We start from the raw sequence: 72,089 nt of genomic DNA, 5'->3' as shown, positions 1-72,089 counted from the left end.
AATTACCTAGCTACTCATTAGTGCCCAGGAGCCAACTTGCTATTGGCAGAGGCTAAGTCCATGCAGGCAGCCAGGGTGACATGTTAATGGTGTAATTGTGCTGACCCATGTACCTTGATGGTTGATAATTACCTTCTCCATGTATTTATAATGTGAGGGATTAAAAAGAGAAGGGTAACTAAAAAAAACAGGTAAGATGGATCCTGAGACACCTGTGGGAGGTTCACAGGGTGCAGTTTAGTGGTTATGACCAAATAAAAGTGCAAAGAAAAAGCCTGGTGTGTGTTCCACAGCTGATCCAAAAATGTCAAAGCATAATACTAATTTCACCTCATATTCTATATATATTTAGAAGGAAAAAACATTGATTTGATAAAGATAATTATCTGTTAATGGTTGAAAAAACCCCAACCCCATTTTATCAAAACATTGATACACATAGATGAGGAAATAATAACTATTGCAATCATTTTCTTCACAACTTGCTAAAAATGTATTGGAAAGATTCAGGATTTTCAGCACAAATAAAAATTTTGTAATAATTTGTGTGAGGTTCACTTTAATAGTCACTGAGAGACTTAATTGAAGAATCCCACCCCATACAAAACCCCATACATTGCATTGGCTTGCTAAGTAACAATGATTAGGCATTATAATTCTACTTGTCTGAACACAGACTGAACCCTTTAATAGGGCTTTATGGGTTTTAACTGTCAAGCTCATAGTTTTACACACTGAAAATTTGAATAATGCTCACTAAGCCAGCCAATGATAAGCCCTCAGTTTTGAGCCTCATATAACTAACCACTGTATCCACTTAAGTTCAGAAACTAGTGGGGTAAGAGGCCTTATGGGATTAGGAGGTGAAATTTCATACCAGAAACTCTGTTGACAGTGCACACCAAGATCCAGCCTATGGGTCAAGTGGATGGGTTACTATGAATATAACAAATATAATAATAGCCAGGGGTGACCAGTCATGTGCAAAAGAGCATTGAGCCAGCCATCTGCAGGTTTTCATTACAACTAAAGCCTTGACTGATTAGCACTCTTTCAAGTAGCAGGGGAGAACCCTTCAACTTAAATAACCTGTGGGATCAGTAAGAATAAAAGCCAAGTTTTGTGGCACATGGTTGGTCAGTCCCGCTGAACAGTATTAGATATTACTTATGGACCTTACATACAATAACCGTGCTGTCATAATGATGAATGTTGGTTACAATGCTGACCTTGATGGGGAAAACAACTTAAATTACAAATCTCTGCGGACCTGCAGAGGCACTAGCAATACTAATAATAGCACCAGATTTACCCCAATTCCAGTACACCTATGTCGCTTAGTAATGCAATGCATAAGTCTGAGTATCGGTATTGTAGGTGGTCTCCCATTGTTTCTTTTAGCGGTATCTTAGGAGAAGAGGAGCTGTTTCTTCAATGATTGTATACCTATGTTGTCAATATGCAAGACATGATATGATGTCAGTTGTATAAGTCATACTCCTCCTTCGTGCTTTATATCAGCAACACCAGAAATTCTTATCGAAAAATGATTGAATTTTTCATCAGTTGTACCTGGACTGATGAACAATCCAACATTTGCAGCACTGGAGTGCTATATGGCAGATAGTTTCCCTAATGATAAATTGAACAGTTAATTTTCCCTAACTTTTAATTGAACAGTTAGAATACAACATGCAGCCAGTTGATTGCTTTAATGGAAGAGTATGCGTTCTGACACCTAAATAAGATGGCTAAAATCCCTTTGTTTTCTTGAAATGTCGCAGGGTTGGATCACTGCACATGAAAAATCCATACTAAGGAAAAATAATCAGTAGGCTTAAATAGGTGATAGGTGGGTATAAATAAAGGGCAATGAAATACTTCCTGTAGGTTTACAACCCCTAGTAGCTTGATTGGATAATGTGGGGATCCTCAACCTAGTCTATGTCCCTGCTACTGTCATGATCAGTCAGAATAAATGAGTCCAGACAATGGAGCACACTTATTCCCTGGTGTGTCAGTGTCATATCCACTTACTTTAAAAAAAATTGTTGGGTGAGTGGAACAATTGCATTTGCTGGCTAATCCACTGAAGGTGAAACAAAGACTGCTTTGTGTGTTGGTATCCTTAAAGACCAAAAGCAAAATATTTCAAGTCTGTATAAAGACTTCAGGACTATATAAAGAGTCTACAGTGTCATCCACAGGTGAGCAGTTTGTCTTTAATATTATTATTAGACAGTTTTATTTTACTGACATTTATGTTTTCTTGGTTGTATTTGCACATGAATTAAAGTATTTTGTCACATCCAACTCATTACATATTAAGCTTGGTCAAGACCCTTAATCTGCAGATTTTAATCCACTGGGTGTAGTTAGAAATGTTTTTTCCTACATGCAAGGTAATGATCCAGAGTAGAATACTGTAGGGAAAAAAAACCCAAAACAACAAAGCAAAGCAAAAAACCCCAACTTTTTTTGTTGAAGTTTTTTGGACCTCCCAACACAGATAAAAATGTAACCAAGGGTACCCAGTGTATCACACCAAGGTGTCTTGTCTGAACATTACTTAGTGACAAGTTCAGAGTGAACCTCTCTCCTTCACTGCATATTTTATGGATGGGCTAAAGCCACAGGGAGAATGATTACTCATTTGGAGCAACTCTCTAAATAACTAATAAGCATTAACAACTTAAGCTATACTATACAGATAAAGATATGTGCCACCTACATATTGCACCTACAGAAGCTGCTCAGCCAGAGAAACTGATTCCACAAAGTGGTACACAGTTTTTGTGTTAATGTTGATCCCAGCAAAGATTTGAAACTCTGCCGTTTTTGAGTCAGCAGAGAAATGGTGATTTTTACACACTATTGGCCTCAGCTCTTGTCAACGCAGCTCTGTGCCTTTATGTGGTCTGCCACTGCATAGCTGTGGTTACCAAACAGTTCTACTTTGCAATGATATATCTTTCAGTTGATTAAGAAATAAAGAAGAGTGAAAGAATTAACAAACTGACTTTCTTGTGTCTGGCTAGCAGCCTAACTAAACAGGGAAGGGAAAAAGTGAGGCAGAGACAGTATAACAAGATACAAGATGTAAGAGTAATTTAGAAGGCAAATATAGAGAGATGATGGAAAGAATTCAATTGATTTATTTATACAGTGCCAAATCACAACAACAGTCGCCTCAAGGCGCTTTATATTGTAAGGTAGACCCTACAATAATACATACAGAGAAAAACCCAACAATCATATGACCCCCTATGAGCAAGCAATTTGGCGACAGCAGCAAGGAAAAACTTCCTTTTAACAGGAAGAAACATCCAGCAGAACCAGGCTCAGGGAGCCCCGACCGGCTGGAGTGAGAGAAGGAAGACAGGACAAAGACATGCTGTGGAAGAGAGCGAGTGATTCTATGATTCAATATAATCAAGTATGATTCAATGCAGAGAGGTGTATTAACACATAGTCAGTGAGAAAGGTGACTGAAGAAGATATGCTCAATGCATCAGAGGAATCCACCACCTACCTACACCTGTTGCAGCATAACTAAGGGAGGATTCAGGGTCAGCCAATCCAGCCCTAACTATATGCTTTAGCAAAAAGGAAAGTTTGAAGCCTAATCTTAAAAGTAGAGATAGTGTCTGTCTCCCGAATCCAAACTGGAAGCTGGTTCCATAGAAGAGGGGCCTGAAAACTGAAGGCTCTGCCTCCCTTCTACTTTTAAATACTCTAGAAACAACAAGTTTGTACAGTCCCCAACTGTAGCCAACAAAGAATAAAATGAGCTTCAAACACATGTTTGTAACTGTAAGTGTGTAATTTTCTAAACTCTCTTTTACCATGGACACTGGCGGTCCACAGAATTGCAAAGTACCAGTACTAGTAGACTTTCACAGTCCTTCATTTCCAGTTTAGAGTGTAATAAAAAGCATTGATACAATTGGCTCAGGGGTAACGCTCAACACTTCTAAAGGAAACCAATGAAGACCATTGAAAACTCAGGCACACCTATTTCAACATGAGAAATGGTGGTGAGATTAGAGAGAGAGGTTTACCGTTATTTGAAAAACAATATTTAAACAAAGGAGAACGTCATGGTCTTTACTTCAAGGACATTTGTATACACGTGCATTACAATTTCTGTTACATGTGCCACTGCGCACTGATAAAACTCCACACTTCATATTTTGGTAAACTATGCACATTATTTTAGAGGCATTCAATAAAGCTCATTGTTCCAACAAATCCCTGCTTTATATTCCTGTATAACCTTGACTGCCTCTGCATTGAATGCACCAATTGGGGATCCAGGGACTCTCTCTGTCATTAGGAGCTGTTACACAGTAAATCTGGAAACTAGATTGCAGGGCATTGAGCTGTGGCAGGGTTCAGGAAGGTAGCAGCAAAGGCAGGATTGACAGCATTGGCAGTTAAATCAAACAGATGAGGCTGAAATACAAATATTTGACTGGAATTCAATTGGCTTTTGATCAGACTCAATATGAGGTGTTATAAATCAAGCTACTTGGGGGAGGAGAATGAAAGTAATAGGATGGGCAGTGCCCCTCTGTATCACCACAGTGACAAACAAATTTCAGGTTATTAGCAGATAATGCATTAGGTGATAGAGGAGAAAAGGTTGACTGAATGAGATAAAATAAAGAGTGAGGGAGTGAATAAATGAATATTGCAGATATGCAATGCCGGTGGGAGTGTTTGGAGGAGACAGGAAGACATGGAAGCAAGGTGAAAGCTGATCAAGGATGACGTAGCATGACACCTTTGATGCAGCCACTAATAAGTTGATTTTGTTTTGATCTGACTTCAATTTTGACCCAAAAGAAGGTGATGAGGGAAAAGTGTGAATACTTACTTCAAAGACAAGCATGAAACATCAACACCAAAAGGTGAACTAAATTAGCAAGATGGGGAAAACACAGTAAAAGAAGCAACTTGCCTGAAATCATGGAGAAGTGAAGATTATCTTAGAGTGATTGATTAACACGTCTTCATTAAGTTTAAGCAGCAACAAAGACATCACTGAGCAACTTAGTGAGCCCTCCATTTCTTACGCCTACACCTATAAGGCTGTTAATCATGAATCAATCACAGTATTTTAAAATTGTGAAGTCAAACAGATTCATCTGTGTTCCCCAAGTATTTTTGTGTATTACATGAATTAATATGCTTATGTTAGAGTAAACTCGTAAAAAGACAATAAAATTGTCTGTTTGTGGGGTGGCTGTAGCTCAGGTGGCAGAGCAGGTCAGCCACTAATCAGAAGGTCGGTGGTTCGATCCCAGGCTGCCTCCTGGCTGCATGCCAAATATCCTTGGGCAAGATACTAACCGTGTGTTTGCCTACTGGTGGTGGTCAGAGGACCCGGTGGCGCCAGTGTCTGGCAGCCTCGCCTCTGTCAGTGCGCCCCAGGGCAGCTGTGGCTACAATGTAGCTTGCCATCGCCAGTGTGTGAATGTGTGTGTGAATGGGTGAATGACTGAATGTAGTGTGAAGCGCTTTGGGGTCCTTAGGGACTAGAAAAGCGCTATACAAATGCAGGCCACTACCATAAAATATCATTTTTAAAAAAAAAAAATAATAATAATAATAATATACCAACAGATTTGTGAGATCAATTAAATCTTCAGAAATCAGTCAGTTTAAAAGGAAAACAGTCCACACATGATAGATACTTTATGGCCTAATCAGGGAAAATTCAACAAAATAAATGAGTAATTTTACTACATGTTGGTAAATACAGTCTTAAACTACTGTAAATGTTGTACAAAGTATCATGTCTACATGTAAATCGTGTTCATGTTGCAATTGAAATTAGTAGGACCCTCCTCACTGCATCTCTGACTGGACTATTAAAACTAACCTAATGTTGTGTCAAAATTCTTACTCAGTTATTGGTTTAAGTACAACTGTCCTTCAAATGGATTTTAGCAGACCACTGTGTCAAGTGGTGGAAACTAGTTATTAACCTGTAATAACACCCCTGTTTTATAAATGGCTTATGAAATGCTTTTCTTTTCTGCTTGAGTAACATGTCTCAGTCACTCATTCACTTTTTTTCTACATCTAAGTGTTTGCCCAAGTTTATTTTGGCATGCAAACTGGAGCAGCCAGGGATCAAACCTACCAATCTTCTGATTAGGAGAAGCCTGCTCTGCCTCCTGATCCTCAGCCACCTCAGGGAAACAAATCTAGTTATTTAGTACCGGGTTGTCCAAAAACATGAATGCGTGATTGGAGAGGGGTGACCATTCGGCCGTCCCCCCAGCCCAGTCACGATCAGCTCTCATTCACCAGCAGGAATAGGCTAGTTATCTAAGACAAACTGAAGATCTACAGCACTACAGTATCACTGTGGCAGGATTCTGAGGCTTTTAGCCACAATCCTGCAGACAGTAGCTTCACACCACTGGCTCTTCAGCCAAAAACCTACACCAAATGTCTGCACTAGTTCTTGTACTGAGCAGGAATGCTATTACAACAATGCATCATTAGTATGGTAAAATTAACCTCTCTTCCAACAGTCAACCTGACATCATCCAGAAACCTAATCAGTCTGATATTTGTCCACACAGATCTTCGTTTTGTCAAATATTTCCATTGCAGTTTCTCAGATATGTCAGCAATTAACCCTACAATGTCTGTGGCATCCAGCTGCTCCTAAGTGAACACAGATCAGAGGGTTTTGGTATGTGCATAGGCCTGTGATATGAAACCACAAACAAACACAGCAAGCAAACAATAATGTAACTGTGAATGAACAAAAAATATTGGTGGCCAATATGGCCCACTAATGGCCAGCAGGATACCCCCACCGTGTTAAAACGAGCAAACATATTGCTGAAGCCTTTGAACTGGTATATTCATAGGGTTACATGTGAAATAATGTCTCTTTAGTAGAGTCCCAGCCGTGAGAAGGACATGTTTAAAATTGTTTTCCTGGGAAGATAAAAAGGCAAAAACTTAAAACTTACAGCGTCATTACAGTATACATTGGAGCTGGTTTGTTTTTGTTTTTCAAAATCCTGGATGATCATAAGTATAAAGCTGCAGTTTTGGATCAACACACACAGAGAGACACGAAACACACTTTGCATGTACTAACCATGCTGCGCCAAATTTCAACCTTTCTAATTAGGCAACATTAGGTTTGTGTTAGTTGTGATTATTCTAATAAGGTAATAGTGAATTATCTATCAAAGACTACACAGTGGCTTCTCAGTTATTGTGTATTGATTTGCAACATTGTTATTTATTGAGTTACAACGTCTGGTTCTAGGGCCCAAATATTCTAGCCAAACTGAGGCATGCCCCCCCGTCAAAAAAAAAAAAAACAACCAAAAAACAAAACCCCAAAACTGTTGTCATGTTTTTGTTACCTTAAATAATAACATAATTTATTCATGTATTTCAATTCCAATGTCAAGTTTGCTTTGCTCTGAATATATCGCTGGTTAAACAGACTTAATAAAATAGACCACAAAGCCAACCAAACTGCGTTCCTTAAATGACCTCTTAAAAGTAGTTGCCTACTGAGGCTTTATGTAGCATTTATATCCAAGTACTTTTCATTCTATTGTGAATTATTAGCAGATTAACATAAACATTTTAATAATACACATAGAAAAGACGTGTCTATATTTCAGTTGTTAAATAATACATACAAATAAAAATGATAATCTATACATGCAAGAATAAAGCTCTGTGCTCTGATTTTTTTATAGACTCTTCTGAAAAGACAACTGTGTTGTGCAAGTGACAGTTGAGATAACGCATGATAATGAACATTCAAAGTGACAGTGAAGGGGCTGATTTAGACTCTTCACAGCCTCGATGAGAGATGCTGTTTATCTGTCAAGTGGACCTCAACATCTGGTCCAGATGAAAGAAGAGATGAGATGAGATGGGAACGAAAGGAAAGGAGTGCGAAGTGGCAACAACACTAATTCATCTTGACGTGCTGGTTAATTCAGTAGAGAAACACCACAAATGTCACTGTTTGTTTGATAAATAAATTCAAAGTAAGCAATTAATTTCATACCATTCATTTTATGGAATTGTAAGTCTTTTTTAATTTAATTATCGGGTAGCAAGGCTATATTATGGCTATAGCATTACAAAGTTATTCCACAGACTATACTGTTGCATTGTTTTCTTTCTCTCTGTTTTACTTCCTGTTGTGTATTTCTGTTATTTTTTATTGTGTTATTCCAGTTCTCCTGGACTCTGGCATTGCCTTTTTAAAGAGTGTGTCAGGTGATGCAGATTCAAAGCGGCTGAGTTGACTCTTTTCTCAGCAATAGACTATTCAGCCAACAAACTAACAAACAATACATTTTTGATATGTTGCTTGGACAAGAGAAGATGGAGCAGATTACCTGAGATTAAAAGGAACAAAGTACTGGTTATTAATGAAACTGTGACATTTCCATTCCCTTTGCAAAGTCATTCCTCTCATTTAGCCAGCTGCAGCCACTGCTTATATTTTGCCAGTTTGTTATTTTCAGTCCCCCTGGTGTGATTAACTAAAATTAAACCAGTGTTTTTCTTAGTAAAAATTAGTCTGTTCATTTTGCTATAGTTCAAACAAGAATTTTTGTTTAAAAAAGGCATACTTTTGACCAGATAGCCATCTGAAACTCCAAGCTGGTGGCTTTTTACAAGTTTAAAATCACTGCTAATCCAACTCGAAAAAACGTAATAACATTTCAACAAGAATGTCAAACTAAATGCAATTTACCTTTGCCTTACAAAAAGTCAGGTTCAGTTTAGTTGACAGCAAGACAAAGCATTGAAAACATTCAAAATGCAGTTTACACTTGACATTTTATGTTTTGCTGCCAACCCCATCCACAACACTACAGTGCTGAGCTTCTCTGCTGATACTCCTGTCAGCCTTTTCAAACTAGGAGCATGCCAGCTGCTCCTCTGGATAATACGCAGACTATAGGTGAGTACCTCCTATATAACTACACTTGAAATTATGTCAATCATCCATTTAATCGCAGCATTTTACCATCAACAAACAGATTTAGTCTTTGAAAGTGATTTCTAGACAATCGTAGAAGGCCCGGAGAACAGATTCTTCATGCTGGACCTATATCTTTCATTCTACATACTGGAAAAAAAAAATTATTTATTTTAAATTTGAAGAACTTGCAGCAAAAGAGTTCTTCTTTTACACAGGATGTGAAGATGGGTCATAAAATACTTTTTTTTTCTTATGGTGAAGATGGGTTCCAATATTACACACCCACATTTGAAGGTGACACACAGCTTGAACTCACATTTTCTAGGAGAGCAGCACCTCGTTGCCCTCAGAAGACAAAAACTGAAACTGAAAAACCCTGTTAGCAATCATACAGTTGGCATGATGAGAAAAAGAAAATATGAGTTATCAAAATCAGTGAAGTGTGTCTTCATATCAGGCTGAAATTACCTTTGTATAATATCTGTGACCACCTGATTCTCTCATCTTTTGCTGACCCACATACATAAACTTTTGATCGAAAGAGCATCGGCTCCCACATTTAAAAATTTTCCGTCTTTTCACTGAAATTGTCATCAGCTGCAGTCTCACGATACCTGTTCATTTTTTGACAGTGACGAAGAAGCCGGTGCTGTTGGTAATCATGTTCTTAAGGTTGATTGCTTCTCTGATGGAGCTTGTGGCAGTATTTAAATAAGTAGCTTGTCTTGAGGTTTCAAAGTCTAGCTGTAATTCAAGCTGTGTCTGAACTTCAATGATGCTTTGCACTCATAAAATCTGAACTCTCCATCTATTTAATTCAGCTTTGCTCACAGTTTGATTTTCAGCTCCAACTGTTCAAAGGACAAATCATCTTGTAGCTCCTGTGTCTCCAAATCTAACCATGAAGTTGATATAGCATGAGCCTATCATTTATTCCCCAACTGTAATTTATTCTCTACCTTCACCTTTTCACCACTTTCAGAAGTCATCACCACCCAGAGAATTACACCTAGGGACGGCATACAAAAAAAAAAAAAAAAATCAAAAGAAGCCCCTTGTGTTTTCATCATATGCTCTGGGGTATGTTGAGTAACCACAGGAAAAAGTAATATGTGTTTCTCTGTGAAAGGGTTAAGCCCTGTCTCCTAAAAACCTGGGGGCTATTTTAAATGAAGAGGAGAAAGACTGAGGTGTTCTTCCCCTGCAGGGCTGAAGAGGTTAAACATTTCACTGAGGTTGGGATGCCTGTTTGATTCGCCTCGATGAGCTGGTGTGAGTCTATGGCTGATGATGAGTGTGTATGCTCACTTTATGTGTGTTTTGTATGAAAGAACTTAAGTCTATCTGGTGTTGCGTCTGAATGTATGTGTGTTTCTGTTTGCAATAAATACACAGACACTTGAGCATCGCCCCCTGGCTCTTCTCGCTTTAGTGCTTCTCAGACTAGCTAAGACCCCTGGAGCCAAACATCTTACTGGATCTGTCAATATTGACACAGACGGAACACAATTTCTCCATATTTTCCGTTAAAGAATATAATCCTTCATGTTCAAAACTTTATGTTGGAATAAACTGCTTAAACTGCCACGCATTTTTATTCCCCAAAACAGATAAATCCTTAACCTTGTCAAATATATTCTCTTATACACTGCCAATTAAGAAATACAATACTCACCTTTGCCATGCTGTGATGTCTAGGCTTTATGTGTATGTATGTAACAAAACAAAAAAAAAAACAATAAAAAAGAGGCATTGTGAAAGTCTAATCTGTGCTTGCATATTTCCCAATGAAAGTTGGATAAGTTATTTATCTGCTGACAAGACAGAGTTGAGATAATATTAATTAAATTGAATGAAAACTTTATTATATGGAATAAAAGTAAGTATGATTTATTTAAAAAGTGTTTTTGCAGACATATAGTCAACAAGCACAGTGCACAATCAATAAGATTATGAAACTTGCAAAAAGAGTTTGTTCAAATCAAAATATATATATAAAAAACGCTTGAAGCAGATAAAATAAACCAGCTACAAATGTCTGTCTATTTCTCTCTTTTCAGAGCTGTTATTTCAGTAAAAAAAAAAAAAAAATCCGTAAAAAAAATCTAGACAAACAAAAAAGTGGTAATGGTTTTTAACGATGCAACATGTTGTCTCATCTACCTCTTGGTGAAAACCATTCCGGTTCCAGTTCAACAAAGAATTTGAAAATGCAAGTGCAATTTAGAAAAGCCAGGGACTTCAGAAGTCTTTTACTTGGATGACATGACATGTTCAGTATTCTGAAATATCTATCAACACTTCTATTTGACATGTAAGTTAAAAACCAAAACAAACCAAAACAAAAAAAAAATGAAATGAGGAAAATGACCAGTATCCAGAAACAACAAGCTTGCTATTACACAACAGCACAACGGATAACAACAAACAAAACATTCGGGTGGATTCATTGTTGATGATGTTCTTGAATCCTTGTTGACTGTTACAACAACAATAAAAGCTTTCCAAGTATCTCATCTGCATTACTGACTGTGTCTGTTTCACCACTACGCAGACGCACAAAGAAATGTGGGTTCCCATTAGTCACACTGCTGACTTGGCTTCTGAGGACAACGAATAATTTTTGTTTATTGTTTTTTTTAAAACACAAAGTTGTATTTGTGTATTTAAGTATTTTACTTTAAATATACTAATAAAAAATTTAATAATTTTCAGATAATAGCTAATTTGTTTCAAGATTGCATTTTCTCAAAGGTAATCCCTTTTTTTGCTTTCCACACAGACAACAAGTGACAAGAGTCCTGCTCAAACACGATTCAACAGACTCTGGACAACAAATACTTTCGGTACCAGAAATCTTGTCCCATCCACATAGATTATGTATATTTGAATGCAGATATCTGTTTATAGTGATGAATAGTAAAAAAAAACCAAAGAAAATAACAAAGAAAAAAAGAGGCCTTCAATTCAAAATTACTGAATTTTTTAAAAATAAAGATATAGATATAGCATCTCACAAAGGGACTTTGTGACACCAGTGTCTCTGTTCCAACTCTCAATTTGGATTAGCCGTCTGCCCAATCTCTTGCTATACAAAGGCCTCATTTCTCCTTTCATCTCTGATACCTCCTTGCACATTTTTATTCTCTGTAAATAAACTCTTCAAATGCATTTCCTGTGCTGTGTGCTGTGTACTGCATTAGTCGTCTGGTCCTGGTAGCATTTAACAGGAATAAAATGGAAATTAGTAGTCTGTGTGAACTATAGCATTGACTGATTGGTATGTCCCACTAACATTCCTGAGAAGAACACTTTAAAATGTTGGTATCCCCTCACATGCAAAGATCTGTATTCACAGCAATAATATTTACCGCCTCTTGCTGTCAGTATTATCCAATCAGACAGTGACATATGGTGTGAAATAAGGCCTTTGTCTTGTGAGATCTAAAGATAAGAATCGTATTTCCATTAAATCAATGAGCTGTGCTTTACTGCAATGAATAATGCATCACCTCTTCAAACCTGCTTCTCTCACTCCTATACTTTCTCATTCACCCTTCTTGCTCAATGTTTGCAATGCTTGCCATCGTACAGTGTCTCAAGTGTTTTTGTACCTTTGCACTTCATAATAAAGTGAAGGTCCCGATCCCTCTGCTCAAGTGCTACTCCATTTTCTCTTAATGATCCTCCCAGGTTGACTGATGAAGACAGCACAGTTGTGAACCAGAGATGTCAATGATATGGCCTTTGAAATAATGCACCATATAAAAACTGCTAAGTAACTATTTATGCTTTACACTCTCAAAAATGTCTCTTGGATATTGAGAGAAAAAGAGACTCGAGTGGATGCAAAACTGCCTGAACACATACTGTGTACTGCCACTGAAGTGGAATCCTTGCAACACTCCACATTAAACCAACTACTAGCAACCAACTACAGCTTTCATTCTCTTGTCTGTCTCATCTTCAACACTCCCACCTTACCAGATCCATTAGCCCCATTAAGCCCCATTCACTGTCTCCCCTACTGTGAACTTAAACCAAGCCGACATCCCCCGGACAAGGCTGCTGCAGACACAATGGGCCTCGTCCCACTTCCTTAATAACTGTGTATAGAAGTCTACAGGCGCGTGTAAAGCCCTATTGATCCCCTGTAGAGAGGCGAGACTAGCAGTCCACTGTGGTGTGCAGCGTTGACCTTGTCTCCCTCCATGTAATTAATTAAAACTTCACAGCAGGACTGACGGCTGATGGATCACCCTCTTGTTGATTGTTACTGTTGTGTTAATCACACACAGATAGACACACTCATACACAGCCACACTCAGGGAACTGAGGTGTGTCCATTCGCACCATGTTGACAAGTAGTGGGGAACACTGACGTATAAATGCTAATGTTGTTGTTTGTTAATGGCGATGCCAGCAGTGCAGAAAGGTGTTTGTGACATGCGAGTGTGTGTGCGGAGTGATAATTGCATGTTCAATTAGAAAAAAGAAATAAAGAAAAAAAGAAAAACAACATTTGCTCCCCTATTACCATCTTCACACTCACTAAATGTGTATTTGTGTTTTGGTGTTCAATTCCTTATCCTTCCCACACATAACAGCCCTCTGTCTACCTGTGTCTTTGTACTCTATCCCTTACCCTCCCTTCATCCCACGCAGCCAACCAAAACTACAGTGTGTCAGCCCCGTTTCATCATTTTCTGTTCACTTTTTCAAAGCACGATCCCTTTTTTCTCCTCTTCTTGCTCCCCTCTCCAAGCCACACTGAAGCCATTTGCACAGGCACTGATCTGATCTAGGCCCACAGAAAAATCGAGCTTTTGGATTAATATTGCAGATGATACATTTAACATCAGTCTTCAGCAATCCAGTGTGATTGTAGCTACTTGTAAGAAAATATGTTACTTTCAATATCAACTCATGAATCCTTCTGTATTTTTTTTTTCGTTTACTCTATTTCTCACTTTATCAGATGTACTGAGAGAGAAAACTGGAGCTTCCTTCAATCATACTTTCTCATGCAGTGTCGCTTTGATAAGGCGAGAGGATATCAAGATCCGAAAGAAAAGTGTCTGGCAGTAAACAGAATGACTCTGGCTCTAACAGCCGTTTCTTAGCTTCATTCTTAATCAAAGTTTATTCGGTGCCTGCAATCTATACTAATCGACTGTCCTCTACATAGGTATGAACAGAGAGATCATGAGGAAGTGTGTTGAGAGTTTTTACAAATATGACTAAAGCTTATACATGAACTGAAGCTGTGATAAAGAAAAAAAGTGGATCACTTTGTCATTGTCTTGCAGCAAGAATATATAATTTGACAAGATATACAGACTTAATCAGACTATCTATAACTGACTGAAACTTTAGTCTTTTGCCAAGGGGTGTTACACCGATGAAGTGTCAGAAATACAAATACAGTAATACAATAAAAAGGCCTCGTGAAGACAATGGCAGAAAAAAAAAGGAAAGAAAAAAACCTAAAACATAATAAAACGCTTGCTTACAGTGCAGAGTAACGAAATGTAGCAAAATGCAATAACTATGTTGTTAATTTACTGTTTGGTACATGCAGCCAAAGAGCAACAGGACACAAATGAACAAAAACTGTGATATAGTTATATAATCAAATTTTTCAAACATTGTCAATGTCAAGCAATAAAATAGTGGTATGTTATGTGTTCATTGTGAACATCTTAGCTTTTAGCTGAAAGTCGCAATAACCCTACAAAAAGCCTCACAGACCTACTACCACAAAAATGGACTGTAATTTTGTTGAAGATCATTTCATATTGTTTATTCCTTCAGCGTTGTTGGTTACAGTATCATTTCAGTAATTTATTTGACCAACTAAAATTCCTCGGTGAAGATTACAGGAAGATAGTGCCATTACTACAATCACACAAAACTATCCATCCATTTTCATCCGCTTATCCAATTCAGGGTCATTGGGGGGCTGGATCCTATCCCGGCTGGCATAGGACGAGATACACCCTGGAGAGGGTATCAGTATGTCACAGGGCGAACACAAAGAGGCAGACAACTGTTCACACTCACACCAATGGGGGTATTTGGAATCATTACAGTTTTTCTCAAATGCTAAAACACATGTCACAAACGTTTCCACCAGGTCCCCCAATGTCCAAACACAACACCCTTCTCTAAAGCTACATAAACACAACCACACCTTCCCACTGCAAAACTCAAACTCCCACACCAAGAGAGCAGCTCGAAGCTGTCAAAACTGTAAACACTATACACAGCATTACACACTACAGCAAAACAATTGAAAACACAATGCTCAATTTGTGAGAAGGTTCTTTGTTTCATAACTGCCAATGCATATTTTAGAAACTATACAGTAACGGATCGTCGTAGATCTCTGCAGAGGATTAGGCATTTAGATTTGTGAGTTTCATATGAGTAGTATAAATCTATAGAAAATCCTGCATGTACGTACACTACTGTAACACAACTCAATGCAAAAACAGAATCTATTGCACACAACAGTAATCTTGAAAACATGAACAGGGTGTGAAGTTTTTTTATTTACGTTATTCACACCACACACACACCACAATCACTGTGCGGCATCATGTCGCTGAGCTGTTGCTCGCATCTCGTCCGTAATGATGGTGCGAGGTTGTCTTGCTCTCCCTCCTGGACCTTCTCCTCTCCCATGTTGGCCTTCTCCTCTTCCTCGTTGGTCGCTCCTCTTCCTCCTCTCATTTGAACTCCTCTTCCTCATTGGCCTGCTCCTCTTCTTCCAGGGCCAGCTCTTCTCCCTCCTCTGCATCAAATTCCTCTTCCCCTGACTCTGCCTTCATCCATTGTGCTTGTTTGGAATCTTCAGCATACTGTGCACTCTGAACTTGCTTTTACATGTGGGTACAGCATTAGCAACAAGTGTCTTCAATTTTGAGTCATTGTGTGTAGTGAATGACGCCAGGTGTGTTCCCTGTGTTCAAAGATTGGTGACTGTGGCAAGCATTTTGCATCACATGGGCTTTCATTTGAGAATATGAGCAGAGTTGTTTTGCAACATGTGTTTTAGCAAGGAAAAATGTGTTTAGATTTATGAGTACAGAGGGTTGTGTTTTGTGACTTGTGTCTTCATGTGACATGTGTTTATGGTACTGGAATATGGTGGCTACATTTAGTAAATGTGTTTAGACTACTGGTCATTTGGGTTACAGGATTGGCTTTTGTGTTTTAACATTTGAGAAAAACTGTAATTAACTGAAACCCACTAACCGCACATCCTTGGACTCTGGGAAGAAGCCAAGTACCTGTAGAGAATCCATGGAGCATGGGAAGAACGTGCAAATGTCACAAAGTAGAAATTTGCATTTGTCTTTATAATTGGTTTTATTCTGATTTCAGTGTTTATTTTTGTGTGTAGTTTTTATGTGCATGATTTTATTCAGATACTTGTATTGCATGTGTTTAGTGTTTTATATGACAGTGTTGTAATCCACTGTGGACTGGCTGGGCTAATTGGCTACCAGGCACTTGTTAAGGCCCTGATAGGCGCTGAGGTGGCCTATCAGCTAGTGAAAGGACCTGTTTAATGAAAGCTGGTTGAGCACAGCTGCATTGAGCTGCGGTGCTGCATTGAGCTGCAGCCGCAAGGTGGTTGGTGCCTGTCGTGCTGGTAATTCCCGAACCAAATGGTGGACACCAGAGGTGAAGGGAGCCACCAGGCTGAAGAAGGAGTCCTATCGGGCTTGGTTAGCCTGTGGGACTTCGGAGGCAGCTGACAGGTACCGACAGGCCAAGCGGAATGCGGCTCGGGCAGTGGCTGAAGCAAAAACTTGGGTGTGGGAGGAGTTCGGAGAGGCCATGGAAAAAGACTTTCGGACTACCTTGAAGAGATTCTGGCAAACCGTCAGGCGTCTCAGGAGGGGAAAGCGGTGCTCTAGCTGCACTGTGTATAGTGCTGGCGGAGCGCTGAAAATTGTTGGGCGGTGGAAGGAATACTTCAAGGACCTCCTTAATCCCACTGACATGTCTTCCGAGGAGGAAGCAGAGTCTGGGGATGAGGGGAATGACCCGCCAATTTTCGGGGGGCGAGGTCACTGAGGCAGCTAAACAACTCCTTGGTGGCAGAGCCCCTGGTGTTGATGAGGTCCGCCCCGAGTTCCTGAAGGCTCTGGACATTGTAGGGCTATCCTGGTTGACACGCCTCTACAATGTTGCGTGGAGATCAGGGGCAGTACCCCTGGACTGGCAGACCAGGGTAGTGGTCCCCATCTTTAAGAAGGGAGACCGGAGGGTGTGTTCCAACTGGGAAAGTCTATGCCAGGTTCCTGGAAAGGAGAGTTCGTCCGCTAGTCGAACCTCAGATACAGGAGGAATAATTGCGGTTTTCGTCCTGGTCGCGGAACACCGGACCAGCTCTTTATCCTCTCAAGGATACTTGAGGGTGCATGGGAGTTTGCCCAACCAGTCTACATGTGTTTTGTGGACTTGGAGAAGTCATTCGACTGTGTCCCTCGGGGTGTCCTGTGGGAGGTGCTACGGAAGTATGGGATGTCTGGCCCATTGCTACGGGCCATTCAATCCCTATACAACCGTTGCAAGAGCTTGGGTTGCAGTCGGACTCGTTCCCGGTGGGTGATGGGCTCCGCCAGGGCTGCACTTTGTCACTGATTCTGTTCATAATTTTCATGGACAGGATTTTTAGGTGCAGCCAAGTGGTGGAGGGCTTACACTTCGGTGGCCTCAGAATCTCATCTCTGCTTTTCGCGGATGCTGTGGTTCTGTTGGCTTCATTGGGTGATGGTCTCCAGCTCGCACTGGAATAGTTCGCAGCCAAGTGTGAAGCAGCGGGAATGAGGATCAGCACCTCCAAATCTGAGGCCATGGTTCTCAGCCGGAAAAGGGTGGAGTGCCCACTCCGGGTCGGGGATGAGTTCTTGCCCCAAGTGGAGGAGTTCAAGTATCTCGGGGTCTTGTTCGTGAGTGATGGGAGCCGGAGATCGACAGACGGATTGGTGATGCGGACGCTGCACCGGTCCGTCGTGGTGAAGAGAGAGCTGAGTGTAAAAGCAAAGCTCTCAATTCACCGGTCGATCTACGTCCCCACCCTCACCTATGGCCACGAGCTGTTGGTAGTGACCGAAAGAACGAGATCAAGGATACAAGCGGCGGAAATGAGCTTCCTCCGAAGGGTGGCTGGCCTCTCCCTTAGAGATAGGGTGAGAAGTTCAGCCATCCGGGAGGGGCTCAGAGTAGAGCCGCTGCTCCTCCACATCGAAAGAAGCCTGCTGAGGTGGTTCGGGCATCTGACAAGGATGCCTCCTGGGTGAGGTGTTCTGGGAATGTAAAGTAAAGTAAAATTTTTATTTGTATAGCACCTTTCAAGACAAAAATCACAAAGTGCTTCACAGAAAAACTAAAACATAAAAATAGAAATCAACCAAAAGCAAGTTTAAAAAGATAGGTTTTTTAAACCACTGAGTCCACAGATCTCAGGCTTAAAGGAAGGGAGTTCCAGAGTCTGGGGGCCACAGTTAAAAACGCTCTATCGTCTTGTGTTTTCAGCCTTGTATGTTGGACGACCAGCAAGCCCTGATCACATGACCTCAGGGACTTGCTGGGGATGTACTGATGTAAAAGATCTCTGATATAGGTTGGTGCTTGTCCATGCAGAGCCCTGAATGTCAAAGTCAAAATCTTGAATTGGATTCTGAATTTTATGGGGAGCCAGTGCAACTGGATCAGCAGGGTTGTAACGTGGGAGTATTTAGAAGATTTGGTCAGGAGCTTTGCAGCAGCATTCTGAACAACTTGCAAATGATCCACAGAGGCTTTACTTAAACAAGTGAACAAAGAATTGCAATAATCCAAAAAAATCAATAATCCAAACGAGATGAGCACAAACAAGGACTTCAGTTTTCTCCTGATTTAGCTGAAGAAAGTTATGAGCCATCCATCCATCCCCAAGTGGAATCTAAGCACCTATGCAAAATCAGTAGTTTGGAAACATCTTGGGGCTTAAAGGAGATATACAACTGAATATCATCTGCATAGCAGTAATAAGAAATATCTTTAAAAGTGCTCAATAAGTGCTGAAGAGGGAGTATATACAGCAAAAACAATAAAGGCCCCAAAACAGAGCCCTGTGGCACACCATTTTCAAGAGAAGTAGAAGAGGCCCTGTATTTAGAATTAGTGATGGAAAAAGATCGTTCACACAGATAAGATGCCAACCAGTCCAAAGCAGACCCTGATATACCCACCCAATGTCTCAGCCTATCTAGTAAAATGTGATGGTCAACAGTATCGAAGGCAGAGGTCAGGTCCAACATCAGCAGGACAGAGCATTGTCCTGCACCATAATTCATCAGGATGTCACTGGAGACTCTAATAAGTGCAGTTTCAGTAGAGTGTGCTCTACGAAAACCAGACTGGAATATATCCAGAATGCTGTATTTATCTAGAACAGCTATAAGCTGCTTAGCAACAACCTTTTCTAAAATCTTAGCAATGAATGGTAATTTTGAAATTGGTCTGTAGCTGCTAAGAAGAGAAGCGTCAAGCTTAGGTTTTTTAACAGAGGGTGAATGACAGCATTCTTACAATAAACAGGGACCTGACCAGAAACCAGTGAAGTATTGTTAATTGTAAGCACACTGGGACCGATAGACTGAAAGACATTTTTAAACAAAGATCCAGGTAAAATATCAAGAGAGCAGGAGGACGCTTTCATCGAATTAACTAATTTGACCAGCTCAGGTAAGGACACAGGTAAAAATCTTTCTAAAATAACAGGCCTAGGATGGGTTGGAGCAGACAAGAAAGACACAAAAGGAGAGATATTGTTCCTGATATTACTAACTTTTTCAACAAAGAAAGAAAGAAAATTTTCACAATCTTCATTCGAGGTAATTGAAACAGCAGGTGGAGCAGGAACAACAATATCACTAATGGTGTCAAAAAGTACCTTGGGGTTACCTCTGCTCTTTGATACAAGGTCTGAGAAATAGGCAGCTAATCTGGTTTTTACAGGACAAATATTGTCTAAAATAGAGAGACAAGAGTTATTAAAAAGATTTGTTAGTAAATGAACATCATTATAAGGAGGTAAAACAGACACATGCTGTGTAAAATGGAAAGAGTCCATGAGGCTAAGAAAACCTCTAGCAAAGGGGTCAGAGTCATCATCAATGTGTATATTAAAATTCCCGACTATAGCCAGTCTGGACAGCTTCAAAGTGGAGGATAAGAAGTTACTAAAATCCTTTAAAAACAGGCTATTAATGCCAGGTAGGTGATATACTACATCACAATGAAGCGAATCTTTATTTCCAACTCTAACCAGCTGTAGTTCAAACAATGAAAAGTGTCCGACCATTACTGAATGACAGTGAAACTGGTTTCCAAACACTGCAGCGAGACCTCCTCCACGACTGGACGTCCGAAGCTGGCCGACGAAGGAATACCCACTCGGGCAAAGTTCGAAACTGAGGGTTTAATCCGCGACGTCTGTAAATTCCACTCACCGTGGGGATGAAGCACCAAACACCCGGAGAGTCTGGATGAACACTCCTTAGGTAGCACCACCTCGTAGATCAAGGTACAGCTAATCCCCGCTTCCAGAGCAGTCTGAGTCTCACCTGGACACCTGCTCTTTTGCCTCTCTTCCTACGTGAATTGCGTGGACTCAGAAGGGCACCATAGATGACGCCTGACGAAGATCCACGCACCGGTGTCGGCAGCAGAGGATGGAAAACACCGTCACAGGAGAATGAGGTATCTTGACCCAACATAGAAGATTGGATGGACAACAGCGCCAGGCGATCATAGACTGAAGCAGCCAACACATCAGTGACAAGAAGCGATAACAAAAGGGCAGAGAAAAACAGCACAGAAAAATTACGACCAGCAGCGGCAAAGCCAGACACAGGCGCCATCGTACCGGAAGCATGTCCCACCGGGAGGAGGCCCCGGGGCAGACCCAGAACACGCTGGAGAGATTATATCTCTCGGCTTGCCTGGGAACGCCTTGGTGTTCCCCCGGATAAGCTAGAGGAAGTGGCTGGGGAGAGGGAGGTCTGGGCTTCTCTGCCTAGGCTGCTGCCCCCGCGACCTGGCCCCGGATAAAGCGGAAGAGGATGGATGGATGGATGGATGGTTGAGCACAGAGACAGAGGAGGCCCAGACATGAAGAGGAGGAACACGTAGAAGCCAGGCGTTGGAAAGATTGTGCTGCCCGATTGTCAGGAAAGGACCGAGCAGCGTAACGTGGCAACTCAGTTCGGAACAGTGGGAAATAATGCATTTGACTGTGGGGGATTTTACTGCACAAAGAGCACATTGTATTTTACCAGCTTTAGAATGATGTTTATTGCACAAATTTCCCCGCCGTGGGATCAATAAAGTCTTATCTAGTCTTGGTGGGAATCTTGGCATACTGAGAACATTTTATTGTATACGTTTTGTTTTTAAGAAGTTTGTTTTTATTCCTGCTGTCCGCCTTGGGGAATAAACTTTTTCTGATTGGCCCTGTAGCATCTCTGGGCCCTGGGTTTCTGATTCACTTGCTCCCCCCTTTTATTTGAAGAACCCCCTATTATGACATTCTGGCGCACCAGCTTTAGTGTCTACACAAACTCCACACATAAAGGCTTCAATGTGGTCGATTTTCTTGCTGTGAGACAACAGTGCTAAGCACCATGCTATTGTCCACCACACAAAACCACAGTCTTTAAACACTTTCTTGGTGAATTAAAGGACTTATTTGCTTATTTTTGGTCACATCGAATCAAAGTCTACATTAAACATCTTGGTTATACTATATTTCAAAGTACAGGATTAAATCATGAAATGTTGTGATTACAACATTGAAAATAAATATGTCAAGGCCCATCCCAAAAAAGTCCAAGTGACTTATTCAGTCCCAAGACTCAACTTACGTGCGTGAGTGACGAAACCTTTGTCCCAATGAAAATGCAACACTTAGATGAACAGAATCAACTTTTTAGGATTTCCTTATCTGGATGATTGAGCATGCATCAGGACACTTATTTCATGGTTTTAAATCAAGCTTTCAGAAACTAGGGGGAGATGGCTACATTCATCTTCTATACTGTCTATGCATAAAACATTAATATTGAATGTTTTTCATGATCCTGTAGCCCCCAGTTTGCTCACATGTGCTGTGTTATCATATCACATACATCCACCCACCCCCCACACACCCTTCTGACTTTTTAAATATATACATTAGAAATTTAGTCAAACTAAGTTCTTCTAAAATAAGAAACGCATTTAATGATATACGAAACTACAGCACTTCTTTGTGAAAGCATTTTGGCTGACAGTGCAGGGATAACATGTTCTGTCATGAGAGACCACAGATCTAACCTACTGCTCGGCTGGGAAACATAAACAACTTTAGATATATATTTAGTTTTAGCTGACACAATATCCTTGTGTGTGAGGAAGAGCTACTGTTATAACCAAAGTTCTATATTTTAATGCCACTGCACCGCTCTAACAATAATACTTCTATGCCCTAAGTGAACACTTTCATATATTTTAAATAAATCAATAGAAACGCCACCAAGCTATGACATGAAATCATTTTTCGACAGTTATCTAACTGCTTCTTTTAATAAATCAAAGGGTTTTCCTTGAGCATTCATTTAATATTCTGGTTTCCTGTACACATGAGGCAGTCATCACGCTTAAATCCACTGGCTGGGCATATGAAGTAGGCTTTGCAACTGACAGAATCCTCAGTAAACTAATGACAGCTACAGGAAAGTCAATGCTAAATTCTGGTCTTCTTCTGTATCTACTGCTTCTTATAAATCCTGGAAGATATAAAGTATGCAGCAAAACTATTGAATTCCTATCATCTGAGCTTGCCTCTGTCTCCAGAAGACATCCAAGCCTCAAATGTACAAATGATCTCCAGTTTTTCTGCTGAAGAAATGTTGAGGAGAGGATTATGCATTCAAGACTTAAGAGATTCTGCTTGGAACGTCAGTGAAACCACAACAATACCTCAGTGTCTCCCTCTCTGTCTTGGGGGAGCTGAGTCGAGCTAATTAGCCATAATATCAGCAAGCAAACTCGCCTCGCTTCGTTGACATACACAACGGCCCCTAATTGACTGCCAGGAGTTTTGAGGCTTTAATACAGCAAAGAAGCAAGCTGTACCTTGGTGATTATGAGGTTTGGGGATATATTGCATTACATACAGCAGATTCTTGCAGAACCAATCCAATGTCACGAAGTTCGAATGCAACACTGCTTGAATAAACAAAGATGTGTTCAAACATTCATAAAAGCCCAAAGGAAAGTGAAAACATTCTCTATAGCGGTTTAAAGCTAAAGACATTTGTATTTTGGCAGATGCTTTGAATCCCAACAACAGAAAACACACACATAAACCTTCAGCTAACTTGAACGCTCTATCGCGTCTGTAGTTTGCTCAGCCATTAGACCATGAATCCTTCAATTATCACAGCGGCAGAGTATCAGGTTATATTTATTGTTCTATCTCCTTGTCTTCCAGCTAAGATGGAGTGCTTAGATGATATTATATGGGCAGCCCCAAGACATAGCCCCCCATCAACAATGGTCTCTCTCTCTCTTTCGCGCTCTCTCTCCCTCAATAGAGATCGATCATAACTCATTATGCCAACCACATAACAAAACAATTTCAGAATTGAATGTGGCTGGGTTGCAGGATGAGTGGAGCTGGACTGGGGGGAGAAAAGCAAGCATATTGAACATAAACATCTATTTTCTAACTGGGGATTTCGGGTGGGGCAGGCAACCGCTTGAGTAATTTAGAGGATTCATCCATTTTTAAAGGCGATTTGATAGAAACCAATCCCCCTTTGTGAATCTTTCAACCATTTCCCCCAGACTCTGGCTATAATGGGGACCTCCCTCACTGTCTCACTGTCAATCAATTTCCGCACACATGGGTCACTTTGAGCCTGCAGGTGCAGCACGCGCATGTACAGTATATCTGCATGAATATTGACTGTTGTATTTGTTAAAGTGCCTGTGCTGTCTTTAGTGGATTAAATCTTTCATTTTCTCAGAAAGCAAGACGGAGAGAGACAGCGAGAAAGAGAGTGGGAGGAATATGATGGGGGGCCTCACCTAACCTCCGGGGAAAGGCCAGTGCATTAAGACAGAGAACAGATCAGTTCCAGCTAAGATGAATATGAGCATATAGATTGGTCTACTGTCTGGGGAGACTCAGAAATGCAGTTTTGTGTATGCTGAAGTTCCGAGGTTTGGAGGCAGCCAGTAAGAAGGGCAGGAAAGAAGACAATCACTGCATAACCAAACAGACCCCGAGTGGAGCACATCAGCGCGAAGGGCCAAGCTGAGACAGATACAGATTGCTTATTGAGCTTTTTTAAGCATGATGGTATTACAGCATACAGAGGAAGAACTTTTCTTTTTTTCTCTCAGAATAGCTGAGGCAATGTGTTGTAGCTTTAATAATCTAACACAGGTGTGTGTGTGTGTGTGTGTGTGGGGGGGGGGGGGGGGGGGGGGGGGATTGTATAGTAATTTTTCCACAGTTAATGGCAATGATAGTATCGCTGCATATTTATTGTTTATGGCATTGATGATCTTTTCCACTTCCCTCCTCCATCATCCCTGTCGTCATCATCATTAGTGTAAAGCAAGTATGACATGCGTAAGGTGTTCACTTATCAGTGCCATCAGTTACTTGTTAATTGTCATCATTATCATTTCTATTACACCAACTGCTTTTTTGTGAAAGATTAGGCTATTTAAAGCCACAAATGAGTAGCAAAGAATGCTAAAAATGTGTTTTGGTTCATTTAAATCTTCTGCGTGATTTTGAAGCAGAGCCACTATCTGAATGACTATGTGAAAAGATTTTGCTCATACCAACAAACGTACAGATAATCATCATCAGACTTTTGTGATGCATTTCAAATCACATGCTTTCATACTTACATTTGTTATTTGTTTGTTTTTTGAGAGAATAACTGGATTCACACTATCAAGTAAGGCTACATAAAGCGTACAGCCTGTACTCATAATGATCAAAACGTAGTGTGCAACAAAGCATACTTATTCTTAACATTTTCTTTATTGTACAAAGACAAGTTATCATGGCAGGTAGTGATGGGGACACTAACAAGCTAGCTTACTGCAGCAGAGCTTTTGTTTTGCTTTTACACGTGTCATGACATTCTTTGGTATTTGGCAGGTTAAAGTGTCCTCACTATAAGATAAATTTTAAAATAAGAATTAATAACACAACACCTGGTTTTGGACATTATGAAGCACTTAACAACTGAAAAGAAAAAATGCATTTGTGCTACATGCATTACTGCAATGTCCTGTGGTTGATGGTTGTTTACAGCTTGTTGTGTTGTGTAAAAATTGCCAAATTACAAACCAGTTATTGCTGCTTTAAGACCTTTCAACTTGTTGCACAGTACCATCTGGCATTGTAAAAGGACAAGAATGTAGTCAGTGAGACTGAATACCACATGTAAATGCAAACACTGCTTTTGAGTAGAGCCACTCTAATATTGCCTACAAAGTCCAAAGTGCCACTAGCAAAGTATGCTTTTCATGGTTTGCATCAAAGAGTGCTAGCTGGAGTGCTGTGCAATTGTTGATGTTTCTGTGTGAAGTTACATGTGAAATGCAGAAAGAAAACCTGTTTGCCTACTCTTCTTTTTTAATTATGTAAATTTTTTCAAAAGATTTGGTAACTAATTTATTTTACTTTGAATGCTGCATTGTACACTTGCTATGTTTTATGTTTATGTAGTATACAGTTTGTGTTTTTAAACGCTAACAGATTTTTTTATGTTCTCTCTCTCGCTCTCTTTTAATTTTTACATCATGTTGAGAAGCAAGGACTGAAAATTATCACGGGCAGTTACTGATGTATTTACAGAAATGGTGATGGATTCTCCCCATGAAAATAAACCAATTACCTAAAGTAGCATCCTCTTCTGCCTCCTCTTCCATTTCTTATCAGCACTATTCACTGTTGTCATGCCCAGATCCCATATCACCATCTCTCCACTTCTTTTTTTCTTCCTTCACCTCCTCTCATCTCACTTTAACATTTCAACCTCTTGTGGCCTCTGTTCCTCGAACCATTCCTCTGTTCCCTCTCACTATCTTGTTCATTTTGCCCTAATGTGCTGTCCACTGCTTCCTTTGAGTCCTCCTACTTTCCTATTACCCCTCTCTTTTTCTCTCCACCACTTTTTACACCATCACTCCATCCATCAGACTGAGTAATGGCCATCAGGGCAGGGAGTCACCCTGCAGCTGTCTGGGACAGACACTGATCACACACACAGTCACTCTGGGCTGAGGGCACAGCCATCCATTTTGTACATGGTCTTATCCAGCTTACAACACACTGCAATTTCTAAGCTAAAGCAATTACAGGAGCCCAAATGGTACAAATGGTTTGCGTTGATCATACTCATCTAGGGTTAAAGGGTGGATGTAGTGTGGTTTTTAATATGCAACTGTTTGCGGATTTCACATGAAAGCCCTATGAGACAACTGAACAGAATTTCTTCAGTAAGAGTGGGGTAGTTATTAACAGTGAATTGTATTTGCTACGTATTGATCAGTTTTCTTCTCAAGCTTGATTCTCGTGACACTAAGAAGTAACAGCTCTGTTCTACACATTTATTTTGTTTGTTTATTGACCTGTTTCCATTTGTATTACAGTTTCTTCAGCGTTTATGACCCCAGAGCTTCAATAAGCCGATGAGATAAAACAGTCAGAAATTAACAAGTTTCTTTTTCCTCTATAAACTAACCATCAAGAGTTAGTTTAAACCAAGTCTGAACTAATTTTCTGGCCACGATTGTGCACTTAAATTCAAACACAGGCTTTTGTTGACATATTGAAAGAGACAATATCTCCCATTTAGCAGTTTGTCACTGGGCTACAACTCTTCTCTTTTAAGTCTCTGAAGTGCAGGCTGCAACAGCGGTTAGGTACAGGCCTATCAAAGGGCACTGTAATAAGCTTGAGGTATATCCTTTGGGTGCTAACCCCCTTAATGATATCTTAATTGCCTTTTTGTTCATATTATGAAATTTTAATGGCCTGCTGAGCTTTTACCTAAAGACCAGCCTTAGTCTGTTAGCCTTTCACATCATGGCTAGTTATGATATCATTTGTCAAAAATTATGTCCCATTTGTCATTTCAGCGCCACTAAATTATAAATGCACCGAGAGTGAAAGAGGAATTAATATGGCTGTTGTTCTTGCCCGGACACAAGGAGTCAAGTGAGGAATTAAATGGAGCTAAATGAAGTTAACCAAAGTCTTCAAATTGTGAATGCATATTTCTTACGCTAACATGCCTTTGTAGCATTGCAGTTATTCCTTTAAAAGAAAACTCTTTGAGAAGATCAATAGGAATATGAATAGTAAGCTATAGACAGCACATGATTAGTATGAAGACAGGAAGAAGTGTGACTTTCTCAAAGACTAAACAGTCCATAGATCAGTCCTTAACCTCTTCATCTTCTTCATCGCAGCTGGCTTCTCAGAATAGGGTAAAAGTGTAATTTAGAAAGATATATGTATAACAGCATAATATTTAGAGTGAGCAAGTTAGGGTCCCATATTTACACATGCTTATATACAGTCCAGGCTTATTTAAACTTGAATTTATTTATTTATTAGTTTGTTTGTTTGTGTGTTCAGTCATTTCTTAATTACTAAATGTTTGAAGTTTTCATGCTAGCTGTAAATATCTTTTAAAAAAAATGTCTTTTTAAGGAAAAAACTAACCATCTAGGACTGCTTTCTCCTATTTTTTTTTTCAGCTGGGCTAATCAGTTGCTTTCTAAGGATTAGTGTTTAACAGGCAAATATGAAGTAATATTGATTCCCCACTGTCATTCTTGGTAAGAAAATAAATGTTATTTCACCCATAATGTCATTCTACTGACACTTTTAACAGTGATATTAACTGTTAAACACAAGAACTAGTAAAGGTCTTTACTCGTGGTGGCCCTATGATGCTTAGATGTTTTCCCATATTCTGGCTGAACACATGACTTCTTATATTAAGCCTGTGCACAATAAATTCAGTAACATTGAGTAATTTTCCATTTAAAATGACTTTTTACATGGAACACACTATGAATGCCACATTAGGAAAAAACAAAGGTGTAACGGTAGTGAAGGTAGTCGGGTGTAGTTGTGGTGGCTCACGTTGTTTAATGTGCAGGCTGAATGTGTCCTACAGTTCAACCTTTGTTAAAGAGTTACAAATAAATTTTGATTCAGGCTATATATATATATAACAAGACTTCTGATCGAATGGTTGTTTTAAAAGGTAATGTTGGCCTTATCAAGGATCTTTTTACTGAGCTCTTGAATTCAAGTATGCTCATTTACTTAAGCAGCGCAATTAAAAACAACTAAGAGGCATTTTACTTAAGTGTTACCTTATTATTATAATTCATACTTCTAATGTGATGCATTTCTAAATAGGTTGCACCTTCTCTCTTGAAGTCATTATTATAAAATAAAGTAAGGTTGTATACAGAACTATTCATGATTCACACGTTCATAACTGCCATAAGTGCCAACTAGCATTGTTTCCATAACTCAAGGGTTGTAGTTGTCTCTCCTGCTACAATTAAAATGAAGCATAACAATGAATCTATAGTATAATATTTCCAGTATTGACTTGTTTTATGTCTATATACAGAGGTTTTCCTTGCAATAGTACTGCTATTGTTACTTGAATTAATATATATATATATATATATATATATATTTTTTTTTTTATATATATATATATATATATTAAATATATATATATATACTTCACCGCTGTATCAATAAAAACCAGCAAGACTTATTACAGTTTTTCTCAAATGTTAAAACACAAAAGCCAATCCTGTAACCCAAATGACCAGTAGTCTAAACACATTTACTAAATGTAGCCACCATATTCCAGTACCATAAACACATGTCACATGAAGACACAATTCACAAAACACAACCCTCTGTACTCATAAATCTAAACACATTTTTCCTTGCTAAAACACATGTTGCAAAACAACTCTGCTCATATCCTCAAATGAAAGCCCATGTGATGCAAAATGCTTGCCACAGTCACCAATCTTTGAACACAGGGAACACACCTGGCGTCATTCACTACACACAATGACTCAAAATTGAAGACACTTGTTGCTAATGCTGTACCCACATGTAAAAGCAAGTTCAGAGTGCACAGTATGCTGAAGGTTCCAAACAAACACAATGGATGAAGGCAGAGTCAGGGGAAGAGGAATTTGATGCAGAGGAGGGAGAAGAGCTGGCCCTGGAAGAAGAGGAGCAGGCCAATGAGGAAGAGGAGTTCAAATGAGAGGAGGAAGAGGAGCGACCAACGAGGAAGAGGAGAAGGCCAACATGGGAGAGGAGAAGGTCCAGGAGGGAGAGCAAGACAACCTCGCACCATCATTACGGACGAGATGCGAGCAACAGCTCAGCGACATGATGCCGCACAGTGATTGTGGTGTGTGTGTGGTGTGAATAACGTAAATAAAAAAACTTCACACCCTGTTCATGTTTTCAAGATTACTGTTGTGTGCAATAGATTCTGTTTTTGCATTGAGTTGTGTTACAGTAGTGTACGTACATGCAGGATTTTCTATAGATTTATACTACTCATATGAAACTCACAAATCTAAATGCCTAATCCTCTGCAGAGATCTACGACGATCCGTTACTGTATAGTTTCTAAAATATGCATTGGCAGTTATGAAACAAAGAACCTTCTCACAAATTGAGCATTGTGTTTTCACTTGTTTTGCTGTAGTGTGTAATGCTGTGTATAGTGTTTATAGTTTTGACAGCTTCGAGCTGCTCTCTTGGTGTGGGAGTTTGAGTTTTGCAGTGGGAAGGTGTGGTTGTGTTTATGTAGCTTTAGAGAAGGGTGTTGTGTTTGGACATTGGGGGACCTGGTGGTAACGTTTGTGACATGTGTTTTAGCATTTGAGAAAAACTGTAAACGGACAATAAGATATAATGTTGAAGTGGAATGAGCAACAAAAGAGAACATTTCAGTAGAGTTCAGCAATGTAATATGTTGCTTTCCTTCCACGGAACTGGGTGAATGTTCATTTAATTAGAAAATAGCATTAACGGTTCTGTTGGCTCTTCTTTATCAACAGAATTTTTTAAAAGAAAGTGGGCTAACGCAAGGGGGCGACGTTGGTCTGTAACTCCCTGACAGGGACGGAGAGCGCGACTGAGAGAGAGAGCTGGAGAGAGAGGAGATGCAGAGCGCACCGCTCTGCGATTCGACTCCAGTGTCAGCTCGATTCAGTCACACAGCTCCAGCTCAGACATGGGTAGAAATTCATCTAACGTCTCCTCTTTGTTTCTCCTGACTTGTATGGCGAGATGCAGAATCGCGTATCACTCGCTGTTTAATCCACTGCACAATGGGCACGTCGTTTTGCATTACGGCCGATATTGTTTCGCTCCATCTATTACATTTGGAATTAGAGACTTATGCTAATTAGCCTCAATTACGCTCTTTTTCATCTTTTTGTCGTCATCCGCCAAATGGTGTGCAAGTAGTTAGACCCCCACTATTCGTATCTCTCTCAAAACTCCACCATTTGCATTTTTAATATGTGCTTTATGAATTAAATTAGCGCATGACGCAACGTTAACGTTAAGGCCATCATGTGAGGAGGTTAATGATAAAAACTGGAAGATGGGAGAACTAATAGGCTTTAGGCTATTAGCAACACGGTAGGACTAAAGTACAACGCTTCATTTCTCTGAATTAAAGTAAGTCATGTGTGATCCTGCTCTGATGGAACCTTGTATCATACTGATACTCGTCAGGAAATTGCATTGGATATATGTATACTTTATTTAAAATGCTTTATTTTTTCCTCCAATATCCTGTTGAGATGTGTGCATTTCAGAGAGAGAGAGAGAGACGAGAGTGACCACGGCACTTTGGAGTATTGCGTCACTAGCTGTCTTTACTTGCGCAGGCATTTTACATGGTGGTCTTTGGCTGTGAGTATGCTTGGTACAGTCTGACTCATGCTTTGCTATCAGAGCAGCGCTTTAATAGCAAACTGTTGAAATAATTGCGTCAAGGACAGCCACACGAGGGTCATGGCTCTTCATCTAACAAGTTGTGAGATATTTGTTATATTGGAACAAAAAAGGAATCCTCATGATAGTAATACGAATAAGGTTAAAAAAAAACTTTTCAAAAAATCCACTATTTCGACGGAAGCTTCAGTTTTATCTACACAGCCCCGCCAACGCCAACTAGCACCCACTATTATTCAACTTTCTTAATTCACTGGATGTGTAAAACATTTAATTTCCCTGCTACAACTGAGGCTGGGCCTGGAGGAAAGAGGGGAGGAGAGGAGAGGAGCGCAGCGGCACTTAACTGGTTTTGTTATGAGGGTCCGATGTGTTCTCTGGCTGGCGTTGCGGAGCCCCAATCAGGTGCCATCACACCCGCTGTTTGAGAATATCATTGGCTGGTGGGGAAAGGAGCTGTGCGCAAAACCAACCTCGCTGCTCACACTTGCTTTACAGAAGCCGAGCTGTGAACATCATCCGCTTTGAGCGCTTAGGCGCAGTGATTACATCCTCATAGAGAAAGATAGGGAGAAAGTCGTGTTATTCGCCAGGCTTTCTTTAGAAGTTATATTTGTTGCTGATTTCGGTTGTGCATAAATAGGACTTTTTGCGTTCTTTCTCTGCTGGTGTGGAATTTCCTGTTTTGTTTTGTGACTTTTTTTCTGTGAAGAAGGGGCAGTCTGTTCTGTGCAGAGGCTATGAGTTGGCTATGCGTCCTGGCTCCAGCCTGCAATGTTTGCGCTGACGCCAAAACTCACAGACCGGTGCTGAATTGATTAAAACAGAGAAGCTCGGATCAAATGGCTGTGCTTCTCACAGCTGAAACGACACAATGTTCCACTGACCTGAGGCAGAGGAGAGGAATTTCAAAGTCGTGCAGCCTTGTTGCTGTTTATTTCACTGCCCTTTTACGGACAGAGAAAATGGGAAATGCTCATTTCTTGTGAGAAGAGGGAATAACATTTATTTTTTTCCGTTTTGAAGTGCACTTGGACAGAGGCAGAGGAGATGATTTGGTTAATATTCCTGCTCTCCACTCTGGATGGAGCTGCCTCTCAGCTACGCTACACGGTGCCAGAGGAGCAGGAACCGGGCTCTGTGGTTGGGAATATTGCAGAGGATTTGGGGCTGGACATTACCAAACTTTCCGCTCGCCACTTTCAGACTGTGCCTAGTTCACGGACACCTTATCTGGAGGTGAACTTAGAGAACGGTGCGCTCGTGGTGAAGGAAAAAATTGACCGGGAACAAATTTGTAAGCAGACCACCCAGTGCCTATTGCACCTGGAGGTGTTTCTGGAAAATCCATTGGAGCTCTTTCGTGTGGAGATTGAGGTGATGGATATCAACGACAATCCACCCAGATTTCCTGAAACAGACATTTCTGTGGAAATCTCGGAAAGCGCTATTCCCGGGACCCGTTTCCCGGTGGAGAACGCCTTCGACCCTGACGTTGGCACAAACGCGCTCAGTACATATGCCATAACGAATAACAACTATTTTTACCTTGACGTGCAAACACAGAGCGACGGGAACAAGTTTGCGGAGCTGGTATTGGAGAAACCGCTGGACAGAGAGCAGCAGGCAGTGCACCGCTATGTGCTGACGGCTGTGGATGGGGGCATCCCGCAGCGGACCGGGACAGCTCTCTTGGTCGTTAAAGTTCTGGACTCTAACGACAACGCGCCCACGTTTGACCAGTCCGTGTACACGGTTAATCTGCGGGAAAACTCACCCGTGGGCACTCTCGTGATTCAGCTCAATGCTACTGATGTTGATGAGGGACAAAACGGAGAGATCGTTTATTCTTTCAGCAATCATAACACACCGCGGATAAAGGAATTATTCAACATTGATGCCAGAACAGGTAGGATAGAGGTAGCGGGTGAGGTGGACTATGAAGAGAGTGTCACGCACCAGATCTATGTTCAGGCTAAAGATCTGGGAGCTAATGCGGTCCCCGCGCACTGCAAAGTGCTTGTCAAACTCGTGGACGTGAACGACAACACACCAGAGATCGGTTTCAGCACTGTGACTGAATCTGTGAGCGAGCAGGACGCCCCGGGCACCGTGATCGCACTTTTTAGCGTCTCGGACAGGGATTCTGATGAGAATGGACAAATGAGCTGTGAAATTTTAGGGGATGTTCCTTTTAAGCTGAAATCTTCCTTTAAAAACTATTACACCATTGTGACAGACGGACCGCTGGACAGGGAGAACACAGATTCATACACCATAACCGTGGTGGCTAAAGACAAAGGTCAGCCTTCCCTGGCTACCAGCAAGTCAATTAAAGTGCACGTCTCCGACGAGAATGACAACGCGCCCCGATTTACGCAGGCTGTTTATGATGTATATGTGACTGAGAATAACGTGCCCGGTGCTTTCATTCACGCCGTGAGCGCTTTGGACCCCGATGTAGGACAAAATGCTCTTATAACCTACTCCATATTGGAGTGTGACATACAGGGCATGTCCGTGGACACATATGTGTCAATAAATCAGGACACTGGCTACCTTTACGCACTACGCTCTTTTGATTACGAGCAGCTGAAGGAGTTCAGTTTCATGGTCCAGGCTAAGGACTCAGGTGCTCCCGAGCTCTTCTCTAACGCTACTGTAAATGTGATCATAGTTGACCAAAATGACAACGCTCCTACTGTGATAGCCCCTATCGGCAAAAACGGCACAGCCAAAGAGCACCTGCCACGCTCTGCGGAACCAGGCTATCTAGTGACGCGCATTGTGGCCATGGATGCAGATGATGGAGAGAACGCACGCCTGTCATATAGCATCCTACGGGGCAACGAGATGGGAATGTTCCGCATGGACTGGAGGACAGGGGAACTACGAACAGCCCGCAGGATATCTCCCAAACGGGATCCCCAGGGCTACTATGACCTGCTGATCGAAGTGAGGGACCACGGGCAGCCACCTCTGTCCTCCTCTGCCAGTGTGAGTGTAATTTTAGTGGACAGCGTGAATGAAGGCCGCGGTGTCGATCGCGGCTCAGCTTCCAAGACAAAAGAGACCTCCCTTGACCTCACCCTAATTCTCATCATTGCCCTGGGCTCTGTTTCTTTTATCTTCCTACTGGCCATGATCGTGCTGGCCGTGCGCTGCCAAAAGGACAAGAAGCTCAACATATACACGTGCCTGCTTGCTGGTGACTGCTGCCTGTGCTGTGGCTCGTGCTGCAGCAGGCAGGCTCGTGGCCGTAAACAGAAAAAGCTAAGTAAATCCGACATCATGTTAGTTCAGAGCACCAATGTAACGTCAGGAGTCGGGCCCGTGGGGCAGGTGCCCGTGGAGGAGTCTGGTGTAGGCGGCGTAGGAGGGGGGTTCGGCTCCCACCATCACCAAAACCAGAATTCCTACTGCTACCAGGTGTGTCTGACACCGGAATCTGCCAAAACGGATCTGATGTTTCTGAAACCATGCAGCCCCTCTCGCAGCACTGACACAGATCACACCAACCCCTGCGGCGCCATAGTCACTGGTTACAGTGACCAACAGCCGGACATCATATCTAATGGCAGTATCCTGTCTAATGAGGTAAGAGAGGCCTGAATCAGCATTAGCAGTCTCTCTGGGCTACATTTTGAGCTGCATCAAAAGAGCACAAAACCCCAATTTCAACAGTTAACCCAGTTTTTAGGCATGGCAAGCTGTTCTAATGTCAAACTCTCTCAAAAGACTTATAAAGGAATGTGCCATTGGCTGTTGTGCTTAGTGGCCTTTAACCGCTGTCATGCTTAATGGTGATTGGACATGTCAGTTTTTAAATCTGGTAGTCCTTTTTTTTTTTTTTTTTTTTTTTTTTTTGGTAACAGATTGCTGTTAGATCACCCTTTACGTCGTGCGAAGAAGTTGAGTGCGCCAGATATTTTTCTTTACTTGCCAATTTCTTTAGACCACCAAGTTGAAAAACGTGTTTTATTTAATGTTTATTCTTTATTCAGTAAAAACGATTTAATTTGACGCACATATTAACCAGTTCCCACTTAAGGGCCAACAGTGTAATTTGTGAATTTTACAAAAGTATTTTAATAATTAATGAATTTTAGGCTACACGTTGGAGAGTTGTGGAACTTATATTGGTCATTCAAACGAATGTATTTTTTTTAAATTACACAGAAGGGAGTATGTAATCAATAAAGCACTATAATGTGCAAAAAAAAATCGCCCGGAGAGCGTTTCGCTCTGCTGGTTTAGCAACGCCAGAATCTTTCCCTAACAGTGGATCTTTTAAAAAATAAATAAACAAAATACTGCACATGTCCCCAGGAGGTTATAAAGTTTGCGTGGCAAATATAAGAATCTATAAGAAGATATGAGACCAGCGGCTTCAATAGACTTGATGTGCTCAGTCTGTGCGTTCTGCCAGCGGAGCTGTGGAGTTGGGGCTTTTTGTTGATTGCGGTTTGGCTGGACTGGAGCCAGACAGCCAGTCACAGCCTTGCCTTTTCTGTGCGTTAAGTATTCCGTGCACAACCCAGCACGGCAGCACGGTGAACAAAGGTTGTTCAGTTTCAGCATCGCGCGGCTCAATCATTTACGCATTCAATCGCCTCCCTAACCTACTCTCCCCTACTCTCGTCTCCTCTCGCCCACTCACTCACCAAGTGGATGCGCGCACCGTCGGTACCCCGCCTCACATAGCCACAACTTATTCTACACAGTTACACGTTGACATCAAGTGTATCCATATATGTTTTTAAATGCTTCTCTTATTTTGAAACATATGTCTCTCTCCTCTGTTTATTCGGCATCACATGTGACCAATGTTGTCTGTGGGTTTTCTAGACAAAACACCAACGAGCAGAACTCAGCTATCTTGTGGACAGACCCAGACGTGTCAACAGGTAGTGAAAAGCACACATTTAGCGACACATGCACAGACACTGAAACATCTCCAAATCACAGAGCCTAAAGAGCCACACACAATCCACCATCAGAAGACCTGTAACATTCAATATGCCTCATGGAGCCACAACCTATTCATATGTCTATAAAAATGAATATTACAACCATCAGTGTGAATCCCATATATTCTGCATCCTTAATTGTGGCTTTGAGAGGCTACACTGTTCCCAGTGTATCCATAACACTCATCTTCAATTTGGCATCAGTCCCATAACTGACGGAGTAGCGTCTATTAAAGCTGTAATGCTGGATTTCATTACATGCCATGTGTAACATCCAATTTAGACTCTTGATGGCCACCGTGACTATATTAATGTGGTGTTGATTTCTGACTCTCCCATTCCTTCTCCTTTCCCTTTTAATCCTGGCTTCTCTCTTCGTCTCCTGCTTCCCTGTCTCAACCTCTCTCCTTCTGCCCTATTACTATTTTCATACCTCAACTCTCTGCCCTCCCCACTGCCTCTTTTAGTTCGGCATTTCAAGAAGCAGATATTGTTAGCTCCAAAGACAGTGGTCACGGTGACAGCGAACAGGGTGACAGTGACCACGATGCCACAAACCGGGGTCATTCAGCCGGTGAGTTACCCCACATAATTACACCAACATATTAGCCCTCACACACCCTACCCTGATCTGTTTCAATAGTGTGTGTTTGTTATTGTGAATGGGATAAAGCTGAATTGTTGGTGCGGACCGGTGACTTTTAATTTCCTTAATTTGAGAGAGTGCGAAGGCCTAGACTCCGAGGTTGCTTGCTGGCACGAACTGGGCCCCAGAGGTGTTGATTACATTTCACAGCCGGGTGAAAAGGAGGGAAATTTGGGGGGAAATCTCTTCTCTTTCTTCCTTCCTTCCTTGCATTCCGACTTCTCTCGTTTTAAGTCTGCTGCTGTTTCAGCATGAAGTGGTGCTGAAAGGACAGTAAATGGCACTAAGGCAGTGTGAGGCCTATAGTGCTTTGGTGGCACAAATCAATATCCTCACTGAAGTGAAATGAAAGGCATTAAAGCTAAATTGATATAATGAGAAGCATTTCAATCAGCATTACACTTGGGGTGTTGTAGTACCTTTGATGTATAGATTCTGCTTATCAAAAAATATTAGTACCTTTTGCATTTTTTTTTGTAGCTTTTGCAGCTAAAATAAAGGTAAAATATCAGGATTAGGTAACATTTCCCCACCTACACTCATATTTCAGGTCTGTTTACTCACTCATTTCTCTTTTACACTTTAAAACAATGCAGATTTCTTTAGACATGTCTTTGGGTCTTATCATAAGGCTAGCCTTGTTCTATCTAAAATTCTATTAGGTTTTTACCTGTTTATTGATCAAAGTGGAGTCAGGCAAAAAGTGGAGCAATACAAAATCTCATTTCATATTGAACTGCCCTTTCCTTCTGAGGGATTGTTCCACACGACGCGTGTAAGACCCCTGTCTAGACGGGAGCCAGCCAAATATCATATCAATGCTGAGAATACAAATAGAAAAGATCAGATAGGTGTTGTAGGATAGTGAATGGTCCCTCATTAGGCTCTCCTGTGTTTGACATTGTTAATGAACGAAGCCAAAATAGAGAGCCAGTATGCAGCAGTGGTAGTGTCACTCTCTGCCCTCGCTCATGAAACAGGCTGGGAAGGTCAAACTGTGCGAGACTGAACTACAGAATTGGAAGAAATCCAAAACTCCCTTATTTTTTAATCAGAAAAAACCCTTGTGAAATGATTAATGGGTTTGCTTAAACATACACCTCTTGTTGGAATGCATGTAGCATTTCGCTGTTATTCAAGAATTTTGCCCAATGTTAACCAGCAGATCAGATTAAAAAAAAAAAAAAAAAAGACAACAAGGAACATTGGATGTATAAGTATGTGATATATGTCTCAAGATATCAGAAAGGAATAAGTCCTAACATGATCCTGGACAAGTCTGAGACTGTACTTTATCACTTATTTTATGTGGAAAATTGTCTTGAATTCCTTTGTGACGATTTGCTAGTATAGTTACAGACCTACATTTTTGAATCGGTAACATGTTTCTTCAGCTTTATTTGGCTCCTAGAAACCTCATTTGGCACTGGTCTGGGAGTGTACACAGTTGGTGCTGTACTCTGTATTTCATACCAGGAAACCAACATTTGGTCCGCATGTTGGATTTAGAAGGGAACAGCTTAACACTCCATGGGAGGTAATATCACACGACTGGTATTTTGGAAAGAGGGACATTTGAGTTTCTCAGACTTCTGTAAACAAAACCAGATGGAGTGTGTGTCTGTGTAGGTGTAAAGGTATACCATTGTCTGATTTAATATGTAGGTGTATACATGATACCTGTATTGAATCTGCTTGTGTGTGTGCTGTGTAGAACACAAGGCTCAGTGATGATGTCTGTATTGAAACGGCTTTCTCCTTTGAGATGGTGCTGTGTGAAGCTTAAATGAGATTCAGTTTAAGAGGAAAGCAGTTGGCACTTTGCCATATATATATATATTTTCTCTATATAGGTGTACATACTGCTCATTTGTGTCTCTGTTTTTCTCTGTGTTACTTAATAATATACAGGGACAGGAATGCTGTTGGTTGTCTTATGTGGATTGCGAGCTTCTGTAAGTTTAGTTGTGTTATTATGTGCTGTTTCCTGTATGAGTTTTGTGTTTAGTGCGAGTAGAAAGCCAGACTGCCAAAGCCTGAGCCATGATGACTTTGTACTGACCTGATGTACTTTTATGTGTTTCTTGAGAACCTGTGTTCACAACCATATGTTTGGCTGTGAACACACACACACACACACACACACACACACACACACACACACACACACACACACACACACACACACACACACACACACACACACACACACACAAATATGCATATATATTTGTGTGTTTGACATGACTATGCCTAGATAACACTTCATATGCTTGTGTTCTGTGTGTGCATGCGTTTGCCTGACACACACATATTCTTTTCTTGGGTTTGTGGCAGGGTCTCATCCTTCATTCTGTCTCCCCCACACGTTGGCTCTCCGCAACACTCGGCTGATCAGTAATTCATTTCTAGATCCTTTGCATAGCAATTATCAAAGGAGGGTTAGAGGCAAGGTTTCCTCATGGGATCGCACAGCACACTCTCCTTTTTTGTGCACCTCAGAATATTTCAAATCAAGGGAAAACCATTTCCAGTTGGCATATCATCAACTACACCTGCCTTAGCTTTCCGCTCGGCCGCTCGGCTGACACTTTAGAAAATAAGTCTCCTGACGTGGTTTTAAATCAAAAGGACACTGCCTGTGAGCCACCAGATACCTTTAAAAAGTGGGCAAATGGCTTTTTCTCAAAGCAGCGTGTCTGCAGTGAGGCACTGGTTCATCAACAGCTGAAGCACTATTGACTGACTGCCACACCTTTTATAGCCCAAGACTTCTTTTTCCCAAATTATACACTGCTCTCCCATCATCTAAATTGGAGGTGACAACAGGAGTGAGTGAACGTAAGAAAAAAAGGTGACACTTAAGAGAGGATAAAATATTCATCAGGAAAAAAAATTGGCTTCACAGAAACATTCGATCAGCTGTGGAAGACTGCGTGACGGGTGGGAGACTGGAAATGATCATTATCATGACGTTTGTTATGGTGAGAACAACAGCCGTGACAAATGAGACAATTAAATCACTGTGGCAACGGTGTATTAGATGGCTGATTATGAATTAGTGGCGGCCACAGTGTTGCAGTTTCCCATGTCAGTAAGCTGTCAGAGGAATTTAGCACACAGTGTTTTGATACCACCTTCTCTCATTGTCCCAGACACTAAAGGGCAAATGGTTTGCATAGAAATATAGATTTATGCCAAAAGAATGTCATAAACAAACAAATGCAATCTGTGAGATGATTAAGAGAACATCTCAAGTTTTCGTTTAAAAGCTTGCATAAAGGAAACTCGAACGAAAAGGAGTTGAGGGGAAGAAAATACACAAATGCATTCGGAAGACATTTCCTTTGCTTAGGTGAAAATGACAAACAAAAGGCAAACAGTCATAACCGAAAAGCTTTCACTCATGAAAACCTTTTCAAGTCCGTAGTTAAAATAGTAACACCAGACAAAGGCTGCAACTAACAATTATTGTGTCATCAGTTGGCTGTGCATCATGTTTTTCATCATTTATTTAGTTTAATTTCTGACTGAAATCATTTCAAAGCTCTAAATGGTTTAATGCCTAAAAATATTGTTACATAATTGCTTGTTTGTCTTGACCACCAGTCCAAAGGATATGTAGTTTACTATCGTATAAAACAAGCAACAACACTGGAATCAGCAAATGTTTAGCAATTTTTTGCTTAAAATCACTGCTCTTAAGGAACGGCTATTTTAACAAGAAACAATGACAGCAGAATACTTTCGTAAATGTGCAACCTCTGAACGAAGATGGCATGATGGAAGTTTGGTGAACTCATTGTGTAGATCCACACTTATTGCCTTTGAATTGGAAGAATTTGAAAAGAGCTCGCTGCAAAATCTTCTGCAGGAAACAGAATGAAAAAAATAAACATTTTCTCATTAAAAAATTACTTTGCATTCTACCTGAAATAGGCAGACATGGCATCTCTTCTACTAACACGACTCATTTGTTGAATTCAAAAATAGTCAATACAAATCAGAGCAGAGAAAGATAAAAGAGAATTCTGGCAATCAGTTTGATTAACTAATTGACGAGATTGCTCAGATTCCTGCAAGATGTCTTTCTTATCTCTGTGGAAGCACTTAAACAGTTTCCATTTTGAATGACCTCTTTGTAACATGGCTAAGGTAGATGGAAGAGGATTCTCTGTGTGAAAAAGAAACCACAATAGGAACATGTCCTGCAGTGATTACTAATACACTCAAACAACTTTAGCACCTTGATGAATACCCTCTTCAGTATAAATAGGGTATAGCTTTTGAATAAACTGAATGTTTCCTCACATGAGGCCTTGAAAATTTCGAAGTAAAAGGTAAGGCCGTAAGACTATTTGCAAACTCTGGGGGAGTCATAAACATGCTTTGGCCATTTTCTCTCCAGAAAATGAATGTCACTGAACATCTGGTCTAGCTTGCCTGAATAAACCTATTAAAAAAAGAGTAGGACGTCACGATACATAGATTAGGTAAAATATTAGAAACAACAGTCTCTGAGTGCAATTTTATAATAACATCTGAAGGCCAGAAATAAGAAAAGAAAAGCTAAGTAGTAATAAATCAAAATTTTGTAGAACGATGCTGTCAGAAGTTCTTTTGTCAAAGAACTGTACACTGTAATTCTTGGCATTCAACAAAGGTCCAAATCATACAAACTGTCCCTTTGCACTTAATCAAGCAGTGACTGTTACAGGAGGGGCCATCTTGGCTCTCCATCCCAGCGTAGTTGCTGCCTAACAAACATTGAAAATGGTAGCTAGGAACATTCTTTTCTGTCTGTCATTACGTCTAGAATTGTGAGAGCCATCTTGTTCTGTTTTAGCCCTGGGAGGTCTCTGGTTTACTCATCACAGCCTCTCTGGCCAACTCATGTAAGGAAGCTCTGCTACTCCCCTGCCGTACGCTGCTGCTGTCCAAATATTGATGTTTTGTGTCTGTATTCTCTCTGGAGCAGTGGAGGACAAGATGAAAAACAGAGGTATGGATAGAAGACACCCTCCACCTGGGGGAACAGGAGTGCTCTTTTTTTAAGGGTGGAGAAAACAAAATAAGGAGAGAAAAAGCAACAGGCAAGGAGAGGAAAGAAGGAGAATTACATGTGACAGAAAATAATGAGAGACAGAGGACGAAAGGAAAGAAACTCATAGGGACTAATAGAGAATGAGAGACTGCAAATCTAAGTGTAAACCCACAAAATGAATTCAAACTAGAGGCTCGTGTTTTCCTGAGAAATTGTTTTCCTTCATTTCCCTGCTCGCTGTTGCTGGATGTATGTCAGACAGCGCAATTAGTCAAATCACACCAACAAGGGATTTCAGAAACATGCAGAGTTGTAATGGGGGGGAAAAGGAAAAGAAAAAAGAACAGAAGTGCTGATTGCTTATTAGCAAGTAGATCAGGTTTTTATTGTGTAGCATCGTTTACATTGTCTCCTGCATGTGCATGTGAGAGTGCGTATGTGTGTTCTTCCTGCCTGATGAGGTCACAATGAGAGATAGGGCTGCTGGCAGGGCCTGTCATTGCCAGTCACTGTTTTGGTTGTTGTTTTTCTTCCTGCCTGAGGAGGAAAAGGTGCTTCACGGGGATCAACAGCTACTTGGTGTCATGTATGCATGCCCTGTCTGTTTGCTCGTGTAAATTTACATATCTCTGTATTAATGGAGTATTTCAAGCATGTATGTGTGTTTGCAAACATATATGTTCACGTTGTCAGTTTTTCAAGAGTGAGTTGGCAGGCAAAAAATCACTGAGCATTTCGGAAGCTGTAACACGACTTTCAGCCTGATATATGGTAAACAGTGCAGAGCAGACTATATTTTTACATCCTCTCCAGAGTACAGTGCGAACTGAGAAATGAGAAATACGGAACAAACAAACCTTTTCTCTTATAATCCTTCAGTATTAACTTTTTATTGGTATGCAGGTGTGGGTACCATGTGGTTTCTGCCAAATATATGTCTGGTTTACGCACCTGTGCTTCAGTCTTCCTGCTCGTTTGTTTATACATTTAAGAATGTATATATGTATGCATTATGACACCCAATTTCTTTATCCACACAATACCTCAGAAATGACAGGAAGTGGCCTGAGGTCAACGCCCTTCACGTGTGAGAAGAGACATTTCTGAATAGTCCACCAAAAGGTTAAAGGGCAAATATAAAAGTGGGAATTAACAGAAATACCATAATTTATATGCACCCAGCCTTTAAAGACACCATAAATATACATTAGTTCTTGGGGTGAATTGGAGGGTAAATTGAAGTAAACGCCACTCAAAAATGGAATCAGCATTACAAATATCTCCTGGAGCAGCTTTTCCTGGACTAGTCCTGATGGAATTGAGAGATTTTTCATTTTCTTCTCCATCGGATCGGTTTGTGCTGCCACTGAGCCACATCCCTTCTATGATAAAAAACAAATGCACCCTTTGGCAGCAAAAACCTGTGACTTGTGCTTACTCATGGGGCAATCAAACCAGACAGTGTATACAAACTAAAAACATATCTCATGACTTTAAATCTTTCGTAACCAAACAAAATATGTAAGGTAAAATACTAAACAAAGAACTTGTCAGCTCTAACACATATCTATTTTAAACTATTTAAACTCAGATAAGGCAGCTGCTCCACACAGCCTTGAATAATTAGAATTAGAAAAGTGGCATCTGAATGAATGTTTAAAAAATATTTGTGAAATAGGGTTGAAGCACATAAAAGCTAATGTTTAATTGGACATTTGTAACGCTGTTTCTGGTAAATCAAAGCCAGCCTCCAACTCAGCCCACCTCTCTCTAGCCCTTTTCCCATCTCCATCTGTAAGGTTTGGGTCTCCCTTGTCTTTTCTGGCCATTGCTCTTTCCATCTGTGATTGCCCAGGTTTCCCCTCTCGTTCCTTATGGTTCCTGCAGTCTTGCCGTTTCACCCGCCTGCTGTCTCTTTTTCTGAAATCTGTGAGTCCCCCCAGTCTGTTTGGCCCTTGTTGTCTCTAGCTCTCTGGTCACTGCACAGTCTTGTGCCTCTCTCGCTCCCCATGAGGCATGAATTAGCAAGATTAGATCCACACGACGCGCACAAATAGAAGGAAATGGGATCTGTTGTAGTGGTAGTTCTGACAATATAAAGACTGATATTGCTGTGTTATTTACATGTGCAGTGGTCAATATTTACTATTAAAATAACTGGCGATGTATAACACAACAGAGTCAAAACTACAATAATGTTTTTGTTGTATGTTTAATAATTTGCATCGAATTAGATTTAATTAATTTTAAGGTTATTTCGAAATACGTAACCGTTTACTGGCTGTTCTCATCTCATCATTTTTTAGCCTTTTTCCCCGTCTTCAGTATTTTCAAGGATTACCTTAGTTGCAGTTCAATAAATAAATACATAAATAAATAAATGCATCCATAAACAGTGAAACCAGTTATCCCACTTAATATAAAAATGATAGACAAAAAAACCCTACCTAAATCTCAGCTTTATTATTAATGCATTAAGCCTACATAATACTTTCCAGATGATGAAAGATACTGTATTCTGTCTCCACAACAAGGGATTCAGCTTTATTGCATTATTTGTGCACTTAAGATTTAGTCTAGCATTGTTCAGAAGAACATTAACTAGAACTACAATTAATTTATTTTAATTTGATAAACATGAGAAGGAGGTACAAGTGCTTTTTTGCCTTGACTAACATCTGCAAGTATGCATATAGCCTGCGAGGTCACCAAAATAAGTTCAGAAAGTGCAGGTTGTACCTTTTGTTGCTGATGATTGCTCAGATCATTATATTGAACACATGGAAACAGGGCAACTTCATTTTGTTTATTTATTTATTTATTTGTAAATTGTCATGATACTGAAATATAACAAACAGCAGAGCAGTTGCAATCTACCAGACAGAACAAACAAAACTTAACTAACAATATGAACCTTATGGATACTTTCTTCTGTACTCAGTTCTCGTCTTTTAGAAAAGAATGTATAGGTTCAAATGATCTGTAATCCATGACAGGTTGTGGAAATGGCAGAAAAAAACATGCTCTGTAGATGGCAGATAATATTAACACATTTATTCGTTGACATGACTGCACTGATCACTACTGACTATACAGACTCTCCCACACACCCCTACCCTCTCAAAAAATATGAAAAGAGTCTAGCTTCTCTGCTTTTTCTCTAACATTATTTTGTTTGTGTGTGTACATGTGTAGTGTTAGTAATGGAGCAATAGAGACACTATCAGTTGAATGGATCAGTAGAATAGATCTGAAACCCACTCAGCCACAGGGAATTATCGCCCACTTTCTTTCCCTTGCTCTTTTTTTCCCTTTCCTTATGAAACAGATCTCTTTCCTCTTCTCACCCAAAACCGATCATCTCCTGCTTCTATCGCGTCATTTGAAGGCTTTCCTAAACCATCCAGATTTCACTGGAGAGCCAGGAAAACTACAATCCACTATGCACATGAGCACACACACACTCTGACACAGAGACAGTTTAATTAACACAACTGGTACTTCCTTCATGCTTGGGGTTTATGCGTGAGTGTGTTTGACATTCTATTATATCATTTCAGATGTTGATTTGATCTTTTTTATGTGGTCTTTTGTTTTTGGCAGAAGCTGTGTGCCAATTACACACTTTGTCGGTTGGTATAGGGATGATTGACATTAGAGTGTGGTTATGTAGCCAGTGACTATTTTGTTGGTTTTGTGGCATATTTCTTAACATAATTATCGTTTTTTGTGTACAGACGAAGGAATATAGATTCGCATTTTGTCTCCTGGTGTTTCAAAATCAATTGTGAGACTGAGGATGTTGATGTCGGGGGGTGGGGGGGTTGAAATGTTTTCTCAACACCACATCACTTTGATTGCACATTTCATTCGGAATGAATGGGGTGAGGAAGAAAACAAACAATTCGCTTCATCAATGTTGGCCTTGTCTCTTTGATGAATAGCTTTTGCAGCACTTTTTCTGCTTGCGACATTGGCAAATGATTGCTAACTTGTGTTCTCTCTTCTTCTTTCACTCATCTCTCCCTCCATCTCCCCTTTCCACTCCAAATATTTATACTGCTTCTTTTATCATGACCCCATTCCTTTTTTCTTACTTATTGTCCTCCATCAACATTTCTGGCTTTCCATTTGTGCTTTCTTCATTTGCACTTGGCATCCTCTCTCTGAATACTCTCTATAGGCACTGACCTGTTCTCCAACTGTACAGAAGAGTGCAAGGCCCTGGGTCACTCTGACCGCTGCTGGATGCCATCCTTTGTGCCATCAGATGGGCGTCAGGGGCCGGACTACCGTAGCAATCTGCATGTCCCCGGCATGGATGCCACACTGCCCGACACTGAGGTACCCTCCTCTGTCAACCTCTCCGACCAACTCACCATGACCTCGTCCACTGCCTCGTCCAACGATAGGTCATTCTCCACCTTTGGCAAGGACGGCCAAAGGTCACAGTCACACCACAGCCTTCACCATCATCTCCATCAGCAGCAACAGCAGTACAGCTCCAGCACGCTAGAGAGGAAAGAGTATGATAGGGGGACCCTACCATACAAACCCACCTTTCTCTGTGAGTATCAGTATGAAAGGTCCCTGGGACCCTATGACTTTGGTCTGGTCCAGTACAGATACTAAAGGAGGGGACAATGAATCTGCCTCTTGATTCTGATCTGGACTTTTTTAATGATGTTCATCAACTTTTATTTCTTCTTTTATTAAGGAGTTTAAAATTACGGCTTTATCTTTTGTTATATCGTTCTGTTAAGTTTTTTGATTTTGTTTTTTTTTTTGTAAATTATCATTAATTTTATCAATTGTAAAATGTAAACTATTTCTAACTGTCCTTCTCCAAAAGACACTTAAATTTTTAATCAACCTCACCCTAACCCTAAATGCTGCTTGTAATTATGTGACTTATTCTAAAGTAATAATAAAAAAATGAATTGGACTTGTGTTAATTTGCTGTTGCCCCTTTCTTTTTCCTTTTTTCCAAATTCTCCCCTCAAAATCCTTTTTATCTGATGCTCATATAAGTAAAGGTTGTCAAAATAAGCACACGTCATGTTTCCACATATCTACATTGTGTGATTGGAGCATGCAAAGAGAAAACAAAAGACAGATCATCTCATGATGTAGAGGACATCTTTTTCCATTTGCTCAACATTGGTTTTGCTCGAGCATGATGACTTCCTTACTGAATAGCTCAAAAGGTGAAACACAACCCACGCTGCTGCTTCTTCTTCACAAGGACTGAAGTCCATTTTGTTCTACAAAGGAACTGTTGAGTATCTATACTTGCTTGCTTGTGGATCAATACATGACATAAATAAGAGTGGGTGAGATGGGCTGTCAACAATGAGGTCAAAATATTTCAGTTGGCAATGTCACGTACACAAGTTTTCTGCAAGAAGGCAGGAAACTATTGCAGTATAAAGTAAGTTTAATTTGGCAAAAGCAACATATTGATAATCACTGAACCACTAAAATTGAGACTTCAGTTTCCAGTTTGCATTTCTAAGGAAAGCAAGGGGAAAAAAAGGATGGCTGGACACTTCTTAGCACCTTCAATTGCTTTCCAGGCTCCCACATTACATGAATATTCTATTAGCTCTAAGAGTAGAGAATGGATTTGATATACACATTCAGTAGAGAAGTCATTTCCAGTCAAGTCACCATCATGTTAACCACCACCCTCCATGATACTGCATGCTGACTGTGGGCTGTCTCTCAGGTAAACGATGAGCACCATAACCTGCTTTTTTCTTGTTTGTGACTTAACAGAGGCAAGCAATCTTCTTCTTGCACATCAGGTCTGTGTGAAAAATAATTGGTATTTAGCCTTTAGGTGCTAGAGCTTGTTTTGCTCCAAATATAGCTGCCTGTGTGTCTGCTCATCTCGTCTGCCTTGCAGGGTTAGGATAAATGTGCTCCATATTCGCTCAGTCCAAAACTCACAACTTTATTTTATTTCAATTTACTTTTTTGATGTTACCTCCATTTTTTCTTATCAGTTGAAATAAATGGACCCGCTGTGCCACAGCAAAGGTTTTGCTGTTCATCATTCTGTAAGAAAATAGGCTATCAGAATAGTCCCAGAAGCTGAGACTTTATTAAACAATAGGCAATATATTCTACTTTTAAAAATAGCATCTTATGCTGCTATGGCAATACTCTGATCACCAGGGTTGTCTTGATAAAGTATTTATAAATGTTTAATGATCCATTTATAGATAATTAATGAATCAATTAGTGCTCTGTGTATTTTCTACGCATGCATCATGTAGCCACCAAATTTTGGAGCATTTATCTTCACTGATAGACATGTTTTTACCCAATTCCCAAATTAGTTTTACAATTATGCTGTGAGAACCAGCCTCTAGGGTGTATAAATAACTTCACAGAGAGTCCTTTGTGGCACGTATCCTTCAAGAGATAGTATTTCGAGCCGCCTGTGTCACTAAAAAGCCTCGAGGGAAAGGGTGTCATTTGTCTTAACGAGTGTGTTCTCTGTCTTTTCAGCCCGCAAAAGGATTTGCTAGCTCATTCCATGTGGATCTGTCGGAGACAGCGTGAATTCCTTTACTAGACCACCAACACTGATGCTGGAGACAGCGAAATAAAACTAAACAAACGGCAACCTGGACAACAGCAACCTTGGTTAAACTTCATTATCTTGGGTGGCGAACTGTAACGAAGCCTTGGCTGTGTCTGCTGAGGGAGGAAAGGAGAAATAAAAACTGAGTAGCTGTAAACCTCTAGATATCAAAAGAGCAATCCAAGGCCTTATTTCTCTCAGCAGGACTGAGACCGGGGCCGAAACTCTTGACCATGTGAAAATTACAATGTCATCAGCAGACAGAGGAAAGGAACTGAAACAAACAGAGGAATACAAATCATGTGTGATGATGAGGGAACGGTTAAGTCAAGAAGGTGTTTTTGTTGACTGAAGAGTTAGCCTCTAGAAATTTGTGTGTGCCTGTTTACATAAAGAAAAAAAACAAAAGAAAAAAAAACAAATGTTTCTGTACAAACTTCAACCAACGTCACACGGAACCCTTTAGCTATTTCTATGGTCACCACTAAGCCAGCTGTACAGAGACTGTGTTGCGGGAAGGAGACAAACTGCCAGAGTGAAAGTGAGAGACAATTAGAGGAGAGAGAGAGAGAGAGAGAGCAGATGTTGTACAGGTATGAAAAAAAATCATGGTAAAGAGGGGCAAGCAGAGAAAATGTGAAGTATTATAAATTCTGTATCTCTGGTTTTTAACTTGACTGTCTTTATATAACTTCTCTTTTTTGTTTCTGTTGTTCTTTCTGTGTGGTTAAAGTGTGCAAACTCTAAAATATTCCAACTTGCAATTACAGACAGGAACATGTGGTCTAGCGCTGAGTTCAATCATCTTTCCAGATAAGCCACTTCAGGAAGGAGCTCTGAACAAAAGTACTGCGTAGAAAAAGAAGCTCATTAGCCTCATGTTCAGTTTATCTATATAAAAAAAACCACACACACGTACACACACGCACACACGCACACACATACACACACAAATGAATGTTCTCATTTATGAAGTAGTAACAGTTCTGATGTTCCTTCCTGAGCTGACTGACTGCAGAGAAAGTAAAATTTCCTTTGATGAGGGTGTGGTTCCCTTGATGCCATTGGCCTATACATAAACAATCAGACACATTCAGTGGTTTTTATCATGTGTGCAAAGTGTTTACTGTGCTATTTTAAAAGCTTATAAATGAATATAAATCTATATATATAACTATATATATATATACGCATACAATATACTTTTTTCTGAAAACTGTGTAACCATTGGTTAGTTTCTACACCTCATATCGTCATTCAATCTAATAAAACCAAGTGCTACAAAATCAAGATGATTAAAGTGAAGGGAGAGTGCTTCAGAAAACCCCTTCACATGAACCAAGAATTAAGTTGATCTTATTTGATTGTTACTTTTCACCACTTACAGGTGCTGGGCCTTGCTGTGTGTAGCAAAGAACCAGTTGAGTTGTTTTGGCCTGTTGTGTATTTTTACTAACAGAACATTTGATCATGTACAGGACAGAGGGCTATCACTGCAAGATATTGAAGGGTTTTGCAATCATACAGGGAAGGCATACACAAATACAGTACATATGAACATCAAAGATGGTGAGGCGCAAAGAATTGCACACACATATACATACACAGACCAAGTGGTGATAAATAAACAGTGTCATTGAAGTTATTTAAAGTGTGTTTTGTTGCATTCATAAATCAGTTAATGTTTACTCAGTTCACCATATCAGTTTAGTTATGGGTGTGCTAACATTTGCTAATTACCCCAAAAAAAGTCTGGCTGAGCTGATGGGAATGCCACAGGTTTTTTACAAGTTGATTTGAAGATGGTGCTGATGAAAAATTAGAGAGCTGCCAAATTCACTGTGCATGTTTGCAGCAGATTTTGTGACAATCTACCCAACAGTCAGAGACATTTAAAAGATTACACAGGTGTCATTAGGATTTCTCCTCTGGGGGATAGTATTGTCTGAATCAAATCCAGGCATAATGAAAGTTGGAAGGATTCAAAGGAAGAGTGCCTCTACCAAATCACACAACAGTGTAGTTGTTGAGATATTTCAGCTTATAAAACTGGCAAAGTCACTCTCATACTTAATAAACCGTAGTCTAGTGTCACTGATATGGTTAAAACCACATTATAAACATTAACAGTAGCGCTTTTATATTTTTATGAAGAATTTTTTTTTTTTTGGTGAACCTGTGAACCATTTGTTCCGCTAAGGCAACGAAACAATTTATAACTTCAAATCTTCACAGCCCACTTCAACTGCTTTGGTGTTGTTTTAAGCACATGGTTTTTCGTTTTAAAAAATGCATAGCTCTATCCCAAAAGATGTCTTGGATTTTCAAGAAGTAATCACCATGGTTTTGCTCTACTTTCCCCATTCCCTGACCTCAATAGCTTTTCATAAAAAAAAAATAAAAAATCCCTATCCCACCCTTTCACTCCAGTGTGATCTTCACATGGCCTGGCACAAGTTCACAGACACATGAAGAAAAAGAAGAAGAGAAGAAGAGGAGCACTGGAGTCTGAAATCATGAGGGAAACAGCAGTCCCTCACTTGACGTCCTAAAAACAGAGATGATCTGTTTGTGTCTATCACAAGATAGCCCTCATCAAAGAGCAGGGATACATGTGACCAGAGTATGTGACTAATCTGGTGGTTGCCTTCATGAATGAATTGCCTTTGGGGTACTGATCTCACCCAGAAACAATCCAGGGTATGTTTATTTATGAGACTGGAAAATTAGAGGAAAAGGAATGAGAAAAAAAAGAGGTCACAGCTTGGATTAGTCTTAATATGGTAAAATAGGGTAATACGTTGGTATCAACAAGTTTTGGGTTTTTTTTTTTTGTTTTTAATCACGGTTTCTCTCCTGTTAACATTGTCCCCAAAATATTCTCATGAGAAATTTGGGTTAACATTATCCCATTAATTTTGAAAGAACTGAAATGGCAAAACTTAAAATTTGTGAGCATTAAAATCTATTGTTTAATATGGTTACTACTGACATCTTCTGACCTTGAAACAATTTCAAGTACGGCATGAATATTTTTCCCTGTAATTACCTCATTATGAAAATTTGATCTGAAAATTATCATCATGCAATCATGCAATTATCATTGCCCCACCATTACCCTGTTGTAACCAAAAAATTGGGGGCATTACCTTTATAAGTCCAAAATCTAAATTTGATAGATATGGGATCATACGTAACAGAACCATTTTTAATGCTACATTCTAAACAGATATGCGTGTCATTGGTAAAGAATTTGAGGTATCATTTTGAATCACTTAAGAAAGTAATCCAATTTAATTTGTAAATAACCCAAAGGCTTGAGTCTTTTGTGTTTCTTGACTAGGTTCAGGCTACTGTTTATAGCTGTTACAAATGGCTCTGTCAAGGACAGAAAGAAGCTGTTTTCACAGCTCTGATGACTTCACCAATCATTGCATTAAGTGTTATTGGACTGTCTGATGGTTAACTGTTTAAAAAAAGAAAAGAAAAAAACACTGTTGTATTTTAAAATGAATAGTTTTTAAAAAATAGAAGTGTTTCCTGATTTATAATGGCTTTAGTTCAGTAAATAAACAACTCTGTCTGCTTAAGTATTACTTATTTAAGTGTTTATTTTAAATGAAAATAAAATGACAATATAGACAAACATCTGGACTTCACCAAGCAGGCTGCATAATCTGAAGGTGGATACTGACATTCTATCAGCGGCTGTAAATTGCAGTGATGTGATTCCTCTTCTTCTTGATGGCAAACAGAGAGAATACAAGTCATGACAACTGATATGTCTTATCCATTTCATCTCCCCATAAAAGGTTGAGTGAGGTGACCAAGCTGTCTGTCTTAGCCACACAGCCTATCCCACATATTTCTCCCCTGGCAGACCTACTTCATTACTCTCGCTAAATAGACTTTCAAGAGACCTCATCAGCCATCATTTACACAGCCTGGTCCAACCACCTTTCACCATGGCCATCTCATCAGACATACACCCTGCCGTTCAGACATGTATGGCACACCCATGCAGACTTCCTCCTTTGCCTTCTTATCCCTGGCTACCTCATCAGTCTACATGAGCCCACACACACTCTCACAAAAACACTCCCATATCCTTGGGCTCTATTCCCCAGCCACCTCATCAGGCCAGAGCAGACAGCTATTACAGTGTGCGCTTCAATGCCTATTTCTACTCCTATCTCTTTCCTTATCTGTTGGCAGGAGAGGTCTGCAACAACCTACTGACCGGAGACGTAGCCTCGCTGCCCTGTTGACCGGAATGCATTTTGTGAACATTTAGCAGAATGCATTCTAGCTTTTCACACAACAAACTCCATTCAACAGCTGTTCATTTGATTCATTTCACCTCATGTCAGGCAGGGTTGGCATTGTGCTTGCCATCTAGGTCAAATATGTTTCTAGATCATGTCAATAAGATTTCAGCTCACTATAAAGAAATGATTTCATTTCTAATTTGAGCAGAAAAAAACCCCATTTAGAATCAAAAATGTATCCATCAAACTTACTGGTTGCATAATAAATCGTAATAAATTCAAAGATTAATCTTTAATTAAATTACTTATGGAACTTACTGTAAATGTTTTCAAAGTCAGAACAAAGCATTTTTAATTAGATTTCTGGTTAGACAAACAATGATTAATTAATCAGTCAGACTCAGCTCATCAGAAAATGAGGAGTGTGAAAAACAGGCACTCTATTTTCAATCATGCTGTTGTTAGTTTTTCTCAGGTTGTATTAGACACGGAGTCGAGACCCTCTTTTACAAGACTGTAGAAAGACTGTGATAGAAATGTAATTATTTGCTTTTTTCATTACTTTACTTTCTTCTAGGTTGCAGTAGGAGTTGCACATGGTTTGCCTAAAGCTGCAGTACAGTTACAAGGTATTGCTTTTTGATATGGTCACCATGTCAGATTAGGCACAGATTATGCAGTTGTAAATTATTTGCTACAGTTGGCAGAGACAAATGACTACATGTTGTATCTCAAGCAATCATAGCTTCCTGTTTTTCACACCCTACACAATGTATTTGGATAGGAGAAGCCAGGATCCAAATACAAGAAACAAAGATGAAAACAGACAACAGCATCAGTGATACAAGCACGGACAGATGATGGTGGTTGTCGGGGAAAGCACTGAAAGCAAAAAAAAAAAAAAGGCAACTCCAGTCCAGATCGTTTGCCAGCTGTCATAAACAATGACATAGTTCTTTTGGTATTACAAAGGTCTATATCTATTTATTTCTGTGTTGATATATTTGCTTCAAACCTTTTTCGCAAACTTGTTTAAATAATCATTATGTTTTAGGTTTTAACATTGACTCTTGGTCAACATACTGTAATGAAGCAGGCATTTTTATATGTTTATTTTTAAAGCTACACTGATTAATATTTGTTAGAAGACTGATGAATGAGTATATATACCCAAGAAATCCATTTTATCTTACTTAAAAAAAACAAGCACAACAATTATTAGTATGTTCACAAACTGCATCTAGCACAATCACAATCAGTTCTCTGGGTTGTGTCCTTTCAGGACAGAAAAAAGTAAAACAAACAAAAAGAGTTATGGCCGAGATAACAATTGCTCTGCTTTTCTGTAACACAACAGACACATGGTCACAGGGCCTGGAACGTTTTGCCCTCAGCCACCTTCTCATTCTAAATTCTGGACAGGAAGCAGTGAGTTGGTAACCTGGGGTGACGGAATCAGGCCTCTGACTCACACACCCTGACCTCAAGGGAGGGAACAACCCAGTGAGGACAGAGCTCAGCCTCCAGTGCTAGGCTACTGCAACGTGCCTGACAGAAACAAACAGGCTAACCACAGGAAGAAAAAAAACAACAACAACACATCACGGAGAGCATTTAAAAAGCCCCCCCCCCCCCAATAAATAAATAAATAAATAAATAAATACAAGATGAAAAGAAGGTGGCTTGATGTTCATACTGTACATTAGTGGAACAAGAAATGGCATTCATGTAGAAATATAAGGGGAAGTAAAATATATTAATAGTTGTTGAAATTGAATTTGAAATAAATAGTGTAAATAATGTAAGACATATGAGTAGCAAATGCATCGCTGTATAAGAGAAAACTAACAGGAAGTGCATAAGTGCCAAAAATGCTAAGAAAAAAAGGATGATGCCTACCCTGTCCCCAGCTGTCACAAAACAGCTTAAAACAGTAACAGTAAAATAAAAACAGAATATACCTGACCAGCTAGGGAAAAAAGCAAGAAAGAGCTTGGTCTATAGGAAAGAGAAACTTGAATTGCTGACTCAAAGCCTGGCATTCATTTCAAGGAGATGTGTCAAGCGGAGGGAGAGGGTGTTGCTGAGGGCATAGAGGTCTGCTGTAGGGTGGTGAAACAACAAAGCTAGTAACCTCTAGAGACCAACCTTATCTGACGCCTTGTCTCTCCCCCTCCCCACCTCCCAACCCTGCAGTTGCAGGTGCAGATGCCAAGTGAACATGAGGGCAGGCTTTTATATTTTTTTTCTTTGCAGTCATGCCCCCTCAGAAGAACACCTGGTCCCCACAGAGGAAAGGATAGAATAGGGGGAAGGGTTGATCTGGTGATAACTATCCCCTATGTATGTCTACTTATTTGCCCATTTTTCCCATTTCTTTTCACCTTCCACAAATTCAGGCCCTGTCTCCTCTGCCTCTCTCCCTTCTTCTTTCCTCTCCTGTTCTGCTATCTGGCTCTCAGCTGTCAGACTTAGAAATTGCAGGCGAGACAGGGGTCCTCTGCTGTTGGAGACGTGCAAGAAAAGACAGAGATCTTCAGTCGCACAGTCTGAGTTACATTTGACACACATATAAATGTAACATTTAGACCAGTCCTCACTTGCCAACCTGTGCATCTCTTGTTTTGTGTATGATAAAACAATCAAAAGAAAATGGATATAATCACTACTATTTTAGCTAAAATGACATTTGCTACTTATGAGACTTGCAAGGGCTCTTGATTTTGTCTTCACTCTCTCACTGTGGCCCACATTATGTGTATGAGAAAACATTAGAAAAACAAATTTTCTAGAGAGATATTTTATGTTGATTGCAATCAAATTTGAATGAGGTTGAAGCGTTATAATTGTGATTCAGTGATGAACTCATTCTCAGAATAGCTGAAAAATAAATAAATAAAATAATCCCAGTTAAAATATTCAGTAAACACAGTTAACAGCAGTTTAATAGTATGGTAAATAAAAATGCACATTTATTAGGTGTTTGAATGTCTTCCTGCCATAGGTTATAACAGGTGCCGGGTGTAACATGTTCCAAAGTATAGCACGTTAATATTGTGTCCTGTTCTCCTAGAGTGTTGTCTGTCTCCTAGAACCTCTTCCATGCTCTTCTGACAATGGATCATATTGATGTACCATCCTGGAGGAGTTGGACTACCTGTGCAACATCTGTAGATTCCAGGTATTATCTCATGCAACTAACAGTGAAACTGACCCTAGCCAAATGTGAAACTGGTTTAAAACAGTTTCACTGGTTTAAAACAGCCAGAAAAGAGAAGAGAGAGGGGGAAAATGTCAGCAGCCTCCAACTGCAAAACCATTCCCAGTGGACTAGTTGTTCATTTCATTAACACCACTGAAACTGATTAATAACATTATCTGCTATTTTTGTGTTGATATGCTAACTGACCACATCAATATCCAAGACTGTTCATTTATTTACTTATAGCAGTGTACTCGTTTGTAACAAGATGGCATAAAGGAGGAATTTAGTGAAGGAATCTACTGTAAGCATCAACATCTTAAACTGAAATTAATCTCTGCTACACAAACCTAACACTGACCATGAACATCATACCCACTGTGCACCAGTCCAAAATAGAGCTTTACACACAGTATAGAAAACAAATTTGTTTGTTTTACTTTAAAATTCTCACTATTTTAATGCAAACTTGTAATAAGTTAGTATATCTCAGTTTGTTCTCCAGAATGTTTCACAATGTTAAAAAAAAAAAAAAACTTCCTGTCATATACAGATCCAATATCTGATTTAAAAATATTGATGACTGCCAGTGCTACACTTCAGCCTCCTAGTAGCTACACCTATATATTATTTTTAAAATCCTATGTTGTCATTGTTCTCAAGTTCTTCTCAAGTTATCACATTGACAAGATTTTTTAGAAAACTTCACCTCTGACCGCTGAGGTCAAAGTCACCAGGATTCAAACTCATCTGAGATTTTTAGCAGATGCATCTATAGTATCAGTTTCAAACTCTTATATTACCTCTTTCATAAGTTGTCACATTCACAAAATTTTCAGAAAACTTGACCTCCAGCCTTGACCTTGAGATCGAGCTCAGTAAGATTTTTAGGTGTGGTATCAATTTAAAACTCCTATTTTGCCTCGTTCTCGAGTTATAGCATCCACAAACTTGAGTGTCCATGCCGCCCGTCTGTCTAAATGACTCCCAATGGGGTGACAACAATACCCCATCATCTTTTCATGGCTGAGAGGTAAAAACTGAGGACATTGCACATAAGCTTTAGAGTTCCCGTTTACAAATGCCACTCAGCAGTTCTTTCCTTTGAATATAACCTCCCTTGTTTCGCTCCTGTCCTGTCTTTCTGACATCTTTCTCAATCTCTCATCCTTTTCTCTCCCTGGGAAATACAGTAGATGTAGCTTTAGGTAGCAGACACAGTGTGTGACAAACTGCATTTGTGTAACAAATTTGTGTTTGCTGAGATTTGGTGAGCCATTAAAAATGTTGTATTTGAAATTAATTGCCACAACACATTAATCCATTTACGCTCAATCCTCTTCTGTAGTGCTAGCTAGATGCTGAAGTAACACGATGACAACTTGACAACTATACACTATATGTGTCGCGCTGCTCCTAAATAATGCTCCATCAAATGACGTCTGATGTACCGCCGGTGTGCCAGCATCCCGTGACACACCGGCCCCGCCTACCTGTGCTGAAAACAGAAGCAAACCCATGACACCACACCAGAGAAATCCCACCAACTCCTAATATAAGTGATGGATACACCTATACAATTGTTTATTTTTTATGTTACTCTCCATTTAGACTCGAATTGGTATGTTTGAAGTAATATCCTCAAATTCCTCAAACCTAAAGTAACAAGCCTGTTTTGAAAATGTAAGGAGTAGAAAATATAGGTATTTGTGTAAAAAGTTGTCAGAAAAATAAACACTCAAATAAAAAAATTCTACTTAAATACAATGATTTGGTGCTTGTACTTGCCATCTCTGTTCTGTCAGTACACTATTTTCTCCTTAACGCGTGAGCCAGTCTAAAAGAAATTTTGCACGATCATTGTGACACATATAGTGATTATTAGCATCTATATGTTTTAAAAAAATATTTATGATAAGTGACACTTCCCAATATAAAGCATCTTGAGGCAACTGTTGTTGTGACTTTGCACTATATAAATAAAACAGAATTCAATTTAATTGAATTTTGGGGATTTTCCTATATATTTTCCTAATTTCATCATCCCCTTGTGTGCAATGTTACGTTCTCTGTTTGAACTTATCATATCACGTTCAATGTAGATTACCGATGTGTAACTTAGGTCACCATTTTTATTTTATTTTTTTTAAATATGTGACTTTTTTTTTTCACCACAGAGTATGGAAAGACAAACTTGCAGTACTGTAACCTCCATTTCTGTCTGTACCTTTTTCTATAGTACAATCACTGTGATGATCGCTTTAAATTCTCTTTGGGCTACTTATCAACTTTGGGTTATGTTGTTAGTTTTGTGTTCACATTTTGTGGAACTGTAACCAAAGGTTTATATTCTTAACTGGTAATGCATCTCGGGTCATTTTATGGAGTAACACGATAATAATGTAATAAGTAGTGCTGTCAATAGATTAAAAAAAATTAACTAACTAATCTCACAATTTTCTGTTATTAATTGCGATTAATCTCAATTACTTTATTAATAGCCTGGCTCCAATTACATTTTTTTTATTCTTTATATTTTAAGATTGTAACAGACATTTATGCAACACAATGAAGTAAATGCAGAATAAACACAAAGAATGTATGCTGAAATTCAAAGAGAATTTTAATAGTTTTCATCAATCTTTAACACAGTGAAAACTTACAAAAAACCTTTAAGGCCATCAACAGTGACTGAACCCAGGCCTACAGGTTAAAGTGAATATCATAACAATAAAGGGTGCACAAAACTCAGTATTTAAAACACAAAAAGACACAGCTGAAAACCCAGAATGTTGAACATTTTTCACTTCAAAGGAGCAATCTGGATTAGTCCTTCTTTGCACTCAGCCAGTTACTGAGGCAGACTATTCTGTTTACATTGTCTGATGACAAAGAAGCACGCTTCTTTTGAATGATGTGACCTGAGAGTGAGAATAATCTCTCACAAGGCACTGTGGTTGCAGGGGTTGACAGGTACTTGCGTGCAATAGGTGCCAGCCTGGCATGTGCCCCTTCTCTCTTTAACCACCACTGTAGTGGACACTCTCCTATGTCAATTTTGGGCTCTGCTTTGTACAGATTCAGACAGCAGTCTATAGCATCTTCCTCTTCCTCTTTATCTGAATCAGGAGAACCCAGCAAGCAGATGGACATCTTGCTCTTCTTTGGTGAGGGTTCCTCTGTTGTCTGAGCAGATGGTTGGTGTGCATCCGTCTCTGACATCAGAAGGTCATGTACTGATGCCCACACCTCTCTTCTTTCATCTTTGGAAAGGCATTTAAGATCTTTAAACCTGGGATCAAGGGCAGTAGCGATCTTCAGCCATGTGAGATTGCTGCTGTCCCTCCGCTGAGCTAGGTCTGTGGTAAAAATCTTCTTAAACCTCAAAACGTAGACTGGGTCATCATCTGAGGGCTCCATAATCCTGAACAAATGACACAAGGCTGGCAACACCATGGAACAAGAGACATACCGCTCTCCTCCCAGCAGTTCGGTAACATATCTGCAATAGAAAGATCAAGTCTGTATTTTTCTATTAATCACACAGAGACAAACATAAAAACTACATATGAAAATACACAGAGAGGTGGAGGTGGAGAACATACTTGAAAACAAAGCTAGAATGCAAAGATAGACACACAATCATGAGAAACAAAATGTATTTACCTGCAAGGTTCCAGTAGTTCCTCCAGCTTTTGCAGTCTGTCAAGCTCCTGGTCAGTCAACATAGTCACCTTGCTGTTTTGTTGAGTCAGGATGGTGGTCAGCCCAAATTTGTTTCTCTGGATCCGCTTGATCATCTCTAGGGTGGAGTTCCATCTTGTTGGAACGTCCTGAACAAGCGGTTCTGTTTGATGTCCATGTGCAGCTTGCTGTGCCTTTAATTCCTGAGCGTTTGCTGGACTATGCTTAAAATGTCCAACAATCTTGCGACATTTGGCCAGAGCCCTTTCAAATGCGCTGTCATTAAGAGAAACTGTGACCGTTCTTTGCAGAATGTGGGCCATGCAGGGCATGTGTTCAAATGGAAGTAGTCTGGCGGCTGCAACCATGTTACGAGCACTGTCGGTGCCAAGCGTGGTTACCTTGTCCTTGATTTTCCATTCGTTTGCAACATTCAGAAAATGGTCAGCACACGCCTCAGCATAGTGTCTCTCTTCAGTTTTACTCACTGTTAGTGCAAACGATTGCATAGTCCAGTCGTTATCAATAAAATGCGCCATGACCCCCAAGTAATTATCGTTGTTCACCGAAGTCCAGTGGTCTCCGGTGAGAGCGACATTCCTTACTTGCACAAGCTTGCTGGACTGCTGAGCCCTCTGGTCCCCATACAAAGTGTGCAGTCTCGACACAATGGTTCCTCTCGAGGGCAGATTGTAACACTCATCTCCTGATGCAGCACGAATGACTTCTCTCAGTCCATCATCTTCTACTATGCTAACTGGTCGGCAGTTTTTAGCTATCCAAACAACCAAGGAATTGGTTACCTTTTCTCTCACATTTTTTGTTATTCGTCCACAAGCACCATACTCCTGAAGCGTAGACTGGCGAGGTCCCGTAGAGGTGGATTCAGTTGGGTGTTTTGCTCTCAGGTGATACGCCAGTGATGAACTGCTTCTGTGGTACTTGAATTCAGCTTTGCAAATTGTGCATCTTACTCTCGTTTTGTCCAACAAGCCATCAGGCAACTTCTTAAAGAGAAACTTTCCACCCAAAAGTCCGCCCTCGTCCATGCTTGCGTGTGTTAGCTAGTGTTAGCTAGATAGTAGCATGGTGTCACTTCTTCTTCTAATCATTTCTGTCAGGCCAAACGCCAGCATAGCACACTGTTGCCCCCTCCTCCAGAGGTGCTCATGAATTTAAAGGTCTTAGATTACAGGAAATTAATAAAAAAACAAAATCAGCGTTAAATTTTTTTTAATGCATTAAACATTTTGCGTTGATCTTAACAATTAACGCGATAATTTTGACAGCACTAGTAATAAGTAATGAGTACTGTAATTAATTTCGTTCTTTGGTGATTGCTTAAGTAAGATACTGAATTACTTTTGAGAAAAATAACAAGCAATGCACAATACATTAATTTGATTTAAGTAATGACCTCAACACTATCAGATGGATATAATTTTGATGTCTGAAAAGTGAAGCCATTTCAGGAGGCCAAAATGGGTTATCTTCCTTGCTTATAAAGCAAAGTCTGATTGTATAGACAGTTATAAAACAAAAACTTATCACTTATGAGCTCAGCAAACTCATTGGCGATGAGCTTATTCTCTCGCTTTCTAGGTTTCAATCCTGTTGAACAAAATATAATGCTTGTTTTACACTAAATCAAATGATAAAACACTACTTTAGAATACCATCAAAGTTGTTACAGCCATCATTTTTAGCGATTATATATTGTTAGAAGGTCACATGAATTCATTGGATCTGGCAGTTTGGATCTAGTCAAGTTACTGTGTCACACTATTCTATACTTTGGGCAGTGAGGCACGTAAGTCGTTTCTTCTGCTTGCAGTCACTAAGACATGAGAATGATGCTAACATTTTTATCCAATTGTCAAAGTGAGCATAAAGAAAGTTAACAAATTGAATGAAAATACAATATAAAATGTGTGACGAATTATATAGGGATAGTTAGAAATTAGGTCACTATGAGACCTCTGAACAGCATCAATGTGCCTTCCAAAGAATTATTCCTTTTTTTTGGATGCTTGAGAATGTTGTTCAAAATCTCACATAGGTGTTTTACTGTTTTGAGATCTAGTGACTACAAAAGCCATAGCATGTTATTCTCATACCGTTCGTCATACCGGTATGACGAACGCGGCCGTGACTCTGGCAGACGAGCTGAACACTTTCTATGCTCGCTTCGAGGCTGCAGCTAAGGACTCCAACAATGCTAGTGCTAGTGGCGCTAACGGCTGCAGACAGGAAGATACTGCCAGCACCGGAAACGTGCTCGTCATCTCCGAGCATGAACTAAGGAGAGCCTTCAAGAGAGTGAACACCGGGAAAGCAGCAGGACCAGACGGCATCCCAGGTCGTATCCTCAGAGACTGCGCATACCAGCTAGCTCCTGTGTTCACTGAGATATTTAACATCTCTTTATCTCAGTCAGTGATCCCCACATGCTTCAAAGAGTCCATCATTGTTCCTGTCCCGAAGAAACCCCACCCTGCTTCTCTCAATGACTATCGCCGTGTAGCCCTCACCTCAGTAGTGATGAAGTGTTTTGAACGCCTGGTCAGAGACTTCATCATTTCTTCACTACCAGACACACTGGACCCACTACAGTTCGCTTACCGTCCAAATCGTTCCACAGACGATGCCATCTCTCATCTCCTCCACACATCACTTACTCACTTGGACACTAGAAGGGGGGATTATGTTAAAATGTTCTTCATAGACTACAGCTCTGCATTTAATACCATAATTCCCTCCACACTCACCACCAAGCTGGAGCATCTGGGACTCAGCTCATCTATGTGTCAGTGGATCTCCAACTTCCTAACTGGCAGACCACAGGCAGTAAGGATGGGCGGACATATCTCAGCCTCCACCACTCTCAGCACTGGAGCCCCCCAGGGGTGTGTTCTGAGCCCCCTGCTGTACTCTCTGTACACATATGACTGTGTGGCCACTACCAGCTCCACCACCATCATCAAGTTTGCTGACGACACCGTCGTGGTGGGCCTGATCTCTGACAACAACGAGGCAGCCAACCTGAAGGAGATTAGGAATCTGGAGAACTGGTGCCAGAGGAACAACCTCCTTCTAAACGTCAGTAAGACAAAGGAGCTGATAGTGGACTTCAGCACTAAGCAGGAGAGGAACTACCAGACCCCTGTCATCAACGAGTGCCCAGTGGAGAGAGTGGACAGCGATTCCGCTCCCTGAAGACCAACACAGAGAGACTGAGGAGGAGCTTCTTCCCGCAGGCGATATGGTCTCTCAATCACACCACCACACAGTACTGACCTACACATATAGTTCTTACACACACACTGGACATTCTGGACATTGTTTTCACTTCATCACTTAAATCACTTTAAGCATATTTGCACTGCACAAGACATCATATGGATTGCACAACACTGGTCACTATATTCTTCATTTCCAGTTAATACTTGTACAGCTGCTGTTATTGTGTATATATTTATTTATTTATTTATTTATTTATATTTCTTCATACATTCTTATATAGTTCTATACTGTGTATTGTGTATTTTGTTGGACAGTTATTTTATTTTCAACTTTAACTTATATATTTTATCTTATTCTTTCCCAGTTAAATTTACCCTTCATTCTAATTTTTGTTGTACAGTTATTTCATTTTTAACCTTCATTTTTTATATTTTATTCCTTCCTAGTTAAATTTACCCTTTTTAATTTTTCATATTTATTTCCTATCTTATTCATAGCCTTTTCCTTTTTTTTTTCTTTAGGTCACGAGCAGTTGTCTAAGCATTTCACTGCATATTGTACTGTGTATGACTGTGTACGTGACAAATAAAATTTGAAATTTGATCTGAATATTATTGACCCATTCGGTAACAACAGATGTCCTGTGTGTAAAGACATTTTTATTCTAGAAGAGCTCACTTCCATTAAAATACCAGTTTTTCAACACATGGTACATATTTTCAGTGCCTTCTATCTAAGGGGCAAACTTGACCCAAACCATGCCAGTAAAACGCCTTCCTCTTTATGCAAGGTTGTATAAACACTATTTTTAAGTCACATATGAACTACTCACTATAGTGCTATTTTTCTGGTAAGTGATAGACTTGGATATATTAGATCAAATGGGAATATCTAACCAGTGAGCTCACAGCCCATTCAATATCAGCGTGACATGCTGACAAGATCAAAGAAAACCTACACACTGTCTGAACTTTGTTCTGCATTTTTTTCAGACGGTGTGTTAGGCAGACTACTTACTTGTTGCTCAATCATCAAAAACAGGACCTGCTCTATTGATGATATGGTTCAGAACTGATGAAACCAAAAGCCCAAAATATATGCCTCAGAGTTGATCAAAGTCTTTTTCTGCACAATACACAATATAGAATATCAGTGAAGCTGCTCCACTGGGGGCATTATGATAAAGGGAAATCTAAGGCTTGGTTATTTTGTTCCATGACCTGTTGACTTTCATGTTGATTTTAAAAGGTTTTAAAAGTCATACTGGAGACAGACTGGCCTACATAAATGCTAAAGCATTACTAAATGGACCTTGTCTTTTTTAACTTGGAAAAAAAAACAAATTATCATTTAGCTGCTACGCCATTGCACTTCTTTTAGAAATGAATTCTAATGGTCTTCTATCTTTGAAGCTGTGAAAAACAGTTATTAAAGAGTACAGACTGGAAGCAGGAGTTTGATGTTCAGTAGTTTCATTTTAATAAAGAGAGACAGAATCAAAAATTAGAGAACACCCCCCGCTCCAAATTACATAAAAACTATGAACTGGTTTGCATGTCAATTGAGTGAAATACATATTTGACCCCTTTCAACCATGGGCACAGAGATGACAGTTAATCAATCAATAGATGCTTCTGATCTCAACTTTTTGCATGTATAAAACACACCTGTCCACATAATCACTTTCTACCATTTCAACCTCCACCACAATGGTCAAGACCAGCGGTCCACAACCCCCGGGCCACCGTGCCGCGAGAGTTGAGGCACGGGTGTGAACTTTATGGTTTTCAGGTTTTTATCATGAACTCTGTTTCCCTGGGTCTTTTCCCGTGTTGTAGTTCTGTGTCTTATTTTGAAAGAAATATTTACGCATTACCATAGCGACCAGAGAGCATTAAGGGGCAGAGAGGAGGATATTACTCTCAATGTTGTTGGCGCATTTCAGGAGTACGCTGCTAATAATAATAATAATGGATTGGATTTATATAGCGCTTTTCAAGGCACCCAAAGCGCTTTACAATGCCACTATTCATTCACTCACACATTCACACACTGGTGGAGGCAAGCTACGGTTGTAGCCACAGCTGCCCTGGGGCAGACTGACAGAAGCGAGGCTGCCATATCGCGCCATCGGCCCCTCTGGCCAACACCAGTAGACAGTAGGGTAAAGTGTCTTGCCCAAGGACACAACGACCACGACAGAGAGCCCAGGGATTGAACCGGCGACCTTCCGGTTACAGATGCGCAACAGAAAATATTTGGAGAGACCTAAGACGCCAAAAATCAGCCAAGAAACCAAGATTTAGTGAGCTCCTGTAAAGAGATGTGGGCAGAGTCCCTCCTGAGATGTTTGCAATCCTGGTCACTACACTACAAGAAATATTTTGTGCTTCTCAACAAGTGATCCACCATCATAAAATTAGAGATGTTTGATGGTTGTGAGTGAGTGGCCAAACTTACAAATTCCACATGGGGGCACATAATTATTCTCCCAAATGGACAACAAACTGTAGCTTGCTTGTTTAATTCTGTCATAAAAACCAAAACGTGTCTAGACAGAACATAATGTAATCACTATTTATTGACTAAAAAAATTAATATTATTAATAGTATTAATATTTACAGTTACTTTTAGAAGATTCTCCTCAACTGTTCAGTCACTGGATGATTCCTCTTCTGTCCATTGTGATCCACAAACTCACCTTTAATAAGAAGATGGTAATGTAAGTCCTTTTTGTAAAAGCTTACAGCCACACAATATTTCATTGTTCTATTAAGACACTGTATCTTCCTCAATTTATGTTCCCTTTTTTGAAAAGCATTACCACCATGAAATACTATACTGTACATAGACACAGTTGTTCAATAGTAATGCATAATTCCTCTTAGGCTTATATGGCTCAAGGCTCTTTCTTCCCTTCCTGAGGTGTCGTCAGTGGGCCTTTGATGGAAAAACATGGCGTGTTAAGAAAAAAGGGAGCAAATGAGCATTTATGTTTTTATTCCTGCTGAGTATTGTATTGTTAAATGCTAATGGGAGATCAAAGTGGGTCTTTGTTCTGTGAAACATTTGTTGAAGTCTTGTCTACTTACTGTTTACGTTGGAAAGGAAATAAACTTTTCTTTTGACAACAGCTTCTAAAGGAAAACCAGAAAAATTGTAGATTGAGGCATGTACATCTGCTGAAAATGTATACACAAAAGAAGAGACTGAGACACAAGCAGTGGAGGGAAAAATTGATATCTCATACTGTCAGTCACAATGGGAAACCCCTTGTGTGATACCCCTGTGGCACTTTACCCCCACATTGCCAGTGGAGACAAGAGGAAACAAGCCACATCCGCCCTCAGAGAGAAGAATCAAGGTTTTTCCTGGCCGGCAAGTAGAGTTGTGAATAAAAAATGTCAGGAAGCAAAACTAAATAAAACTACATAAGCATGCTTGTAGAAAACCCAAATAGGGAACCTTTGGATGTCATTACATCATTTTTTGTAATCTGAATTATATCTGCATTGAAAAAACCTTAAAAACAAACAAACATGAATAGAGGTACCCTGCTGCTTGGAGATATGGTGGGCAGGTTCTGGCATATACAGTGATTAAAAAATACTTCCTACTGATACATGCACATGGACACGAGCCAGAACATGTTTTATCAATCGGTTGACATTCACCATGACCTCCATGACGAAAATCCCAAAACACATAAGTTCTTTTCTCTTTTTTTGCTGATGTGCATATTAAGGAAACACAAACTCGAGTACATGTACAATGAATATATCACACTGAAAAGGTCTCATCTAGTATGAGATTTCAAATAAAATATCTATTTAGAAAGACACTGAGTTCATGTATTTGTGTGTGTGTGTGTGTGTGTGTGTGTGTGTGGCTATTCAGCTACTTCATTTACTTTAGAGAGTGAATTGTGCAATATTTCTTTTACAGTACATTTTCAAACCAAAGGCTAAGGCCATCTATTGCTATACTATTCTGCGGACCGTCTCTTTCTTCCTCTTTCGCACATGTGCACATGCACACATAAAATTACACAAATCACAGGTTTCCTATTCACAGTCATTGTGTATTACTTGCAGCAAGCATTAACAGTGTCAAAAATGACGTGACTTTCTCCTATTTAATAACACTGACTAACATCAGAGGTAATGGAGTGAATGGATGCAGCTTGACTTTAAAGATAATACTTTCAAACGAGACTCCCCAGACCCCAGTCAAATGGAGCTAGTATATCAAAAGACTCCCCATTACAGTAACTATGCATCTCCTGTGGTTTCCTCTCACTGTATTGCCACTTAAAATATGTAGCAACAAGGAATAAGGTGACAAGGCTACCTCTTGGCAGTCTGGGTCTGTCTGAATTTCAAAGAAGCTCTTTGAAAGGAAGTTGTTTTTATTGGAAGCATGAGTTGGTGCAAAAATAAGGGCCAAAAAAGAGAAGAATTGATTCTGTTGGTATTGCTGGAAAAGCAAGAGAAAATGGGCTATAGAAGAATTTTTTCTGACTTTGTCTATATTTTGTTGTCTGTGCACCACATCTGTTTTGTACCAAGTTGAAAAGAAATCAACAGCCTTTTCCCCTTTTTCTCTTTGTATTTAATTTCACTCAGCCTTTGAGGTTCTCATGAGTGAATAACCATGAATAACCAATAGAGAATGAAAAAGCTAGAAACGTCAAATGTCTCCTTACCTGGGGTGGCAGAATTGGAGCTGCATGGTTCAAACTTTTTAGGCATAATCAAGCATTCTAGGTTTTATCGACAAACACAAGAACACAAACAACAAACAACCCTACAGGAGCACTGAGAGCAAAAACGTGTCAGCCAACCAGAAGCGGGTCTCTAAGGTTACATGTTGTATTTAATCCCCTGAACCCCCAATAGGCCCGATGGAAGAATTTTGTTGATGTCTTGGGCTGTCTACACTGTGTGTGTGTGTGTCCAGTTCCTTCCCTCGAGCCAAAGTTAAACTCCTGTGACATCAGCAGCCATGTCTTATTTCCTTATTACAAAGGTCCCACTGTAACGCAGTGTGTCAGAGCAGGGACTTCTTTCTCACAAACACACACATGCTCATTAGCACACATAGTGTATCTCCATCTCACACGTACATGTGCACACACACACACACCTACAGACACACACATGCGCATGCACGCGCGCACACACACACACACACACACACATACGGACACGCACACATTCATCAGAAGGAGTAAGCAGGAGATCAGAAAAAGGCACAAAAACAAATTAAACCAAGCACAAGATAGGCCTTTCATTATAATTACCATATTCAATAAAACACAGATTAGATAAAGGAAGAGAAGCTCTGGGAAGGAGGAAAGGGTTTCTGTCTGTGTGTGTGTGTGTGTGTGTGTGTGTGTGTGTGTGTGTGTGTGTGTGTGTGTGTGTGTGTGTGTGTGTGTGTGTGCATGAGTGTAGGTGTCTAGGTCAGTGTATATGTGTGTGTGTGTGTGTGTGTGTGTGTGTGTGTGTGTGTGTGTCTGTCTGTATTTGAGCATATTCCTTCACAGACTTGAAAGATGAGTAGAAGACTGTGCATAATTTACACTGTACTTTTCAAAGAGGCCAATATTCCACAGATGGTACAAATTATGGTGGATGTGCTCCTCCACTCCGTTTTACTCAAGCATCTAAAGTCTCTCTAAAGTACCGAACCTGCTGTAATTATAACATCCAATCAATTCTAAACTAATTTTAGGTTTGGCAGTTAGCTGCATGGCTGTTTTGTAGAGTTATATTTTTTCCAAGTTAGTTAACTTTGCAAGTATAAAGTTATTTACACTCACTTGATAGGCTGCATGAATTTAGTTTTCTAATATATCCAAAGAGTAGGAATTTGATTAATCTGTTATCTTTCAATCATTTTTGCTTTTTAAACATTTACATTTCCTACTGCATATTTCTTTGTGTACAATCAAACATAATTACAATGTTGCACCAGAAAAGTGGGACAATATTTTTGTTTAATGGCAGTTACAACACCTTAAATGTACATGTACTCAGGTGTACAAACATTATTGCATTATTTCAATTATCTTATACAGGACACGAATTCTTTAGCCAAGTAGCGCTGTCTTGTGCTGGACTGACATTACTATCATATATCATTTGTCTCATTTGATAATGAAGCTACTGTTAGCTGAAAAAAAAGAGTGCATGAAGGTGTGACAGCTCTAGATATATCTCGGAAAAACAAATAATTTGTTTTTCCGAGATATATCTATACATTATAATAGGCTTATAATGACTACTCTTAGTTGCAACACTTGAAAAGTGAGCATATCTGTTGAAATACTGACTAACCACTTTATGCATAAAATGTCAGAAATAAAGGAAAGAAAATGTTCATCAAAGATTTCAAGAGCCTAAGTTGATGAAATGCAAAGATCAATATATTTACATACATGTGAAACTGGAACCACAACGTTGACATAACCACATAAAATTTGCTTGATAAATAATTGTAATATTTAAATTTAAACATTCACATAAAATATTGTCATGCAGAACACTATATTGTTTAAGGGCTAATTTGGCCTTTGAATTTGAAACATCTCCAAAAGCACCCTTGATATCCTTTTAGTCCTTAGAGATAAACACTATATGTACTAAATGCATTGCTGTTATTCCTGTCATTTTGGTAATGTTGTGATTTAACAGATGACAAGACATCAGACATGACATGACTGTGACAGAATTGTTAACAAGAAAATACAGAATAGATTATTACAACTTTAAAATTGAAGTAATGTATCCTTGTTGAAATTGGTTTGTACATTCATGACAATTTAAACCAAATTAGAAAAATAGATGGTAAAAGCCCTGGTACTGCTATGACAAAATATAATTTTTGTCATACCAGCCTCCAATGTCATGCATTGGGGGCAATTTGGGGCTTAGGATCTCGCCCAAGGCGATAATTGAAACACCAACCATTCAATCAGTAGATAACACATTCTACCTCCTGAACCACAGCCTCCACAAAGATATGTAACATGTAAAAATAGTTTTTTATATATACCTTTTTATGTTTGTTTGTTTGTTTGTTTGCTTTGGCTGAGTCAGAGCTGTGCAACAGCATGGCCAATAGCCTATTAAATATAGAATTACCAGCTGTGCATATAATGTAAATACTAGACATATGATTATGCCTTAGGTCTTTGTAACAGTAATTTTCACAAAGGCCTAAAATGTGTGGTTCCTAATCTATGTGTGAAAAAAGAAAACATTGTAAGTGAATATCACAGCTAAACAGAGCTAACAGTCACATACTGACAGACAGCTAGCTAACAGCAGAGTTGCTGAATGGCAGTGTATTTCATTGACTGGTTACAGATTTATGCTGCACACTGTTTAACATTTAAGGTATTGTAACTGCCATTAAACAAGTTTGCACTGTGGGACTGAACTGCATCTAGATTCTAAGTGTATTTAAAATGCTGCAATTAAAACAATTTAGTGTTATCCATTCCAGCTAAATCAGCCCTGATCCCTTTTCAAAGACTATTCCAATACAACCATTAAATGGTGCCATCCATTTAATTTAAAATTATACACAATGTTAATAGTCTACACTCACAGTAAACCTACAGAAAGTAAAGTCATTTTTTGAGTCAGTGTTATAAGCAATAGTGACATTTATTGAATCATAGGAATCAAAACTATTTGACATAATAATCAAAATTGAAAGCAAAACTAATAATTTAAAAAAAAACATATAAACTAACTGAAAGGCTCTTTTTTCTATTTAAAGTCAGCATGATATAAAATTCCCCTTGCAGTCAATTCTTCAAGCTTGGGTCCTTTAACACAGGCCTTGGAGCTTGAGGGACCTGCGAAGTATCTTAGCTGTTCCTGGGACTGCACGTTTCTGGACATAGATCTCTGATGTTGTTCCTGGGATCTGTTGGAGCCACTCACCTAGCTTAGGAGTCACTGCACCTAGTGCTCTGATTACAACTGGGACCACTGTTACCTTCACCCTCCACATCTTCTCGAGCTTTTCTCTGAGCTCTTGGTACTTCTAAAGCTTCTCGTGTTCCTTCTTCCTGATGTTGCTGTCATTCGGTATTGCTACATCTATCACTATGGCCGTCTCTCTCCACTTGTCCACCACTACTATGTTTCGTTGGTTAGCTATCAGCAATTGGTCTGTCTGTATCTGGAAGTCCCACGGAATCTTGGCTTAGTCATTCTCCCACTTTGACCTCAGAACTTCCAGGCCATACTCGCCACAGATGTTTCTGTATGCTATGCCGGCCACTTGGTTATGGCGTTCCATGTATGCTCTGCCTGCTAGCATCTTGCACCATGATGTTATGTTGTCTCAAGGGCATCTTTACACAGCCTGCACCTGGGGTCTTGCCTGGTGTGATAGACCCCAGCCTCTATGGATCTTGTACTCAGAGCTTGTTCTTGTGCTGCCATGGTTAGTGCCTCTGTGCTGTCTTTCAGTCCAGCTTTGTCCAGCCACTAGTAGGATTTCTGATTGTCAGTCACTTCCTCTATAAGCTGTGTGCAGGGGCTTGTCCTTCCATGATGGTTCCTCCTCTTGCTCCTCTGCTTTCTTGGGTTTCTGCTGCCTGAGGTATTCACTAAGCACACAGTCAGTTCATGTTTGTTGTCTCATCCTGGACAGTGGTTCTGACACTCACCAGTCCTCTGCATTCTTTCGCTTAGCGTACAGTCTCAGGGTGCTCCCTCCATGTATGGTCAGGCGCGTCCTTGTATTGATGTCAGTGGCTTCTGTTTCCTGCTTTCGACATCTTATTATCGTAGTGGGGTAGCTGATCACTGGCAGGGTGTAAGTGTTGATTTCCCAGATCTTGCTCTTTCTATTTAGCTGACTCCTCAGGACTTGCCTTACCCTCTGCAGGTATTTACCCGTCTCAGTTGAAGGTATACCCAATCTGGTACTAGGGTAATGATAATGTTAATTCTTAAGTGTATTCTTTAGAATCATAATCAGAATACTTTATTAAACCCGGAGGAAATTATGGGGTCACAGTTGCTCCAAGACAGTAAGAACATTAATCTACTATAGTTAACCCTTTAAGACCTACCATAGAACCAAGTCCGCCAGAGCTTACTTTATATTTTTGCATGCTGTAGTGCCATTTTTGGGAGCATTTCAAGTTGCTATACATCAATACAACTGTTATAGCCCAAATTTTAATAAAAGTTATGCATTAAATCCATAGTAACCACGTAAATTGCAAAAAGTGCAATAAACTAGAGAAAAATTGAAAATTGTTTTTGTTTTTGTTTTTTTTTTCATATATGTCTAATTAGAGAA

The 72,089-nt window shown here is 39.9% G+C and overlaps 2 protein-coding genes across 5 annotated transcripts; one reads left to right on the top strand and one right to left on the bottom strand.

Annotated features, from left to right (window-relative positions):
* Positions 1-31,579: 31,579 nt before the first annotated feature.
* pcdh10a (protocadherin 10a) lies at positions 31,580-49,994 on the top strand. Of its 4 annotated transcripts, none has more exons than XM_080879585.1 (5): positions 31,580-34,703; positions 35,955-36,013; positions 36,544-36,650; positions 45,950-46,110; positions 48,283-49,994. In XM_080879585.1, the coding sequence occupies exons 1-5, from the start codon at positions 32,157-32,159 to the stop codon at positions 48,334-48,336; spliced, it is 2,928 nt and encodes a 975-aa protein (XP_080735711.1). In that variant the 5' UTR covers positions 31,580-32,156; the 3' UTR covers positions 48,337-49,994. The 4 variants fall into 4 exon arrangements, with proteins under 4 accessions (XP_080735711.1, XP_080735709.1, XP_080735710.1 ...); XM_080879583.1 differs by having other exon boundaries at positions 45,950-46,333; positions 48,283-49,993; XM_080879584.1 differs by lacking the exon at positions 45,950-46,110.
* Positions 49,995-58,654: 8,660 nt separating this feature from the next.
* Positions 58,655-60,699, bottom strand: LOC308395907 (E3 SUMO-protein ligase ZBED1-like; the record flags this gene model as incomplete). The annotated part of the gene is made up of 2 exons (XM_080880958.1): positions 59,495-60,699; positions 58,655-59,330 (listed from the first exon to the last, which is right to left on the bottom strand). Exons 1-2 carry the CDS (start codon positions 60,559-60,561, stop codon positions 58,655-58,657), a joined length of 1,743 nt encoding a protein of 580 aa, XP_080737084.1. The 5' UTR covers positions 60,562-60,699.
* Positions 60,700-72,089: the final 11,390 nt, after the last annotated feature.

This window comes from Rhamphochromis sp. 'chilingali' (genome assembly GCF_963969265.1).
Source record: "Rhamphochromis sp. 'chilingali' genome assembly, chromosome: 4".
Taxonomy (NCBI): domain Eukaryota; kingdom Metazoa; phylum Chordata; class Actinopteri; order Cichliformes; family Cichlidae; genus Rhamphochromis; species Rhamphochromis sp. 'chilingali'.
Note: the sequence above shows the minus strand (reverse complement) of the source record. Positions and strands in the feature narration are given on the sequence as shown.

Bases quoted from the DNA above. Each gene is read 5' to 3' on its own strand.
- pcdh10a (XM_080879582.1), top strand. From the start codon at position 32,157: ATGATTTGGTTAATATTCCTGCTCTCCACTCTGGATGGAGCTGCCTCT. The intron at 36,014-36,543 runs GTAGTGAAAAGC...TGCCTCTTTTAG, and splicing joins AGACCCAGACGTGTCAACAG to TTCGGCATTTCAAGAAGCAG. The intron at 36,651-45,949 runs GTGAGTTACCCC...TACTCTCTATAG, and splicing joins AAACCGGGGTCATTCAGCCG to GCACTGACCTGTTCTCCAAC.